The sequence below is a fragment of the Globicephala melas genome, chromosome 10 (genome assembly GCF_963455315.2).
Source record: "Globicephala melas chromosome 10, mGloMel1.2, whole genome shotgun sequence".
Classification (NCBI taxonomy): Eukaryota; Metazoa; Chordata; class Mammalia; order Artiodactyla; family Delphinidae; genus Globicephala; species Globicephala melas.
In genome coordinates this window covers 48,118,332-48,190,420 of record NC_083323.1, presented here as the reverse complement: position 1 = coordinate 48,190,420, position 72,089 = coordinate 48,118,332, and the positions used below count along the sequence as shown (strand labels likewise).

At 40.6% G+C, this 72,089-nt stretch overlaps 1 protein-coding gene and 1 pseudogene across 1 annotated transcript; both read right to left on the bottom strand.

The window, feature by feature from the left end:
- Positions 1 to 36,032: 36,032 nt before the first annotated feature.
- Positions 36,033 to 54,012, bottom strand: IL26 (interleukin 26). The gene is made up of 5 exons (XM_030866935.2): positions 53,842 to 54,012; positions 53,700 to 53,756; positions 53,392 to 53,526; positions 36,614 to 36,679; positions 36,033 to 36,526 (listed from the first exon to the last, which is right to left on the bottom strand). Exons 1-5 carry the CDS (start codon positions 54,010 to 54,012, stop codon positions 36,440 to 36,442), a joined length of 516 nt encoding a protein of 171 aa, XP_030722795.1. The 3' UTR covers positions 36,033 to 36,439.
- A 4,494-nt stretch (positions 54,013 to 58,506) lies between these two features.
- On the bottom strand, positions 58,507 to 60,106 carry LOC115858731 (52 kDa repressor of the inhibitor of the protein kinase pseudogene; annotated as a pseudogene).
- Positions 60,107 to 72,089: the final 11,983 nt, after the last annotated feature.

The following is a 72,089-nucleotide window of genomic DNA, read 5'->3' as shown; positions in this document are numbered from 1 at the left end:
TCTGTTGCACATGCAAACTAGAGGTTTCACACTTTGTTGGTTCAGCCAACACTGAGACTGCAGAATCATTCACCACCAAGATATCCTTTAAAAGTTTTTCAAACCCACCAGGAGCCAAAGTGTGAGCAAATTACTAAAACGAAGGGACTGAAAACTTTCTTTTTTCCCTTCAGCCAGACTTCTTTCTGAAAACTGGCGATGGTTATGCATTAAGCGTCAGCAAGACTTTCGATCGTATCTCATGCTATCCTCAGCCCTCGCTGAGTAGGCAGTCGTAAGACAAAACTTACACCTTTGTTGCCCTTTTTCCTCTGTGGTCAGCAGTCCTATCCCTAGCGCTCACAACCAAATTATCACATCCAGACTTTGGGGTAGGTTTCTTCCACCGAGTATGAGTCAATGTTGGATCTGTGCCCCACGCTGCCTTGACCCTGGGAACTCCTGACAGCACGCAAGCTGAGCCTACGGAATAAAATGATATACAGAGTGGAAATCCACGTGGAGTCAGATTTTCCCCGAAATTTGACTCAAAACTCCCATATGTTAGAGGAGAGTTTTCTGAATCCCCCTTTTTCTTTCATGCCATCTGGGCAACTTTGAGACTTGAGTCAAAGAATATAGAAGACATTATACTTATGTAGTATATCAGCCTACAATATTTTCAAGTTTATGTCAAATGGGATTGTATACTGTTCATCTAGGGATTCATGTCATGCTTTGAAGGTCATATTTTTAATGCACAAGGAATTTTAAAGCATCTACTAAGTGCTAAGTACTGTGATTGACACAGGGTTATTAAAGAAGGATGGGACAGTTTTGTTGGGAAAATATTTGTTTATATCCTAATATCACTCAATTAGTAAGTCTTTGTTGAGCACCTACTCCATGCCTATAGCCCTAGAGGTTACAAAGAAGTTAACAGTGAGGCAATCTGGCAGGAGCATATGTCTCCACATTGGTAGCTAGGATTGATTCCACTGTTCTGATTACTGGGTAGGTATCCATATTCTCCCTTTTTCTCCACGTATGTACATCCTTCCCAGGGTGTTCATATAGGTGAAGAGGACTGATTATTGCATAGAGAGTAAAACACATACCTGACATATATATTGCATTCCCTCCTCCTATACCCAAGGCAGGCATCACTAGTTAGCCATGGTGTTCCTTCCTACTAAGTTTAGATGTAGACTCTGAATCCTTTTCAACACTGAAATCTACCAACTCATTATGTGTTTCATTATCCATTTGTCCCCTTGGGGCAAAGGTTTACTTGTTGCTGTGCCTCATAGCGAGATGAGTTCTTACAAATTACAAAGAAGTAAAAATTATGATCTCTTCCTCCAAGAACATTAGTATTAGAGAAGAAAAATTACAATTCATGAAGTAATATAGGGGAAAGACCTCTGGCCTGAGAGGAAGGAGTCCCAAATTCTGGTCCTAGAATCTACCACTGGTATGTGGGATTTTGAGCAAAGCCTTTACCCATGCTTTACATCTCAACATCTTAAAAAGAAGAGTTGGATCCAATGAACTGTTTCCTGCCATTTCTAACATTCTATGTTTCTACGACTGTGATTTATGAGGAATATATTACTGAGAACTAATATTATGGGAGATAGAGAGTCCAACAGGTTTAGGAATTCAAAGAGAAATACAGTTGTCCCTTGGTATCACAGGGGACTGGTTCCAGAACCTTAGTGGATACTAAAATCCACAGATGCTCAAGTCCATTTTATAAAGTTGCATAGTTCAGTGGGCCCTCCGTATGTGCGGGTTCCACATCTGTGCATTCAATCAACTTCCACGAATAATATAGAGGGCCAATTGTAATTGTCTGAAAGATAGAAAAGTTGAGGAATTTCATGAATGGATTGAATTTTAATTTCAGTTGAATTTGAGCTTTTAATTTTAATTGAGCCTTGAAAGATGTATGGAATCTGTAAGGTCAAATGTAAGGTTCACCATTTGTACTTAACTCCGGGGCCACGTGCTTCTTTTTGCAATGATGTCAAAAAGCGAGTTGCCCTCTGGGTGGCCCCTGAAATGGCACTAAGCTTTGAAAACGTGTGCATCCAAAGGAGAATTAACCGTTCTATCTCCCATCGTAAAAGTTCCATACAACAGACTGGCAGATTTAGATTTTCCCCAGGTTAACTGGAGGAAGAATTCTGAAACCATAAACATCCAATGAATAATAAGTTTTTTTTCTAAGCCAGGGTTTCACAAGTCATTATTACTGTGTCCTTAATCCCTGCACCAATTCATTAACTACTCGAGCCAAATTCCCATCTGTTAGTTTTTCAAATGGAAATTGTTTTTAAAGGTTATAAAATTATGTAGGAGCTTTTAAATAAAAAACAGACTATCCAGAAGGGCACAGAAAAGAAAAAATAATCTATGACTTCACTATCTATGGGTAAATACTCTTAGCATTTTGACCCAAATTCTTTCATATTTTTTCTAATACTGTATCTAGCTCAAAATTATTCCTTAATAAACTTCTGTGTTTATTAAATATGAAGAAAAGTAGCCTACTGATTATGTCCAAAGACTCTGGAATCAGGCTTCTTGGATTCAGTTATGACTTTGCTCTACACTGTTGAGTTGAAGTGAGATACTTAACTTCTCTGTGCTTCAGTTTTCTCATACATAAAAAGGTGATATAAACAGTAGCTGTCTCAAAGGACTACATGAGTATAAATTAGGTTAATATGTGCAGTGATGCAATGCCTGACATATAATAAGAGCTCAAATGTGTGGTCAACATAACTAGTGCCTTCCAATACACAGATCACAACTTCCTGGCACATGGAATAAAACACTTCACAGCCTCTTGCAGTTAAATGGGATCTTGGGACATTTTCTGGCCAGTCTAGTTGGAGTCTAAGTAATGTGTGTCACTTCTGGGCCAAGACTAAGTAAAGCCCCTGGGAAACCTTCCAGTTCTCTCCTCCCTTGCTGGAGCGACGGTCGAGGTCATAGGTTTTGAGAGCATGAAACATGCGAGATGGAATACATATGTTACCGCCACTTTCTTTCAGAACCCGTAAAGAGATAAAAAGGTTATAATGCCTCAAAGAGAAAGAGAATAAGACAACAGTAGGTGATAAATGTCAATAAAGTTATGAAAGATGGAAAGAGAATGAGCAAGTGATAACTGACCTCAACTTTAGATTTCTCTGTGACAAGTACCACAACAAGCTGAAAGGAACTCAACAATCTGAAAATCAGTTCACATGGTAGATTTGAAGAAGATTCAAGAATTGGGCTATCAATCACCTTTGAAAGAAGAAGCTCAAGGTAAGATTGAAAATAGAACAACCTTGAAAATACATACACATAAGATGTAGTTAGATCCCTTCTAGCTAATTCAGCCAGGCCACTACCCATGCCACACTTTGTTTGAAGATTGAAAGTTTGTTTTTCAGCAAGGTTCTAGATATCTAACACAGCCAAGGAAGAAGTGAAGTATCTTGATAAGATTAGGATTTAATTAAAAGTCATCATACTGAACAGTGAGACCACTAGGCTTCCAAAATGCTTACTCTATTAGACTTACATCCCCCAGGCAGGTGACGAGAAGATTCTCCTCTTGAAAAACTGCCCAGCCCAAAGGAAAAGATATACTGACATTTGATGTATCCTTCAAAAAAGCACACTAGTTTCAAGTATTACCCTATGAGAACGCATGTAAGTCAAGAAGCTCCATCTGGGGCTTCCCTGGTGGCACAGTGGTTGAGAATCTGCCTGCTAATGCAGGGGACACAGGTTCGAGCCCCGGTCTGGGAGGATCCCACATGCCGCGGAGCAGCTAGGCCCGTGAGCCACAACTACTGAGCCTGCGCGTCTGGAGCCTGTGCTCTGCAACAAGAGAGGCTGCGATAGTGAGAGGCCCGCGCACCGCGATGAAGAGTGGCCCCCACTTGCCACAACTAGAGAAAGCCCTCGCAAGGAAACGAAGATGCAACACAGCAAAAATAAATAATTAAATTACTCAACTCCTACCCCCAACATCTTCTTTAAAAAAATTTTTAAAAAAGCTCCATCTATGCATATAAGACACCTTCCAATAATTAGGACTTCATTATTACATATGAAAACATGAATGACCACAAAATACTTTAGAAAACACTTTAGGATAAAAGATAAAATTCAAAGAAACAAATAGGGAAACATTTTTGGAGGAAACAAAGCAGAAGAAAAAAACTGCAAAAAAGTATTTTTTAAGTAAGAGAAGATTCATGAAACAATTAGAGAAAAAAGAATCTCTTAGAACTTAAAACTATAGCAACAGAAGTTTAAAAAGCAATAGAAGGGTTGAAATGTCAATTTGAGGAAATCTCCAAGAATAAACAAAATGACCAAGAGCTGGAAAATGTAAAGAAAATTACAAAAACTTCTAAAGAAATGATTCAGGAAGTCCAACACATATATAAGAAAAGCTCCAGAAAAAGAAAAGAAACAATTAAAGGAAGACAATTATCAAGGAACTTTAAGAAAATTTCTCATAGCTGCAAAACATCAGTTTCCAAAATGAAAAACCCAATGAATTCCTAGCAAAATGAGTTTAAAACGACAGACCACAAGGTACATCATTAAATTTCAGAGACTAGTAAACAGAGAAGATTCTCAAAGTTCAAGAGAGAAAAGCAGGTCACATACAAAGGGTAAGGAAACAGAATGTTGTCAAACTTCTCAATAGCAATTCTGGAAGCTAGAGACTGATGGAACAGTATGTTCAAATATTTGAATAAATCAGAATCAAATCATGTCCAGACTTGAATTTTATGCTCAGCCAAGCTATCAATCAACTGTTAGGATAAGGACACTTTTCATTCATGCAAGATCTCGTAACTTTATTTCCCATGTACGTTTTCTCATGAAGGATCTTGAGAAAGCTGAGAAAGTATTTAACCAAAATAAAAAACTAAATCAAGGAAGAAGACCTGGGATCCAGGAAACAGAGGCTCCAACACAGGAAAGAAACTATGGGATTTTCAAGCACGTTATGAAGATAGATGTGCAGCAGACCTACAGGGCAACCAGCACTTTTTGGAACTAAAGGACTGAGGAGTTCCTGAGGGATGCTTCCAAGAAAAAAAAATGTAACTAAATGTGTTTCACTGTACTATAAAAAATTTTCATCCCTATCAGAGTTTGGAGTGAGGAGATGGTGAATTAGTGATGGGTATGTGGAAAACTAAGAAAACCAACCAAACAACACCAATTATTAACTCCAAGAAAAACAAATGTTTTGCAAGAACAAAATTTACCTAATCATAATAATATAAACTTTACTCTGAAAAATGTAATATAGCTATAATGGGAAGATAGGAGAGAGGGGAGACTGACTGTATGTATATAGGGTAAAGTAAGTCAATCATAATTTTCTGTAGTAGGAAGTATATAGAGGCTATCTAAAGTGGGGGAAATGCACTGTAAGAAATTTTTAGTGATACAGAGCTAAGTAGAAATTGAGCTAAGAATGGAAGCTAAATGAATTGAAAGTGATTATCTTGGAAGTGTGTTTCAGAAATAGAAAAGCATGGATCAGAGAGCTGCTGACTTTTTGTCATAAGCTTTATAGTATTTACAAAGTTTTATAGTTCCCAAGATACCTTGTAGCCCAAGGCCCCTGCCATAAATCACATTGGTAGTAGAGACTATCTGACACGGCCCCAGGCCCCAGTAAACAATGATACTCTTATCAGGAAGGACAGTCCAAAGGCTTTGATGCTACCTCCCTGCTGCTGAGAGCAAAGAACACATCTCTCTGCAAACAATATTATTTGATTTTTTTTGTTTTATACAGTTTGGTCTGCTGTAACATGTGTTTTCTTTTTATATTATTTCCTCATACCCAAATGACAAATAGGAAAATGATGTTGATAAAATGTGGAATTCATTTTGGTTCATACTGGAGTTTTCCCAGCATGTTAATCAAGTACAATCAAGTACAAGTTTTCTCACCATTAGGAGAAAGCCTTAGCAATATTTGAAGACCTTAAGGAAAAAGTCAAAAGTTAGAGAAGTGTTTTACTTTAATGCAAATAGTGCTAAACTTTACACTACTTGGGAAGAGGCAAGTGCAGGTGAAGAAGCTGAAAAGATTTTCCCTCCTGTTAAAAAACAATGGGTTAATAAAAATGGTTGCACCCCAGATAGCATTTCAAATTGGGATGAAAATGTTCTCTATCGAAGGCAAATGTCCCACGTCTCAAAGGAGGAAGCTGCAGGCCAAGTTGTAAGGTTACAAAGGATTGATTCACTGTGATGATAGATGGAAACTTCCCCAGAGATTTAACAATGCTTGTATTTTAATTAGAATTTTTATTTGCTTTGTTGATACTCTGATTATAAAGTTCAGTAAATATTGAATGGACTGTCCCAAACCTTATTGTCCCCAAAGGCCCTGTTATTTTTCGTTTGAGATTTTTTAGAACGTGAGGTTTTTCAAGAAAATATAAAGTGTTAAAGCAGCAATACCTTTACATGTCTTATTTTGATAAAAGTAAAATCATCTTAAAAACTATTCTTTAAATGATAGATGTAGTCATTATTGCTACTTTGTTGTGGTTATTAAGGGTGAGTCTCACGTATACGTTATAATTTCCCAATTTAGCTGAGGTCATTATAAGCAGAACAGTATGTAAATTGAAGGCTTCTAGCCTTAATGTGAAGACTGCAAAGTCCAAGAAAATCTCAGCAAATCTGTATTTAGCCTCAGGGAAATGGACCTTAGAGATAAAACTTTGTACAGCCAAATATTTCTGTGAGTAAAAATAATGGTACCTAATAGTAAGTAAGAGCTACCCACAGTAAGTGCTTTATGTACATCAACTCCTTTAATTATGACAACCATTTAAGAAAGATAAATTTATTTTCATTCTATAGAAGAGAAAAGTGAAGCTTTTCTAGTCCAAAGTCACAGAGTTAATAAGTGACAAAGCCAGTTGTGGCTGAATCCACTGCTGGGGCTCTTAACCATCCTGCTCCAATGAAGCTAGAAATTGATCATGGAATGTCTACTAATCTCTAATTTGGTCCTGAAAGCTTGAGGCATTCAATATTATATCCTTTTGGGCTTCCCTGCTGGTGCAGTGGTTGAGAGTCCACCTGCCGATGCAGGGGACACGGGTTCGTGCCCCGGTCCAGGAAGATCCCACATGCCGCGGAGCGGCTGGGCCCATGAGCCATGGCCGCTGAGCCTGTGCATTCGGAGCCTGTGCTCTGCAACGGGAGAGGCCACAACAGTGAGAAGCCCGCATACCGCAAAAAAAAAAAATTATATCATTTAGGGTTGTTTGTTCATATGTATTAAAAAACAACTCTGACTAATATGATAAAAGATAACACTTATTGAAGGTATAAGGAGGAGTTCATGGATGGATGACAAAGCTGAAGAACCATGTTCAAAACAGGTAAGCTGTACCTGGCAATCCCAGGTCTCAGCCCCAGAAACTACTCAATACTTTTGCATGGCTCCGTGAAGGAATGAATCTGGAAACTCTAAAGCTTCTGTTCCCATCTTGGCCTTCCTGCTCCGGAATCAAACCCAGAGGGAGTGAGTCAAATTGATTGATCTTGTGTCAGCTGACTGTCCTTTGGTAGTCAATCCTTAGTCATGAGGAAAAAAAAGAAATATGGTAGAAGGATCTTCCAGGTACTCCTTTGCATTTCATGGTGGGAGTGCAAGAAACCCAGATTTACCAGCCTGACTACACATATTGAGGATGATGAGATTCTCCAAAAGAAAGCAAAATTGCCATTAGGAAGAGAGAAGATATTTGGTTGTCAAAAGGGGAAAAATGACCTCTACGGGGATTTTCAGAGGACCTCATGGAATGGCAAAACCTTCAGTGGAATTTGTGAACTATCTTTCTTTTTGACATTCTAGGACAATCCTTGAAATTTTTAGCACTTGAATAAGCAACGGCAAAGAAGCTCATCATTGCAGTGGCTGCTCAGATACTGAATCAGCTTATGTACATTCCACCTGGGAAGGCTTCTGGAGCTAAGACTGACTTGACAAACACCACACCTGTTTCTTCTTCCTGGTGCAGAGCTCACCTACATTTCCAAGCTTTCCTTTCAGTTGTGTGTGGACATACGACTGAATTCTAGCCCATAGAATATGAGTAAAAGTGATGTTTTCCACCCTCCATGTTCAGTCCTCCATTATCCTTCTCTCTTTACCAGCCCGACACAAATGCACACAGTGATCTCACAGTCCAAATACGGAAGACGGCAGAGTCACAGAATGAAAGGATCCCAGTCCTGCAAGAAGAAAGATACCTGCTGCTCTGATACATACATTTTGGTATTTACATGAGTAAGAAATAAACTTCTCTTAGGTTTTAGCCATCATACATTTGGTAGGCATTCGCATTACATCAACTAATATAGCTTCTGAAGCCCTGTATCTTGACTACAGCTTTTACCTAAATAAAGGAATGTGTATTTCATCCTTTAAAATAAACATTTTAGTGTGTTTTAAAGGCTTTAAAGCAAACACTTACTGCCTGTTCAGACTTGTTTGGCTCTTAAAAACCATTCTCTTCATATTTATAGTAATGCTGAAAGATATTTGCTAATATACTTTCCTCTTAGGAATATCTTCTAGGACTCTTTCAATTTGAGAAGCCTATCAGGCCGTTCTGTTCATTTCTTACTCAACACACTTTCTAATTTTGCTTTTTCACATTCTGATAGTTTTTCTTTTTTTCCTGTTTTTGTTTGCTTGCTTGCTTGTTTTAACAGAATTTTCCTAGTTCCACAAAGGATTTGAGGTGACTGACATTTAAAGGTTCTGCCGATTCTTATCATTTTGAAAGGCAATGGGTACCACACTGCCAAGTCAGAAAACTAAAGTTCTCATCTTTTTTCTTCAAGTAGTCTTGCTTCTTTCCAATTATAGCAGATTTATTACTCCAGACAACGCTGAGCATATGTCACTGTCTTTAATTAAGATTCAGCATCCTCAAACTTGATGATGTATGATATGCCCTTTTTGAAAATTAGAAACATCATTTGCTACTTAGAATCATTGATCATGACTTATATTCTGGTCACACTTCTGATTTCATTGGGAAATTTATTAAACCCACACCAAAAAAAAGCACGCCCTGCATCCTCTCAGATCATCTTCTTTCAAAGAAGAAAAAATAAGTCAATCTCAAGAGGGGAAATCTAAATGACATATTACAAAGCGTTCAGTCTATGCTTCCATTAGGAAAGAGAAAAGACTCGAGACGGAAATATTTCTTGTCACTCCAGATGTAATTTGAAGAAGTACTTTTCTAGTCTGCTTTCTCAGCAGGACTAGCTCCACTCTCTTCTATTGGCCTGCGGTCGGGGGTTTCCCCCAAGCTGCCTTCCATCTCTTGGCAATAAGCAGTGACTTGGCTAGTTAAGTTTTCTTTTCAGTCACCTGATAGGATTTCCCAGGACAGAGGTGTCAAGCCAATTTAACTTGACTTCCCTTCTCCTTCCTGTGGGTCACGCTGGGAAAGAAGGAAATTGCTCTTATCTCCCCACCTGGCTTGATGTCACACTTCCTTCTCTGGCACAGCATCTTGGTGCTCTCAGATATTTCAGGCTCTGCAAGAGGACAAAGGCTTTTGGTGACAGCGTTGTTCGGCAGTGTTCTCTGTAGCAGAGTCATGAGGCTGACTTCCTCTTATTTGAAGAACTATAAGAAAACCACCTACAGAGCTCCCAGGGCTGCAACAGTTGGTTTTGCATCTTCCCCCTGCTGAGGTAACCACGCCCACTATTACAGCTGCAACAACTGAAGCCGAGGAGTAGAAACTGGGCAAAAGTGTCTAAATCCATATGAAGGGCAATGCTCTAAATAACCTCACTGGAAGTTTTGCTCATAAAAGAAAAAATCCAAGTTATCCTCACATGCCTGCCTCACGCATTAGATTTTAAGGTCCTAGAGGGAGTACACTGTATCTGAGTCTCCTTTATCTCTCTCAAAGTGCCAACTTTGCATGGGTGTCCAGTAATGTCCTATAACTCTTGACCACCAGTCTGGAGGACGAAGCCGTCAAGGCCACTTGACCAGGGCTGCAAGCTCAAAGAGACGTCAATTTTTTAGCTGCAGTTTAGTGCCAAATCCATACAGGGAATAGGGTGATACCTCATTATACCTGCTGATTTTAGCTTGACTCTCTACCTGCCCTCTATTTTCCTAAGAGCTGTGTTACCGCCAATCACAGAAGCTGCTGCTAATGGTCTTTCACTGTTACGTATTGTTAACAAACCACTCTCATGAACGATGACTGACTAGTGTGGGATTTAAAAAAGTGTTCGTGTCATAACGACTCCTCTTTATATGGTGACCCTCTCTTCCTTGAGAATACAGTCATCTCAAATGTCCTTAGTTTTCTATGTTATTCATATACACTATATATACAAACAACTTAATTGTATACAGTACTTGCTTGATGGCATAGGATTAATAAAAATTAATTTTTTAAATTATTTCTTCAACATACTATCACGGTTAATAGCACAGACAAAGAAGCCAGACTGAGTTTGATTTCTGTCTCCGGCTGTGTGAACCTAGGAGAGTTTCGTAAGCTCTGAATTTAGCTGCTAATCATGGCAACTACTTCACAGGGGTTTTGTGAGAATCAAACAAATGAACCTTGTGGAAACAACGCTTGGCATATTGTAAGGCCTAAACATGTTCACTATTTTTATTTCATTTTCATCTTTTTTTATTTGTAAACTGATTTACAAAACTTATATTTATGCATTTCCTCATTTTTAATTTATTTGTTCACGTCAATGGAAACTTTTATGTAGAGAAACTGCCTTATGTTGGGTTACAACAGAAGCAGGGTCTAAGTCAAGGATCATTTGGGTGATGATGCCCGGAAGCACAGGCAGGAAGCAATGAGGTGACTCAAGGGAGAGAGAAGGTCCATAGAGGGAGGTTGACAGACAGGAACCGCCGTATGCAACTGGGACTCCACCCACAAAAGACCTCTGCGCGAGGGTATAGATCATACCTAAAAGACATCCTATACAAGGGGCGAGGAAGCTGGGCTATTTATCCTCTGACTCTCTTCATCATTGTCTGAGGGCTGCTCCCAGGGACACTAACCTCCTAGCACTTCTGGCCTTCCCCACACGCAGACAGAGAGAAACCCTCAGGCCAAGGAACAGAAAGTTGTTACCCTTTAACGTTTAACGCAGTGGGTAAGGACAGGAAAGGAGGCTGCTGAAAAGATGAGGGCAAGACACCAGCAGCATTTACTGTGGTCAATTCTGTTACCACTCTGTTAATTATTCCCTAATAATTTTTCCCATTTTTATTATACTCTTTATTTTTCAGTCATAATAACAGTACACTGACAAGTTGCATTTGTCAGGACTCTCTGGGCAGCAAGTGATGGAAATCCCAGCTACACTATTTTAATCAAAGAGGAGTGTTTATTGGAAGCAATCTGAGAAATCGCGGGTAACAGAGGGAGAACCTCAGGGACATCTGGAACCAGGGACCCCCGTTGACAAGGACTCGTCTCCCTGGCTCTCATCTCTGCTTCTCTTGGTGAGACAATTTCAATCTCACCTACCACAGAGCAGCATCCTCCACTTGGAAGGAAACTTAGCTGTCAAAACATTCCTCCAAAGCTTCATATTTCAGAGATTTTTGCCCCCAGAGATAGACTAACATTTTTTTCAATTCCAGTTTGAAACATTGTACTAATTCATTAAATACTTGTTGATGTGCTAGACATCCTTTTAAGCACTGGGGATACAGCAATAATTTTAAAAAGAGACAAAACCCCTGTCCCCATGGATCTTACATTCTGGAGGAAGAAACTGACAATACGGAAACAAACAGTTATGTAATATAATGTCAGGAAGGGACTATTGTATGAAAAAGTAAGTAGGAGAAGGGGCTGGTACCTTTTCTTTTATTGTGGTAAAATAAACATAACATAAAACTTACTATCTTAACCAGTTTTAAGTGTACAGTTCAGTAGTATGAAGTACATCCATATGGTTGTGCAAACATCATCATCATCCACCTACAGAACCCTTTTCATCTTACAAAACTGAAATTCTGTACCCATTAAACAATGTCTCTCCATGACCCCCTCCCTCTAGCCCCTGGCAACCTCCATTCTACTTTCCTTTTTTTTTTGAAACTTCCCCTTTCCGTATCCCAGCTTCAGTTAACCAACACTCTACTGTTACTATGAGTTTGACCTTTTTTTTTTTAATTTCACACGTAAGTGAGATCATGGAATATTTGTCTTACATCTGGCTTATTTCACTTGTGATATAATGTCCTCCAAGGTCATCTATGTTATCACAAATGGCAGGATTTCCTTTTTTTAAAAGCTGAATAATATTTCATTATATGTAGATAATTACATATCTATCTACATATATCACATGTTCTTCATCCATTCATCCACTGACGAACATTTAGATTGTTTCCATGTCTTGGCTATTGTGACTAACGCTGCAGTGAACAAGGGACAGTGCTACTTTAAACAGATGGGTCAAAGAAAGCTTTTCTGAAGAAAGAACATTTGAGCAGAGACCTGACTGAAGGGAAGGAGGGGGTCAGGGTCATGGCTGAGAGGAGAGTGACCAGGCAGAGAAAATAACAAAATAGAAACATCAAACATGGGAGCATCGTGAGCTGGGGCTGGGTTAGAGCAAGAAAGCTGGTGTGGCTGGACCTGAGGAGCAGGTACTGGGGTTAGAGAAATAGCCAGGGACCAGCTCATTCAGCCATAGGAAAACAAAAGGTGGATTTTATTCTAGTAAACAAATGGGTAGTCTCCATTGGGTTTTGAGCAAGACAGTGAAACGATCTGACATATGTTTGGGGTTTTTTTTAACATCTTTATTGGAGTATAATTGCTTTACAATGGTGTGTTAGTTTCTGCTGTATAACAAAATGAATCAGCTATACATATACATATATCCCCATATCTCCTCCCTCTTGCGTCTCCCTCCCACCTTCCCTATCCCACCGCTCTAGGTGGTCACAAAGCACTGAGCTGATCTCCCTGTGCTATGCGGCTGCTTCCCACTAGCTATCTGTTTTACATTTGGTAGTGTATATATATCCATGTCACTCTCACTTCGTCCCAGCTTACCCTTCCCCCTCCCTGTGTCCTCAAGTCCATTCTCTATGTCTACGTCTTTATTCCTGTCCTGCCCCTAGGTTTGTCAGAACCTTTTTTTTTTTTTTTTAGATTCCATATATATGTGTTAGCATATGGTATTTGTTTTCCTCTTGCTGACTTACTTCACTCTGTATGACAGACTCTAGGTCCATCCACCTCACTACAAATAACTCAATTTCATTTCTCTTTATGGCTGAGTAATATTCCATTGCATATATGTGCCACATCTTCTTTATCCATTCATCTGTCGATGGACACTTAGGTTACTTCCATGGATCATTTAACTTTTGCCACAACTCACTCTTATCCATTGATTTGGAAACCATATTCAAACTAATCCTCTTTACTGAGAATTGGCCCACTGATGCAGCAGCAAGGTGCCGTTAACTATCATTTCCACCAACAGCTGAGGTTGCGGTTTCGCATTCAGCACTTTTTTCCTTGTGTGGAGTATAGAGTAAAAGATGTTACTAATGTAGTAATGTGAGTAATCAACCAAACCTGTGGTTACCACTACCATGAAAATTTTCTTTCTCAGTAGGAAAGTGTCATTGGTCATCCCCAAGATGTTACACCTGAACAGAAAAAAAAGTGAATAATATTGGCTTCTTACATTTTTGTCTAGGAAATAAAACTTAGTTCTTCACTTGTGGTTAAAGGTAAATAACTGTGGTGACCCCATTTTTTCATTAAGAGATGAGTTACGCAGGAAGCAGCAACATGAGATGTATCATCAGTGAATTTGACACTTACGTGATTCACTTTGTTTTACTAATACAAATAGCAAATATAAAAATTATTTCTATATACTTATTAACCTTTCTCCCTTGAATCGCCTCACAACAACACATACCATATTAATGTTTTGCTTTCTTAAATGTTTCTCTTTTTTCTTTGAAAAGAAGTCCAACAGATTTTTTTCTGCTCCATCAATGGTACATCGATTCTTCTAGTTTCCTACTCAGTTGGTGTCTCAAAGAACAATGAGAACTAACATCGTTGTTTCTAGAACCAGGGTTTGTTCTAGGGCTATGATAGGAGAACCTAACAATAATAAGTTGGGTGGCCTTCAAATAAGGAGCCTCATGATACGTGGTTTTTAGACAGAAATGACAACTCCAGTTTAGAAAACCCGCACACTGGGCACCTCTGGACCTTTCCAAAGCTTCCTTGAATCCACCATTCTCCATCTCTGCTACCTCCTCCCTGGTCTAAGTTGCCACCGTCTGTCACATGTGTCACCGCAAGTGCCCTTTAACTGCTTCCCAAGCTCCCACTCCTACAATGAGGGATGAGAATCCATGAGTAAGTTTGCTTTCCCTGTGGTTGGTCAAAACCCATGTCATACAGTTCGTTAAATATTTTTATTACCATCCCTGCCCACAACTTTTTTTGGCCACGTACTAGCCAGAGTGATCTTTACCATATAAATCATGGCTTGCCACTCCCCTGATTATAATGATTTTATCTGGCTGACAACATCTGAAACCACTGATCTATCTTAACATCAAGAAAAGAGAAACAATCAGGCATTATGTACTGTCTGAAGTGATGCAATAGGCAATGCATAGCACCACTGTGAAGTATTCTTGCCAAAAAATCAAAACTGAATCTGACCACGCCTCTGCATCTAATAACCAATTTACAGGAAATTCTATGGATGAGAGGGGCATGTTAATTGTCACTGTGAGGATACCAACAGCAAAACGCAAAGTTGGAAAATCTTATAGGACAAGTAATCTGGTTTCTCCAACCAATAAATATTAAGACTGAGAGAGAGAGGGAAAGAGAAGCATGTGGGTACTGTTATAGATCTAAGAAATATATCTACCCATTTGTTTTGTATTCTGATTCAACCAAACCAACTATAAAAAAGATATTTGTGAGATGTTTAATTTTATATTAATAAATTATGTCAACTCACGTGTCATGACAATATTTCAATGGTGATGGGTTTTTTTAGTCTTTATTTCTTAGACATTCTGAAGTATTTATGGATAAAACTTGGAATTTTCTTTAAAATAATCTGGGCTGGAGGAGTAGGAGGTACAGGTGAATCAAGATTGCCAGATGTTAAGAATTTTTTAAGCTGAATGCTGAGTATATTAGGGTCTGTCTGTTTTATTTGTTTTTTTTTTAAATAATAGCCCCCCTACCTTTTTGTAAGTTTCAAGATTTTATAGTAAAAAGATGAAGATATTAATAGAAAGATGTCCTTTTACTCTCAGAATAAAATTCAAACTCCTTGCCCTGTCCTCCTAGTCCTACATCATCTAGTTCCTGCGTGCTTCTCCTACCCTATCTTGTCCCATTCTCACTGCTTATTGTGCTAGGGCTACACTGACTCCTTTTCTGTTTCTTGAATACTCCAAGGTCTTTCCCACTTGAGGGTCTTTGCACTTGCTGTTTCCTCTGCCTCAGATGCTCTTTCTCCAGCAACTCACATAGCTGTCTCAACTTTGATCTTTCAAGTCTCAGCTTAAATATCAATGTCCTTTCATCTCAGAAATCTGCCCTGAGCACCCTAGCTAAAATAACCCTCTACATACTCACCCACCCACCCCAGCTAATTGTTTTTTTATCCTATTACCCAGTAATTTCCTTCATAGCACTTGCCACATTCTGAAATTATCGGTTTTGTTGTCATTTTTGTTGTATGGCTCTTTGCTTTCTGCTTCCCCGTTAGATTGTAAGAACCTTAAAGGCAGGGGTATAGTCTCTTTTCATGGCTGTTCCCCGGTATGAGAACAGCACCTAGCATGCAATAAGCACTCAATAAATATATGTTGAATAAACAAATAGTGTATTAAAAATGAACAAACAACCAGGACAAAGAACTGATATCAGAGAGCTTGAATTAGCTAATCAATCGAGTCCTGTTTGAAACTAAACACCTAGACAGTCAGAAGTGGAGTATGACTCAGATTTCCTGGATTGAAATGAGGCAGGAACACTGCCTCAGAGTATTCAAAACTGTTCCTCTCATTTGGCTCAGAGATGACTGTTGTCTAATGAAATCCAGAATTTCCAGAGTAGGGGGGTCATCATGAGGCTAGTAGATGGTATCTAAATATATAAATACTTGCCCGGTCACTTCACCAGTTCACAAGGTGCTTCAGGAGGCACAGCGTGACGGAACCTGCATCACTTGTCTCTCCCCAACCTCACCTCTCTTAAATGTGCGTGAAATTTCAGGTCTCCAAGAGATCAAGACTCATGGACACCTGAACTCCTCAAAGCAAACTGGTACATCAGGAGAGGACGGAGCAAGAGAAAGCATCATTACATGAACACAGCAATAACTCCTGTTCTTTTTATCCCTACAAATACTACTGGGTGATATTTAGGGTTAAGGTGACCCACATCAAAAGCTTCTTATTGATTTATTCCAAAAAAACTGGTCTCAGTTCTAAATTTGAGAATGTCTTCTTACCTGGGGCCCGGGTTCCTCACTTGAGAATGATGACAGGGTCACAGTCCTGATAAGACAATAGTTTTCTGGCTCCCTGCTCTAAGAATGCCTTTCCCAAGATCACAAGCTGGCTGGACAGCTCTGGCACACTTATGTCAGGCAGGACAACCTTGGCAAGGTTCACAGATGGTGCTAGCACAGTAAATCAGAGTCAAAACCATCACCCAAGTCACCAAAGGTTTACACATCGCAGGTCAGTCCCATCAGATAATATGGAAGTGAGTGGACATAAACTCTAGTTGAGTGGATATAAACTCAGTGAGGCCCTTAAAGCAGATTAGATTATTGCTTCAATTCTTCACTTTATCTTTATATTAGAACTACTCATCCATGCCTCTTTGCCATATCACAACCACTAGATTAGACAGAGTTTATTTTCCCACCCCAGTGACATTGGCATTGGCCATCTAACTGAATTTGGCCAACGGAATCTTAACAGACGTTACGAAAACAGAAGCTTACAATATGCTTGCATGATTTGGCTTGGCCTCTTGCACTTCTGCCATCTGCATGAGAAGGACGTGCCCTAGGTTGCAGAATGAAAGATGTGTAGAGTATACCTGAATCTAGACCAACAGCTTGAAGGCTGCACCAGAACAGCCCCAGCTGACCCAGATACCCAGGAACAAGGCACTGTCTTAAGACACTGAGATTTGGGGGTTATCTGTTATACAGCATTATCACAGAACATATTCATCCTCACACAGAACTTCAAAAATCAAAGCTCAGTGAAATGATTCCTTCTGTCCTCTTCATTAATGAACTGGTCTTTGTTGTTTTCTCAATTGAGGAAGGTTTCAGTCACATCAGCAGCCCATGGTCTGATGACCCAATGAAAATTCCCCAATTATACAAAGTAATGCAGGCTATAAAACTCTGTCAAAAGAGAACTATGTCCTTTTCCTTTAGGAGTTACTACTGTTTTCACATGAGGAAAAGATCTGGAAAATTAACCTACACTACCCCTAATTCACCTGATCAAGGATATTTTTGATGGCCTCACAGCAAATTCTCACTGATATTCCAATAACTTCAAAGCAATGTTGCATTCAAGCTGTTTTTAACCTTCTAGTAAGTTGATGCTTTGTATCCATGTCCAATTTGACTCAAAATGTAGAACCCTCATGCCATCTCTGTTCTGTAGTGGTCTCCTCCAGCCCACTGCTCCTGCAGCCCTTGCAAATGGAGACAAGCCACTGACCCTACTCCAAGTTCACAGTTTACTTCTCAGAAGCAGCTTCCAAGCTATTACTTCCTATTGTTGATTATGTTACTGGCCCTAATTCTTCACCCTACCTTTCAACGACACCCTTGGTCATGGGACTTTACAATTCCTCCCACTAAAGGGGCAGAAATATGTCCTTGCCACTTGTCTCTGAATTTGACTTGCGTTGGCCAATCCAATAAGGAGGACATGCCAATTTGGCAGTTCTGAGCTTAGACCTTAAGAGACCTTACATTTTTACACCCACCACCTTAGATCCTCAAAGGAGGAGAACACAGCTGGAAGCAGAGCCAAGCCAAGATAAGCAATGCCATCCAGATAAGTCAAACCTTGGCAAATGGACCCCAATGGCATGCAGAGTTGAGAGCCAAAAGACTGCTTGTGTCTGACGCTGAGATTTGATGGATGTCTGTTACACAGAATTTTGTGATCATAAAAACTGGTAGACATCCCTACTTGCAGTTTTCAAAAAGAAAATTCTCATGTCATTTATCTACACCACTTTTGATACCTACTTATTGATAAGATCTATTTAAGCATTAAAGATATTAAACCTTTGTCATAATTTTTAAAAGAATCTTTTTCCAACATGGTTTTTATCTTTTAAATGTGCTAAAAGTTGCTCTTCACATATGATTTTTTTTTAATTTGATATAATAAGACACATTGGTCTATTCTTAATGGTGTTGCCTATTATTTTGGTATTTGCAAAATTGGTCATCAACCTAAGATCAATTAAATACCTCTATTTTGACTGGAACATATTTATTTACATATTCAATTCCTTCGTATAAATTTGGAACGTTTTCTACGGTTATGCCTTTGTGCGTTGCTGCTATTACAATTAAGGGGAGAGAAGTTCTTCTTTGGGAATATCTATATTTCTTAGGTTTTGTATTTGAAGACACAGTGGTGGAATTCATGGGTCACATTCTACTCAGCTAAGGTATTGATAGAGTGCAAGGTTAGGTGCTGGAAATTTTGACTTAGAAGCCCTGAGAACAAGTAAAAATACCTAGTTACTTGTGAAATTATGCAGATTTCCCTTTTCATCCTTTATATTTCTGTTTTGGCCTTTCTAGTAACACAACTTCTTGAAGGACCGAGGCCTTATCTAGAAGGTTAACGGTCTGGTGTACTCTTTCTCAGCATCTCGGCAGCATCCTGGCTCCTGCCACCATTTAAGAAAAAAAAAATCCCTGAAAAGCTGCTCCAGTAGAGGCCACCAATGTCATGGGAGAAGGAGAAACATGGGTCATCAAGAGCATCTCAGAGGGAAGAAAATACCTTTGTCAAGCATGTGCTCAAATCACCAAATCTAGAAAAATCAAGACCAGCCCCACAATCCCAGTGACTCCGAGGGAGGCAAATTGCATTCTTTCAGCCATTATTTGGACTTTAACATCCTCTGAGTTTCAGGAAGTCAGAAGATGTCTACTCCAGAAGGAGATAAAGGGGTAACAGAGGAGCCCCCATCCCAGGAAATCCTCCCATATTTTGCGTTCATTAATTAAGCACCCAAATGTTGAGAACCTACCATGTCCCAGGCACCATGCCCAGGCTGATGATACAACCATGAGCAAAGTTCCTGCTGTCAAGGACCTTACAGTCTGGGGAGAGAGAGTTGAGATAGTCATCAAATGTACTACTGAATGTAATTCAGTCGATATTTAACTAGTATTTACAGAATACCTCCTAGTGCTAGGTCTGACTCAGCGTGCTGGGGATGTAGTATGAACGAGTCAGGCAAAAGTTCCTGCATTTTGGAGATTAATTCTAATGTGGGTAGGGAAATGTTAGATGATTAGTTAGATGGGTGATTGATTGATTGATAATAAAATTCTAGGAAGGAAAGAGAACAGCTGTTTGAGAGCATATAACAAACAAATCTGATTAAACTGGGAGTTGCTGCAAAGGCTGTATGGTGCCTACGAGCACGGACCCTGGAGCTGGAATGCCAAGATGCTAATACGAAATGCTGGTCGGCCGCTGTGTGAACTGGTGTACTTCACCTAAACCACTTATAATAATGGTATTATTATGTGGATTATATAGGTTAATATTTGTAAGGTGTTCAAAATAGTGTCCAGCCCATAATATGCACCATGGAAGGACTTTTTTTTTTTAATGTTCAAAGTGGGGGAAAAAACATGTTCCACAGGGAGGGAACAGAATGTGCAGGCTCGCAGGGCCGATGCTCGCACACACCCATAGCATCCTGCCACCTGTTTTCAAGCCACCATCCATTCTGAGGGGTTGGGTATCCATTCTGATCAGATGAAGCCCATGTTCCATGTTTCAACTCTGACCCTTGCAAAGGTTTCCAACAAGAGGAAATGAAAAGACTAGGGGGTCTAGATTTCAAAGAGGAAGGACAATTAGGGTAAGGGTGTTGCAAGATGAGGTTGAATGAGGACACATAGTACCCTGGAAGCCAGGGCCGGACTGAAGGTGAGGAGAGTTAGGTGACTAGAGCGTAAAATGTAAGGAGCCACTCACTATCAGCGTCAGGTAAGTTCCATTTGCACAATGCTGACAGCGAGCGCCTGCTTAAAGTGTGCACACCAGGTGCCCCACTGGCCTCACCCTAGTGCCAGCCCTGCCGGAGATCAGTTCATGGAGCTCTTGCTCTCTATGATGGGGACAATGAAAAGCCATGTTTTGAAGGGTGACGGAGGTGGATGTCATGATAGTATTTGTGCTTTGCAAAGTTCTCCCTGGCTATCCAGACAAGGAAGATGCTAGCCGAGAAGATCCAGTGTGGACAGCTGATGGTGCTTATATAGGAAGCAAGTGCCTGGTTGGGAATCCTGATCATTCACTGCTCCAGAGGATCTGGGAAAACTTGCCCAAGTATGCTTCAGTGGCCCCCAGCCAGCTCTCACAGCGCATTCAGACTTTAAAAGCTCTCTCCTTGGACTTATGTAGCCCAGGATCCATGGGTACACAGCACCCCAGCACCTAAGCCTGGGCGGCTAGAGAACCTCTGAAACCTGGTCCCAGCACCTGGACATTGACGGGACACCATAACTGTCAGAAAAAGAGGGCAATGATGTGGAAATAGGAACAACAAAGGAACCTCTAGGAACAACTCAGAATCCCAACAATTGTACCATGTCTGTGTGGGTGGAAATCTAAACTCTAGAGTTAGGAGGATTCTGGTTACAAATAACAAAAAATTCTATTCAATTTGGCCTAAAACAATGATCAATTATTCCACCTGACTAAAACATAGGGAAGCTTTGGGGCACAGTTTAATTTAAAATACAGCTCCACTTCTTGGTGATTCTCTAAACTTTGGCCTCCTTGGACTGGCTTCATTCTTAGGCTAAATTTCTTACTGGTAATGAGAGGCCCACAATAGTAACTGGTGTTACAATCTTTCTCATTCATATCAGCAAGAGATAGTACTCCTTCTTTCAATTATTGATTCAAATTTATTAACCTCAAAATGACTGGGCTCCCTCTGAATAAATCTCCACGGTCAGGTTAATTCCATTGGTCCTGTGTTGACTGAACCATTCATTGTGGCAAAGACATTGAACAATTCTATCCTCATCTTTCCCCACTCCTTATCCTTTTTACCTTGCTTTATTTTTACTCTATAGGTCGATCATTTAGCTTATTATATACTTGTGTTTGTTTATATGTTGCCTATTTGCCATTAGAATAATGTAAGTCCCATGGGGGTAGACACTTTGTTTTGTTCCCTGTGCCCAGAACTGTGCCTGACATAAATAACTATTTGTTGGATGAATGGATGGATGGATGGATGGATGGGTGATCTGTAGTAGTGTGAGTGGTAAATGGCTATTGAGGAAGCAGAGGCATAGACTGCTCTTGCAGGAATGTTAGCTCTAAATGGAAGAAGAACAATAAGGCTGGGGCTAGAGACTGAAGGTGAACTTGAGGCAAGGTTTCTTTCTGTAAGAAGAGAGTTTTCTACACATTTATATGCTGAGGAAAAAGACCCAGAGAGGGGAGAGTTTGAAGTATGTACTGCACACTCCTAATGTAATGTAACCGGAGGAACAAATTGGCTTCCATCTCTTATTCCAAGAAGCAAGGCAAGGCAATTTTAATCCTTATCGTATTTTCCTTGAGTGACGTCTAGAGTTAGGTCAGAAATACTAAATCTTTTCTAGCTCTGCTTCATCTAAAGATTATCATTTGTGGGCTTCCCTGGTGGCACAGTGGTTGAGAGTCCGCCTGCCGATGCAGGGGACACGGGTTCGTGCCCCGGTCCGGGAAGATCCCACACGCCGCTGGGCCCATGAGCCATGGCCGCTGAGCCTGCGCGTCCGAAGCCTGTGCTCCTCAACGGGAGAGGCCACGGCAGCGAGAGGCCCGCGTACTGCAAAAAAAAAAAAAAAAAAAAAAAAAGATTATCACTTGTGTGGACCAGTGTTTCCAAAACTATTTTCTGTGAAAGAAAGACACAGATGTTGCTAAGTGATAAAGCTAACATGTTCTTGGTCAAACAACTTCCGAAAACAGGTTAAACAAAGTTAAAGATTTATTTTAAAGCAGAACTTCTCCAAGCCTTTAATATTCCAATGTGTAATATAATTCCCGAGGTAGAAAATATAGTTTACATCACTTTCCCAAACTTGTTAAATAAGAAAACACTTTTGTAAGTTAAAAAAAACTACTACTATATTGAGGAAATGCTAATATTCCATGGAACAGAGTGAGAAATTCTGGTTTTAGTCACATATTTGTTTTTTCCTTAGGAGCAAGGTACACCCTAGTTTGTGTTTAATGCTTTCTGTCAGGTCCAAAGGATCTGTATTATTATGGTGGCCACATATTCTTGATTTGATGTCAACTTCAATTACTTGGTCCATTGTCCCTCTAAGTACTTTAGAAATGTTTCTGAATTTGTTGCCCAATTTTTGATTCAGAAAACACATTCACTACATGTATTTAAAAAAATAGTTTGGTCAGTCAAGAGAACATGGTTTTCAACAGTTAAGAAATTGTTTCTGCTGTTTAGTAAAAGTCATCATATAACTGAGATGAGAGAAAGTAAGGCACAAAAGGCAGCTCAGAGAAGTGTAAAACTTTGTAGGTGATGGTTTTCGTCTGTTTCCTAATAACTATGTGATATTACCGAAAACATTTAACATCCCCAAGCCCCAGTTTCTATAGCCACAGAAAACACAAAATCAGTAAGACCTTTGCTCACCTAAAGCTAATACAGCATTGTAAATCAACTATAATTAAAAAATAAAAATTAAAACAAAATTAATAACAAAAATAATACTACCTTTGCTACTTCTCAGTCATCGTGAGGATCCTTCAGATCTGTGCAAAAATGCTACCTCATCAGTGAGCCTTTTCCTGAACATAACCTTTAAAGAGTGAACCATTCCCTGCCCTGACCCCTGGCCCTAAACCCCCTCCCAGCTTGATTGCTCTTTTTAATGCTTGTCATCATCTGACATTATTTTTTTCTGGTAAGAATATTTGACATGAGATCTACCCTCAACAAATGTTTAGTGTACAATACAGTATTGTTAACCTTAGGCACACTGTTGTACAGATCTCTAGAATTAATTCACCTTGTGTAACTGAAACTTTACACCCATGGAATAGCAACTCCTTATTCCTCCTCCCCACTCAACCCCCGGAAACCAGCACTCTACTTTCCACTTCTAAGAGCTGGGCTATTTTTAGACATTTCAGATAAGTGGAATCACGCAGTATTTGTTCTTCTGTGACTGGCTTGTTTCATTCAGCGTGGTGTCCTCCAGATCATCCATGAGGTTGCATATGACAGTGTTTCCTTCTTTCTCATGGATGAATAATGTTCCATTGTATATGTATACCACATTTCCTTTATACATTCGTCTATCAATGGACACATATTGTTTCCATATCTTGGCTATGATTAATAATGCTGCAGTGAACATAAGAGTGCCACCCATTTGAGATCCTGATTTAAGTTCTTTGGAATACATACCCAGAAATGGGATGACTGCATCATATGGTAGTTCTATTTTTAATTTTTTGAGGAATTTCCATACTGTTTTCCAAAGTGACTACACCATTTTGCACTCCCACCAAAAGGGTACAAACCTTCCAATTTCTCCACATCCTCACCAGCACTTGTTATCTCTTGTTTCGTTTCGTTTTGTTTTGTTGACAATAGCCATCCTAACAGGTACAAGGTGATAGCTCACCGTGATTTTGATCTGCATTTCCTGATGATCGGCAATGTCGAGCACCTTTTCAAGTATCTATTGCCCACTTGTATGTCTTCTTTGGAGAAACATCTATTCAAGTTCTTTGCCCATTTTTTAATCAAATTATTTGGGTTTTTTTGCTATTGAGTTGTGTGAGTTCTTTATATATTTTGGAAATTAACCTCTTATCAGATATATGCCTTGCAAATGTTTTCTCCCATTCGATAGGTTGCCTTTATAGTTACTTATTTGTTTATTGTTCATATCCCCCCAACTAGAATGATATTTTCATCTATTTAACCTTTAAAACAGACCCTGACACATAACAAGTAAAACAAATCAATCTTTGTTGGCTAAATAAAATTTTTAAGTGATCAAATTTATGGAAACACTTGGAAAGTGATATTAGATTCAATCAGCAGAATTGGAAATACAGTTGACCTTTGACCAACACAGGTTTGAATTGCATGAGTCTGCTTACATGTGGTTTTTTTTCAGTAGTAAATACTGAAGTACTACAGGATCCCACACTTGGTTGAATCTGCAGATGTGAAACTGCATATACCAAGGAACTGTGGTTACGGAGATACAGCAAATTTGGAGGGCCAACTACAATATAATAGGGGGATTTTCCATTCTGCAGGAGGGTCAGCACCCTTAACCCCACCCCCACCCCTATGTTGTTCAAGGGTCAACTGCAATATCAATGAAATCAGGTACATATGAAAGTTCAGTATATATTTATAGCCAATCATTGATAACACTGGGAAACTAACTGATAGGAAATAGTCATTGTGGGCTACTGTGGCCACAGAAGAATCCGTAGACCCAAGGGGATCATGAAAAAAATATAGAATTGGGTGGGAAATGGAAGAATAAAGAGGGCATTGCAGCTGGACAAAGCAGCATATACAAGATCATGAAAGCAGAATAAGCTTGCCTTACAGTGGGGGGCTTTTTAAAAAATGGACTAGCCTTCAAGGGAAGAATACATTTCAAGGACTAGTGAGAGATGGATTTGTAAACTCATTCAGTCACTTAGTCAACAGATGCTTACTGAGTACCTACTACATGCTGGATTTGAGTGAGGACTGGTGATAGTTGAGGGCCTGATGATGGACTCTTTGAACATCAGACTAACAATTTGGAAGATGCTTGTGCTATCCCATGGGGTTATTGTTATTTTCAAGGTTAACAAAATAGTGTACTCAGGGTGCTCTGTAAGCCATTACATTCTATGATGATATACGTCTCTATTGTTACCCAGCTGGAGATTGAAGTACTGAAAACCTCATGTTAGACCATACATTTAACCAGGTGGTCATAGACAGTATATTTCTGAAGATCATATGGTATTTCAGAATTTAGAAAGCATGGTTGTGGGGGAAGTAGAAAAGCCATAAAACAGATTAAGCACCATCAATCAATAGACCTGTTTCACGCTTTAAGAACAGAAACTGCTAGAATTAAGTGATAAACTCAGTCTTTCCCAGAATGGATCCAGACCTTTAAAAAAAACTGCTCTGAAACTAATAAAACATTCTTCTGTTACCTCACTTAAAATTGTTGGGTGGAAAATTACAAGTGACTAAAGGAAACTGATCGCTGTCTATAAGATCCAACATCTACTAGAAAAATAGAGAAAAAGCAAACCTACATCGTGTGCCTCAATGCACTCTTCTGCCGCAAATTAACCAGTTTAACAGCAAGAATCGTTTTTCTCAAAACATCTCATTACTTTTATCCTCAAAGAACTGATCATGCCTCTTTCATTCTGACAAACTTGTCAAAACCTTTGCTACATGTAATGGAAAATGCCTCATTAATTCAGCCCTGTGATTTTTGAGCCCCTACTATGTGCTGGGCTCTCATTAAAGGTTGGCAGAACAAAGAACAATGAGGCATAACCCCTCCTCTTAATGAGTTTTGATTCGGTGAGAGAGTTAGACAGGGAGTCAAAGGTTGCAGTCTGCTGTGATAAGGGACATACTGTATTTGGCAGGTATTGTGGCAGCAAGAAGAATCCAGGGGAGGAATCTAACTAGGCTAGGGATGGGAGTAAGAATATGAGATAGATGGGTAAGCTCACAAACTATTTGGAGAAGACCTCTGTTCTCATGAGGATAGTCAGGCATGTCATCTGGAAGGAAGGGACACTTGAGCTAAGACCTGAATGAGAGGAGTCGGCTGTGCAAAGAACTGGAGAAGAACATTCCAGGGAGAGGAAGTAGCAAGTGCAAAGGCCCCAGAGAGTGAACTTGGATGTTTCAGAAACAGAAGGATCAGCAAAGAGATGAGGTCAATAAGCTCACGTAGGACTTTCTACACCAGATAATAAGGTTTATTCTCAGTGCAAGGGAAGCCACTAAAAAGTATCAAACAGGAAGGGATATGCTTTGACTTACAGTTTTTAAGTTCTCTCTGGAAGCTATGTTGGGGCTAGATTCAGGGGCAGGAAGTGGGTGGAGACATTGAGACCAGTAAGATGTGAGGCTTTTGCAGAGACGCCAGTGTATACCAATAGGGGAAGGAGAAGCAGAAGGATTGCGGATGTATTTGCGAGACAGAACTGAAAGGACATGCTGGTGAATTTGGTTTGGGTATGGGAGAAGAGAATAAATCAAAGATAAACCTAGATTGTTGGCTTTAGCAGTTCAGTATGTGCTAATTTATCTTATCATAATAATAATTCATGCTTTATTGTTTTTATTATGCCCCAGTCACAGCTCTAACCACTTTACATATATTACCTCATTTAATTCTTACAAACAACACTACAAAATAGATACTATTACCATCACCCCTATTATACAGACAAGGGGAGGGAGGAAGAGAGATTAAGCTTTTAAATTTCAGCCTATGTTTGAACCCAGGCTCTACTCATTCCAGAATTTGTGTGCTTAACCATGACATTATTCTATCTTGTATTTCCAAGTTGCTGAAGACTAGAGGTTGGATGGACTTTAGAAGGTGAAACAAAATTTCTGTTTCTGACATATTATGTTGTAGATGCCTTACATGGAAATGTCAGGTACAGATTTGGATGGGTGAGTACGGAAGCCAGGGGACAGGTCAAGCTGGAGACATTAATGGAGTCATCAGCACACAGATAGTACTTAAAGCCATGGGGTTGAATTGGATATATCTAATAGCAATCTCCAATACAGTTTAGAAGAACCCCCAAACCAAGTCCTGGGGTCCTCTAATTTGTAGCTTTCAGAGAGAAACTCACTTGAAAGACTGAGAAGCAGCATTCAAATGAGGTAGAAAGAAACTCAGAGGAACACGGATTCCCAGAAACTGAGAGATTAAAGTATTGGCTTGTTCTCAGCCAAGCTCTGTCCTCATGGTGGCAACATGGATGCAGTGGTTCAGCCTATAGCCTTTCAAGCTTAATACTCAAAGGAAAGAGAAACTCTTCCCAGGAAGCAAGTCCTGGGGTTCTGTCTGACTGGACCTTCTTAAATCATGGGCCCATTTCTCAATTCTACACCAATCACTGCAACTAGGGAGCTTGAAGGTAGGGTCCCATTCATGATATACGGATGAAAAGCTGGGATTCCATCATCCACTGTAGCTTGTAATTTGCGTGAAACTATCACCAGAATTTTGAAAATTACCATGGATGTAAAGTATTAGAGGGACCTGATTTCTATGAAGAGAATTCTTTCTCACCTGTTCCAAAGAATCTCAAAAGATTTTTTTACCATACGAAGGCTGCCTACACTCATGGTTGCCCATATCTAACCCTCAAATATGCCTTCTCAGTCTATGCCGCTCTAAGCCTGATCTCAAGTGGGCAGGACTCAACCATAAATAATATGGGTAAATGGAAAATAGAAAATCACCAGAGCCTCATTTCATGTCAACTGCTTCGCAAACAGTTCTATTTAAAGGAAATGTAACCACATGGTTGGGAAGCCATTTCACCCACTCTCTTGCAAGAGTTTCTATCATAGAAGAGTTTCTGTCATAGAAAGTGAGGTTAGGAACGAGCCATGGTTAGGATTTTCAACATCCTTGGCAACAAGGGCTTTCAGTTTTCTTCCCTTTCTCTCTGAATGCACCGTTCACTCTCTCACTTACTTATTCATTCAACAACAGTTTATCGAGCACCTACTTGGATAAGGCACCATTTAAGTACCGGAGACACAACAGTAAATGAATCATGCAAAAATCCCTCCTGTCATGAAACTTAAATTCTAGTAGAGGGAGACAGGTGACACTAAGTAAAAATAATATGTAAGTAAGTTATATAAGAGTGTACCATGGAGAGGGGAAAAACGGATGTGGAGGGCTATGGTAGGAGGTGTGAAATTTAAAGAGGCTGGCCACCTCTCTTAGACACTTTTTTTCTGTACCAACTACCTTTACTTAGGAAGAATTTTTTCCTAATTATTAAAAACATAAAACCAGTGACGCATGAAGACATTTCATGGAGGGGGAGGCATGCGGCCCTGGAGGACCCCAGTTTACCAGCCCTGGTTTTCAAAGGCTTCTGGGAGTGCAGGGATCAGAGTTTGTTCTTGGGAAAGTGGAGCCAGCATGACTCATCCCAAATCGGCTGGCACGATGGGCTGTCTTGTTTTGGGGGGTGGGGAGCAGATGGAATTGGGCGAAGCTTTGGACAGGAGCTGAAAAAGCAAGCTGCGGGAGTTCCTTACCCCTGGAGGACTCTGAGTCCCCACCTCTACCCTCCCACAGCAAATGCAGACACCTACATTTAGGCTGGGCTTTTCCCTCTCCCTTGCACACCCAGAGCAGCAGAGGGATGGGGTGATGCACTCCCCAGTCTCAGCTGGGGCACACAGGCAGAAGCCATCCACATTGCAGTCTCTGGCTGACAATGCGGACTTTGTCAGGGTAGAGAGGAAGCACAATGTATTATCCAGGGCATGCGTCTACTAAATTATTTGAAATGTTAAAACCAATCAAAATGTATTATTTTTAGTTAGGTTTGGGTAAGGCTTCAAACTTATTATTGAATAAATGGCCTGACATTTTGGGGGTATGTATCTCAGAAAAAGAAAATGTTGGAGTATATATAGGAAAAGATGATCTATTGAACAAGTTGTCAGAGGCATGCAAACTAAAACCACGTGATGCCACTTTCAACCATCAGCTGGCAAAAATGGAAAAATATTGATGATATCCGGTGCTAGCAAAAATGTGGGAGAAATTAACAATGGAAGAGTTGTGGGGAAATTTTGCTGGTATTTAGCATATATTCTGGGGAAAATTTGCCAGTATTTAGCATATATTCTAACCCCGCAATCTTGCTTTTAGAAAGTATTCCTATAAAAATAAAAGCACAGACCAGGATATACATACAACGATGCTTGTCACAGCCTGTTTTATATGGACAAAAAAATGAAACAACAAACTGGAATGGTTGAATAAATTATGCTGTACTCATTCCATGGAAGATTTTGTAGCTAATTAAAATGAACTTATATATAATATATACATACGTGGAAAGACATCCCTGATGTGTTAAGTGGAAAGACCTAGTTAAAATGTAGAATAAATGGTGTGATACCATTTTTATTTCTAAAAAAGGGGAAGATGTGTGTGTGTGTGTGTGTGCGTGTGTGTACATAATATGTATTATTGTTGTTGCTGATGAAAATAGAAAAATTGTGGGAAGAGCTCTAGCAAACCATCATCATTGGCTCACTTGGGAAGGTGGTGATACAGAGGTAGAACCATATAATTGTTTTTTCTTTATATGCCTTGATAGTGTTTCAGTAATGAGCCAAGATCCCAGCCACCAGCAGCAGCAGTGTTCACAGGGCTGAATGTTCCCCAGTACGTCTGCCACCAGTGTCTATGTCCCCACGGTGAACTGCAGCCACTCCTCTGCCTCTCCAGGAGAATCTCCAAGACCAGCAGGCAGGTCTAGCCCAGGCTCCTATCAAATTGCTGCTTTTGCCCTGTGTCCTAGTGTGCATGAGGCTTTGTGTGTGCCCTTTGAGAGCAAAGTTTCTATTTCCCCCAGTCCTATGGGGCTCCTGCAATTAAGGCCCACTGGCCTTCAAAGCCAAATGCTCTGGGGGCTTACCTTCCTGGTGCCGGAACCCCAGGCTGGGGAGCCTGACATGGGGCTCAGAACTCTCATTCTTGTGGGAGAACCTCTGCAATATAATTATTCTCCAGTTTGTGGGTTGCCCACCTTGGGGGTGGGTATGGGATTTGATTATATCACGAGTCTGCCCCTCCTACCCATCTCATTGTGGTTCCTTCTTTATGTCTTTAGTTGCAGGAGATCTTTTCTGGTAGGTTCCAATCTTTTTCATCCATGGTGGTTCTGCAGATAGGTGTGCTTTTGGTGTGCTCGTGAGAGGGGATGAGCTCAGGGTCTTTCTACTCTGCCATCTTGGCTGCTCTGTACTCTTCACCTTGAATTTAATTTTTCCTGCAAATTGATTTTATTGACTGTTTCCAGGAAGTGGGATACTCCCATGTCATAGTTGTGTGGCTTTTTTTTTTTTTTTTTTTTTTTGCGGTACGCGGGCCTCTCACTGCTGCGGCCTCTCCCGTTGCGGAGCACACGCTCCGGACACGCAGGCTCAGCGGCCATGGCTCACGGGCCCAGCCGCTCCGCGGCATGTGGGACCTTCCTGTACCGGGGCACAAACCCATGTCCCCTGCATCGGCAGGCAGACTCTCAACCACTGCGCCACCAGGGAAGCCCGTGTGACTTTTTTAAATGGATGACCCAAGGCTTTCCTCTGCAATAAAAATGAGGCTGTTACCATTGTTCTGAAAAAATGCTCCAGGAATTTCTTCTCTGTGGAATTCCTCTTAACAGGAACTCAGACCAAGGTTTTTGTTTCATGGGATAAAATTTCCATGATGTACTTAACGCTGCTCTTCCTAAACCCAGGCCTCCTGCAGCAGCAGTTTCTTCCAGCCCCTATTTTTATAATTTTTAAAAACCCTAATAAAGTATAAAAGAGAGAAGCAAGGGGATGACGCCGAGAAAACATGGCCCCGAGAACTCAACAAGGATTCATTATGAATAATTGCGGATTCAACTGGAAGATAGTAAGTTTTAACTATTGTAAGCACACAAAACCATGCCATTTGAGAACAGGTGGGAAAACGAAGCTGTTTACTGGAGAAGAGATTAGGTGGGAGGAGATGATGAAGCTGAGATGGAAACAAAAGGAAATGATGGATGTCTGCAAATATTTAATGTGTGGCTGCATCACCTGATATCCATTCTCCCCCCATTCACAGTATGGAACCCTCAGTTTTTAGCTGGATGCATGGCTACCCCAAATAAAGGCTGCATTTTCCACCTTCTTTGCAGTTGGGTGTGACTCTAAGTTCTGGCCCTGGTCTGTGCACACACAGGGTGTATGTAACTTCCAGCTTGAACCTTTGAGTCTCCCCTCCCCCAACATACCTCCTAAGTAACCCACCTGTCCTATGGAAGATGGGTCACAATTACTCTAAACCCCAAGTTTTGGAACTAGGAAAAATATATGACAAATTTCAGGAGGGTAGATTTCAGATCAATATAAATAATTGTCTGATAGGCAAGATTATTTGGAGAGAGAGGGGGCTTTTCCAGGAGGTGGTCTTCCTTAATTGTAAGGGGTCAAGCATACGCTAGATGGGAACAGTGTTATAAAGAAGATGCCAGTATAACACGCAAAGTTGACAATGCGCTCTCACTGGTCCTTTCAAATTGTGCGATTGTATGCTCCTATGAAGTCCAAATTTCAAGGCATTTCTGTTGGCCCAAAGGAGATACTAGAATCTCACTGAAGTTTATTTTTCTGAGTCCTGGTTTACTACAAATCCGTAGAAAATGTAAAACCCTACAGTCATCCTAGGCTATTTCCTCAGCACCAATCCCTCCTCAACCAGTTGTTCACTGAGTTTTATCAGCTTTACCTCCTCAATATCTCCCAAGTCCATTTCCCTTCTCCAGCCTCACGGCCACTTTTTTTGTCCATCATTCCATTCCAAAAATACTTCCTGAATGCTTGCTATATGACAGCACCATGCTAAGCACTGAGGACATGATGCTGAATAAGACTTACTCTGTGTCTTCGAGGAAGAGATAAGGAAGCAAATAGAAAGTTACAATACGATGTGGTAAACGTTATGCTATGCAAGAGACATAGAACACAGCCTGGGAGTTGGGGCTGGGAGGAGAGATCAAGGAAGGCTTCCTGGAAGAGGCAACACCTGAGCAGAGTCTTCAAGGCTAAATTACCTCAAACTTCACCTCCTTAGTGCAGTGTGTCCGACCTCCACCCCACTGCACCTTCTACATAGCTCCATTACTGCTTATATTCTACCGTGTGATTGTTTACCTTCCTATCTCCCTTCCTAGATCCTAAATTGCTAAAAGAAACTATGAGTTTTACTGATAATTATGACCTCAGCCATGACCACACGACTAGCAGATAGGAAGCATTCAGTAAATGTTTACAGAATTGATTGGTTTTCATTTTAGTTTTTAGTGAACAACTCTTAGTCCTAGTGAAGGAATCGATCCTCCTGACTTCTTAGGGTGTGTGGTAATCCACAGCACAGTTCCGCATCTGCTTTTGAGAGTTTCTGCTGTTCCTTCCCGTCAGCCTGACTGAGCTTTCGCTTTTTGTTCCATCCACCGTGTGTAACCTCTCGAGAAGCCTCCTTAACCATGACTCCCATAGCTTCCCTCCCTGGGAAGCCGCGTGGACCATGGCTACCTGGACAGGGTGGGCTGACAGGACAGGAGCAGGGCTGTACTGCCATCCCAGCATCCCCTGTGGAGAGCCATAGTCATCGGCCCCATGGAATGACTGACTGGGTGAGCGTGCTTTCATACCTCCATCTCTGGAAACAATGACAGGCGCTCTGAAACCTGTTTGAAACCTAAACATCGTGGCTTGACTTCTTCTAAACTGGTCTCTGTGGGTAGGTTAAAATGATCAAGTTCGAATTTCCAACTATTTCTCTAAGTTGGACCAGAGCGAGGCAGTGGAAATTCATTACTATGCAGTGTTTCCCAATGTCTGAAGCACACTCCACCTGGGTTTTGCAAGATGATTCTACATGGTACACCTGTGAACATGTTTTAGTTGAGAACGTATTTGTTTAAGTTGAATGACCTATTTGAATAGTCATATATGTATTTACAGTTACCTCTTATTTGGGGCAAGTAAAAAAGTATGCTGATTTAAATTCTTTGTTAATGTAAATAATAACATAGATGTTCTTAGAGGACTTGGGTTGGAAAACATTGTTATATCACAGTCTTCAAGTTTCATGCCAACCAGTGAAGATTATGGCAGCAGAAATGCCAGAGCTGAAAGAAACCTTGGAGGCTATCCAGTCCAATTTACTACTTTATTCACTTAACAAATATTTTTTGGGCACTTACCATGTATGAGGAGCAGAACTGCAGTGAATCCGAGAGGGACAGCCTAGAGGGAGAAACAGATATTAAATCTACAGAAGAATTATAATTATGACAGGTTCTGTGAAGAAGTAAAGAGTGTATGAGACCATTAACAACAGGATGATGTTTCAATAAAATCATAAAGGTTCAGGAGAAATGAAGCAGGCAGAGCAGGGCTCGGGGTAGTAGGGGCAGGTGGTGGGAGAGAAGAGTGTGTGTGAGGTCCTTTGAGGGCACGTGTCTGGAGTAAAGAAAGACCTCAGTCCCCCACTCTGCAGATATCTGTACAGATCACCCGTGGTAGCTAGTTTCAATCAGGATCCATCCAGAAACGGAGGCCCAGGAAGTGAACTAGCCTGACGTTGGTCACACACCCTAAGAGCAGCAGGGCCAAAGCCTCGGTCCATGCCCTCAAGAGCTCACACGTTCACCATGTGCTGATGTAGTGCCCCGCGTTCAGACCCTGATCTGGGTGCTGGGGACCCTCCAGAGAACAGAACAGACAAAAGTCCTGCCTCGCAGAGCCTCTATTCTGACATGGCGGAGACAGTCAATAAACAAACAAGTCAGTACAAGCACGCCAGTGCGAGAGAAGTGTTTCAGAGAAAAGTGATGAGGGCGGAGGTTGATGTTTTGTATGGATGACCTGGAGGGAGTTGGGACTAAGCGGGTCTCTGGACCACACTGAGGGCTGTGTCCACCACTCCAGTCTACTCACAGGTACTCAGGCTCGTTCTGCTCTCCCTGTGTTAAGAGCAGATTCGATGCCCTTAACTCTAATTATATGCTGTCAGACAAAACATTTTAATAGGAAACATAGTCTCCTAGGTATGACCCAGGAGGGATCTGCTAGAAGGAATCTCCTCCTATGAATGCTGAAGGGCTTGGGGATTATAGAGCACCTCGTGGGTGTTTGGGGGTATGCCGCCATTTCCCAAAATGCAGCCATCTCTGGCTCTGGTAAGGTCCAGAGTGGGACCTGTAATCAGAGGGAAGCTTTCACCCTGAACCCACGGTGATCCCACCAAACACGGTTTCCTCCCTGTGCACAAGGACAACAGCTTCTCCCTCCTTAACTGCCTTTTCAGAATACCAGTCTTTACTCAAACACACTAAGACCACGCTTTTTCCTTTGGTATCTGAAAAACCTTTGTGAAGAGGCACCAGCACGTGGATGTTGGTTTTCTGCTCAGTGATGATGTTTAAATTCCTATTGTGCTTCAGCAGCCTTTTGACTCTTCTGGGCAAACGGAAGAATTTGGGAAACAATCCAACAAATAAAAACATTGAATCCAATCACCCCAGAGTACTGTGGAACACAGATAAAATTTTATCCTTAAGGACCTAAAGTTGGCAAATGAACATTTCACAGCCCCTCTAATACCCGGCGTCCCTCAGTAATGGAACACGTAAGAATGCTTTGTAACCAAGATGGAGACTCCCAGCTCTGTGGAAGTACGGCACAAACTCAGCTGTGAGGGTGCCTGATCCTGGAAACCACCGAGGGCCCTGAAAGTGGGGCAATGAGAGGCCGTGGGTGCACCACTTCCTCTCAGGTCCAGGGGAGAGCCAGGAGGTAGATTCCTGATCCCCAAGATGCCAGCTCTTCCAAATGTTTCTCAACAAAGAAGGCTGCCCCATTACTGATGGCCTAGGAGCCTGCACTGGGAAGCCCTAAATCAACAGCACGAAAAGAAGACAGAGTCCCCCAGTCTCCCCACCGCCAATCCCCTCCACTCACGGCACGTTTCCCTGCCTGTGGATTTGCGTAACAATGAGGTCCCCAGTAGGATAAGACATGGAGCCGTGGAGTGTTGCTGGGGAAGGCAGAATGGAGAAAGCGCAGAGAACAAAGAGGTAATTTTGGACTATGAGATAAACCAAGAGACGATAGTCCCAGGTGAACAGACTAATGACCATGTGATTGAAAAGAACTGGATGGTGGGAAAGCAAAGTAGAGAGGAGCTTCCAAGGATGAAATCCACAAAGGCCTTCAGGAAGCCCCGCCTACTCATATCACAAAACACCAAGTCCTGGTGTTGTCTGTGCGCAGCAGAGGCACAATGGGTGCTTTGTGGAAGCAAACTGGCCATCACACAAATTGCTGTCTGAAACTGCCCGTGCCTACAATGCCGAGGCAGGATCCGTTTAATGCAAAACAATGGTCAGGCAATATGACTCATTCAGCTGAAGGGCTAGCTGTGTGGGTAAGGTTTTTAGATAGTAAGGGAAGTTTCCTGTGGTGAACTCTGAGCGGCCATTCAGACTTCTATTTGGCCTCCACCAACTTTCTTAATTGTATGGCGCCCGGAAGGAACATAATCACGTCGGCATCACTTCAACTTGGTGCATTGTAGTCTGTGTAGCTTGGGTTATCTGTCAAAGGTGTTTCTAGTAAACCATTCCAAGCAGTTAGTTTACATGTGTGTCCTATTTGATTTGATCTGGTAGTTAGCCATTGTACTCAAGGAAATTCTAGCATACTGTCCTAAAAAGGACGTCCAGGAGAAAGAAACACAGCTTATTTCATTAAAATCAAAATCTATTAGGGGCTAAGTTCACACTGGGCATAATTAATAATCACCAAGCCCTTAAGTAGACAGTAATCATATACACGGCATCTATGTAAGTCTCAATAACATCATATTGTATCCCAGAAATCTGTCGTTTTCTATGCACAAATATTACATGATTTAATTCTGGTTATACGCCTTTAGATTAAACTCATGCAATGCACTTGGGAATGACAAAACATGTTCAGGCTGAAAACATTCTTTGAAAATACAGAAAATGTGCATATTAGTGACAACTTACTTACCTCCAAAATTTTATTACATTAAAGTCCTCTAGTCTATTCTGAATCATCTAATTTGCTGTTAGTACTATGTACAAAATTTTAAAAAGGAAATACACTGCTGTAAACTGATTTCTGGTTGTTCTCATTATATTTCAAAATAACAGTCAAATCAATCCACTTGGCTTCTTGCATTACTTAATGCTTTCCAGAAATTGTTTAATCCAGGAAAGAAGAATAGCCAGTTCACTGACGGCTTTGTAGATTCCTTTCTTTCCAATCTGCGGATAAAGTGGAAATATTAGAAGCAGAAATATTTCACATTTTAAAAAACAAAGCATTCAAAGACAAGAATTTGGAATACTTACCTCATAAAATTTTCTTTTCATCCTGGTAATGGATTTCATTTCTCTAGCTGATGAAGCACAGGAAATCTAAGAAATCAGAAGTAAATACAGAAAATATTGTTGAAAAAGGGCTAATAATACTCACTCTTCCACTCACTCAACCAACATTTTTTGAGCAGGTATAATGTGCTGGGCATGACATACACTGGCAAATATATAGTACCTTGTCTCTGTCCTCACTGAGCTTATAGTTTCATGGGGGAGAGAGATGATAAATAAGAAAACAAATGAAAAATTTAAATTTCCAAATTACAATTAAAGCTGTTTGTAATGCATAAAATATATGATAGGCATTTACAGCTGCTTTCAATTGGGTGGTCAGAGATGGTTCTTTCAAGGAATGACATTTAAATTAAGATCTGGAAAAGGAGAAGGAGCCAGCTATATGAGGAAGTGAAGAAAGAAAATAGGGGTTTGGGGAGGATGCAAAGGAGAGAATAACTCAGGTAACCTGAGTGAAAAGTGTGCAAATGTCCTGAGGCAGGAAAGACCTAGTGCTTTCCAGAAACTGAAAGAAAGAAAGCATGGCTGCAGCAAGAGAGATATGGGAAGCATAGGAGATGTGAGAATGACAAGAAAAAAAATTATTTTTTGAAAAATCACCCTTGCTGTTATATACATTGCACAGTACAATATTCAGGTGTTGATTGCCAGGAGAAAGCACCAGGAAATTAATATTAGTTTCTAAATTAGGAGGAGGAGCAAACTAATGTCTTGAGAAGATGGCTTGTACCTCGGCAGGGGGGGAACTACCAGTCTCCTTTGAGGAGGTGAATTTTCAAACCCCATCTGAGCACAAGAATTGCTTAGGAGTCAAGTAGGAGGAAATTCTTCATCATCTTTTTTACTCCACAAATTTCCATAAGGTTAAATAGAGAAAAGGGAAGGGAATAAAAAGGTGAAAGTGTCTAATTTATCTACTTAGGTTTTACTCATAAAACCTTAGCACTGGAATTGACCAAGGACATTATATGGTTCAATTGTTCTCAATTTACATAAAAGGAAACCAAGGCCCAAGGTGTCCCAGGATGTCCTGACCTTGTGATGAAATAGTGTCGGTGCATCAATAAAGATAATACGTAATCAAAACTCGAGAAATGGAAGCAGCTAAATGACAACACCTATTAAAACAAATAAAACACGGCCCACAGGTCCCTTTAGACCAGAACACAGAGGAGAAGAGGGGACAGGGGAGGGGCAACATTCAGGTCTTTCTCTTATCAAGAGAAAATAACTGAAACGATTTGACAGTTATCTCCTGAATGCTGTTGCCCGGGCCTAAAGGTGGTGATGTTGTCATGACTCTGCCCAAATGGAGACTCTACCTTCAGGTCAGACCCCGCGTAGGAAGAGATTCTTCCTGGAAAGGGGCTTTCATGATGAGGCACAGAAGAGTTGCAGACACAGAATATTCGGGTGAAGGTTTAGTCTGCAGGACTCACAAGTGCTGGACCTCCCTGTGATAAGAGCCATGGATTTTTTTTTAACATCTTTATTGGAGTATGATTGCTTTACAATGGTGTGTTAGTTTCTGCTGTATAACGAAGTGAATTAGTTATATGTATACATGTATCCCCAGATCCCCTCCCTCTTGTGCCTCCCTCCCACCCTCCCTATCCCACCCCTCCAGGTGGTCACAAAGCACCGAGCTGATCTCCCTGTGCTATGCCGCTGCTTCCCACTAGCCATCCATTTCACATCTGGTAGTACATATATGTCCACGCCACTCTCTCATTTCGTCCCAGCTTCCCCTACCCCCGTCCCCGGGTCCTCAAGTCCATTCTCTACATCTGCATCTTTATTCCTGTCCTTCCCCTAGGTTCTTCAGAACCATTCTTTTTTTTAGATTCCATATATATGCGTTAGCATACGGTATTTGTTTTTCTCTTTCTGACTTTCTTAGCTCTGTACAACAGACTCTAGGTCCATCCGCCTCACTACAAATCACTCAGTTTCGTTCCTTTTTATGAAGAGTCGTGAATTAAGAGGACACTTCCTCCCACACCAGATCCTGTGAGGCAAAAACAATGCAGGCAGCCAGTGTCAGAGCATACTTTAAGAAGGAATTCATTCCTTCACTAAACAAGCATTCATGAAGTGTCTACTAAGTGTCCGATCGTGTGCTAGGCACTCAAGACATAACAACGAGCAAAACAGAGTTAGTGAATAGAATAGTGGTGGACAGGAAAATCAACAAAATACAAGATCCATATTAGAAGATAAAAAATCCAGCAGTTCCAGGAGCTTTCCTTTTTATCCCAATTCCCCTTCATGTGACGACAGAACTACTAAGAAGATTGTTAGATAAAAATAATAGCAGTCAACATGTATTTTGTTAGTATTATGTATCAGGCACTGATCTGAAGGCTTTAGTGATATTAACTCATTCAGTCCTCACAACAACCCTATGAGGTAAGTACTATTTTTATCCTCATTTTATAGATTAGGAAAGCGAAGCATAGAAGTTAAAATTCTGCCTATTTTCACATAGTAAGTGGCAGAGCTGAGATCTGAAGTATTCTGACTCCAGAGTCCAGGGGAAATGTTGGAAATGCCTCTAAAAGACTAAGCTGATTGGCAGAGAGAGAGAGAGAGAGAGAGAGAGAGAGAGAGAGAGATTTCAACCTGAAAATGGACAATGTGATAATAAACAAAAGAAGAAATCCTCTGTGCGTTTGTGTGTGCGCGTGTGTTTCCCTTTGTTCATTTGTTTTTCAGATTGGAACTGCAAAAGCAAATTCTAGAAATACCAAGTCTAGTTCCAACAAAGTAGAGTAGCTATGGAAAAAATTTAGAGAATTCTGCCCATTATATTTTAAATGGAGAGTTTGATCAGATGCTAAATCCTTCTAGTCAGAAATTATCTAATATAAAAGTAATTGGCATGGACATATATACACTACCAAACGTAAGGTAGATAGCTAGTGGGAAGCAGCCGCATAGCACAGGGAGATCAGCTCGGTGCTTTGTGACTGCCTGGAGGGGTGGGATAGGGAGGGTGGGAGGGAGGGAGACACAAGAGGGAAGAGATATGGGAACATATGTATATGTATAGCTGATTCACTTTGTTATAAAGCAGAAACTAACACACCATTGTAAAGCAATTATACTCCAACAAAGATGTAAAAAAAAAAAAAATCCGTATGGAGGAAAAAGGTTTATTTTAATAAACTGTCAAATACTAAAAAAGGAATTGGCCCAAATCTTGCAACTGGGAAAACAAAGATGACTTCACAAAGAGAATCAATATCTGCTGATTCCAATACACTCGATCAAAGTTCTTAGATGCGAAGATCAATCACAAAGCACCAAATCAGCAAGTCACAGGGCACAGCATCAGATACGCTTGTGTTGGGGTTTAAAGATTTCACACGGAAAATGGGATACCAAAGAAGTCACCCAAATTCTGGACGTTACAGAAGCTGAATATCATTAAGGCATTTCTGCTGACTAGGCCCTCTGCCCAGAGAACATGGGTCTGCAGCGTCTCCCATAGCATGGTGGGAAGTACAAGAAAGGCTTCTGACTTCATCTAAGGTACAAGCTACCCCAAGAAGAGCAAGGAGAGTAGAAAAGGAGAAAAACAAGGTCGGGCAAAAAAACAAACAAACAAAAATCAAAACAACAAAAAAAAATCACTTAACAGTGCCAATGTTGCCACCAGAGTTCCATGGGTTTATGGGATTCTTTCTAGCACCTTGACTCCTAGTAAAGAGCTGATGCAAGAGGTTTTCATTTTCCTCACTTTTGTAAATATGTCTACAGACCTAGTAGGACAGCCTGATTTTACTGCTGTAATCTAGATTGCTTTGCTTGGAAGGGGGAATTTACGAAAGAATGATTTCCTTTACCTTATATTTCAGCGTATATAGTTCCATTTGCTGAAAGCAGAATGCACAACCAAAGGGCAGCAGTTTTTTTCTAAGAATGGCTGAATGATTTGACAAACTCAAAAAAAGCAGACACGATCTAGACTAGAGGCAATTTATTAGTAGGGCTGGAATAACCAGAGACAGGTTCAAAAAAAAAAAAAAAAAAGTGTGAGATAGTCATGGAATAACAAACACAAAGCAACAGGCTAATCATTCATCATTAAGTCAATACACTTTTATTGCATGCTTACTATACGCTAGGCATGAAATACTGTCTCTGCCCACATAGCAGAGATTTATTTAATTTATAAAAGTAACTTTCATGGTGAAAATTGCCTTGGGGCACAAGGGATGGCTCATAATCTACTGACAGTGAAGCAAAATTACAATACTAAGTGATAAATACTGTGATTTAAAACAAACAAACAAACTGCTCTGGCGACAGAGCAGAGGCAACCCAACTGTGGGATGCCAGAAGACTTCCAGAAGGAGAAAACAAGTGAGCTGCATCTTGAAGGGTGACTAAGATGGAGTGGGAGAAGCAGAAAGAAGGGACAAGTAGGTAGAGGAGGCACGATGTTCCAAGGCTGGAGAGAGCAGGGATGATTTACACACCCTTTGGGTCTCAGCTGAAATCCTCAGGTTCAATTATCTATGATATGGTCCCCAACCTCATATGTCAATTATACCCCAACCCCAACCTTATATGTCAGTTATACCTCAATTTAAAAAAAGAATGAATCCATGCAATTTTTCACATGAAATGGTAGAGCTATGCCCCATAATTTTGACAGAAAAGTTATATATCATTAACCAAGGAAGGAATTTGTCAGAAAAGAGATTCTATAATATTATAATTAGAAAATATACTTACCAAGATTAAAACCAATGATTCATAAATGATCTCTTTATCTTTCAGTTAAAGTAATACTGTAAATAAAACTCTAACATTAGGCACTAAAAATGTACTTGATTGTTTAAGAGAACCACTCCGTTGAAAATTGTTGAGAAAATGTAATTGGAAGAAAATTAGTGTTCTGTGTATGGAAAGCAATAAGAAAAGACAGTAACAATTTTACAGAACTACTACTTGTTAGGTGCTTTGATATATTACCTTACTTAATTCTTCTAACAACAACAAGATGAGATTATTGGTATTGTTGAAAACAGGTTTAGGACTTTGCACTTAATGAAAGAATAAAACAGAGTTTGTCTCACTTCCTACTCTGTTTATCAGTTCAATCAATTGCAATTTTTAAAATATTTGAAATTATAAGGCTAAGTAATTGGCAGTGCTTCACAGCTTGATAAGCTCGTTGCAACTGAGGATACAAATTACTTATCAAACATCCTACAGGAATTGGAGACACAAATATTCTATTTGCCAAGACTTACCAGACTTTAAAATTAATTACATACAATTAATGTACAGAAATGGAGCTCTTTAATTACCAATTACTATTCAGGCTCTTAAAATGTTAATTAAAGTAAATGATGAAATCTTGAAAGCTAATGTAATTTTTTTCAGTTTCAACTTTGATCACTAGCAATTAGGCCAATTATTTTATGAATTCAACTAAGCAACTATTAAGTTCCCTTTCAAGTCTGAGAGTCTTGAGTTCTATAAGAATCTTTAAAATGTCTTCTAACATATACCAACTTTCCAAATACCATTAGGGCAAATACCGTGGTTAACAAAGATTAAAAATAAATATATTTATGTTATCCATAACTTTTTTCTTTAAACAGTTATACACCTGAATTACCCAAATCAGACTAATATTTTTTTTAATTTTTCTTTTATATTGGAGTATAGTTGATTAACAATGTTGTGTTAGTTTCAGGTATACAACAAAGTGATTCACTTATACATGTATCTATTCTTTTTCAAATTCTTTTCCCAATTAGGTTGTTACAGAATATTGAGCAGAGTTCCCTGTGCTATATAGGTTATCCATTTTATTCTTTTCTTTTTTTCAGCATTTAAGCACAGATCTGTGTGACTTTATATATTTATTTTTTTGGCTGCACCCTGCCTGTGGCATGTGGGATCTTAGTTCCCCGATCAGGGATCGAACCTGTGCACCCTGCATTAGGAGTGTGGAAATATGTAATATTTTATTAGGTGCTGCAAAATTCTTAGAATGTTCTCAGAAACAATAAGATGACATTCAAATACAGTGGTACTGGGATTCCAGACCTTGGAGTCTACCACGAAAATCACTGTAGTTTTGTATCTTAAGAGTGGCTCGAAAAGACGCCAGTCTTAGTGGACTTATAAAGAAATCCCAAAGGCAGGTAGCTTACAGAATCAGAAAGACTTCTCAAAAATAAAAAATAATTTAAATCCATGAGTTAATAATGAAACTAAGAGAAAATAACAACTCATTGATCACCCTGGAAGAATGTTAGAAAATCAATTCCTTATATTCAAAAGTGGGAAATAAAGAAAAAGAATTACATGTTTATTCTGCCTGTTTTATATGATAAGTTCCTCAGGACAGCCAAATAGTAAGGGGTAAGTTCTCTTTACAGAATTAGCCCCACTTATAAATAAAGTAGGCGTAATAGAATCTTAAAAGCATCATTTTTCAGTTTTATGAATTAATAGATCAAAACAATGATTATCAATGTCTGCTAACATAGAAATAGAGGCCATATAGTGCATTCTAGAAGCTAAAAGAAAGATTGATCATGTTATGTAGGAAAAGGGAAAATATTAAAAAGACCAAATTCAGACTTCTAGAGATAAAAACTACAATGGCTAAGTTGAAAAATATACTGAATGGGACTAAAGCAGATTAGATACTACAGAATAAAAGGTTTATAAACTTGATGATATAGCAATAGAAGCTATCCACAATGAAACACAGAAAAACACGGAAAACAACACAGAATCAGAGAGCTGTGGGACAATTGCCAATGGCCTCATGTATATGAAAATTAGAATTTCAAGAATAGAAGAGATAGAAGGAGGTACAGAAAAAAATATTTTCTTAAAAAATAATGGCCCAAAACTTCCAAATTTGATGAAAACTATAAACTCACAGACGGAAGAATTTCAATTGACTCCAAGCACAAAAAGCATGAAGAAAACAAACCAATGCACATTATCATGAAATTGCTTTAAACAAGTAATAAAGAGAAAATCTTTAAAAAGAAAGAAAGCCAGAAAAAAAAAGATATGACATAAGAACAAAGATAAGAATGGGAGAAGATTTCTTGTCAGAAACAAGCCTGGAGACAATGGAGCAACACCATTTAAGTATTGGAAAAAAAACCTATCAACCCCAAATTCTATATTCAGAAAAAATATATTTAAAACAGAAAGAGGAAATAAAGGCTTTTTTCTGCCATAAAAAACTGAATGTATTCATCACCAGTAGAACTGTACTACAAGATCTGTTAAAGGACAAATGCTGGAGAGGATGTGGAGAAAAGGGAACCCTCCTACACTGCTGGTGGGAATGTAAATTGGTGCAGCCACTACAGAGAACAGTATGGAGGTTCCTCAAAAAACTAAAAATAGAGTTACCATACGATCCAGCAATCCCACTCCTGGGCATATATCCGGAGAAAACTCTAATTTGAAAAGCTACCTGCACCCCTATGTTCATAGCAGCACTATTCACAATAACCAAGACATAGAAACAATCCATTTTTTTTTAATGGGCAAAATATTTGAACAGACGCTTCACCAAAGACAATATATAGATGGTAAATAGGTAAATCAAGAGATGGTCAACCTCATTAATGATTGGGGAAGTGCAAATTGAAAACACAATGTAATACCACTACACTCCAGCTAGACTGGCTAACATTTTTAAACACTGACCATATGAAGTGATAGCAAGGATACTGAGCAATTTTAACTCCCACACACTACGGGTAGAAATGTAAAATGATTCAACCACTTTGGAAAACAGTTTAGCTGTTTCTTACATAGTTAAACCTACACCTAACCTATGATCCAGCCATTCCACTCCTGGGTGTTCACCCAAGAGAAATGAAAATATCTCTCCAAACAAGGACTTGTATATAAATATTAATAGCAGCTTTATTTGTGATAGTGAAAAACTGGGAGAAAAAAAACTAAATAGACATCAACAGATGAATAGATAAATTGTGGTATATCATTACAATGGAATACTACTTGGCAGTGAAAAGGGAGAAGTAATTGATACACTCAATAACATGAATGAATCTCAAAATAATTATGCTGGGTGGAAGAAGTCAGACATTAGAGAGTATAACACATACATAGATTTTCCTCAATTTACGATTGGGTTAAGTCCCGATAAACTTATTGTTAGTTGAAAATATTGTAAGTCAAAAATGCATTTAATACTCCTAACCTTCCAAACTTCATAGCTTAGCTTAGCCTACCTTAAAAGTGCTCAGATGGGCTTCCCTGGTGGCGCAGTGGTTGAGAGTCCACCTGCCTAAGCAGGGGATACGGGTTTGTGCCCCGGTCCGGGAGGATCCCACACGCCGCGGAGCGGCTGGGCCCGTGAGCCATGGCCACTGAGCCTGCACGTCCAGAGCCTGTGCTCCGCAATGGGAGAGGCCACAGCAGTGAGAGGCCCGCGTACCGCAAAAAAAAAAAAAAGTATCACCAAAAATAAAACATCCACATAGAATCAGAGTATTTTAAAAATACTATATACAATTTATAAAGAGGCTGTAGTAATCCTTACTCCTTAATATTTTCTACAATTATTAAGATACAAAATAAATAATTGTTGGATTCTCTAAGCTATAGAGAATTTGTATCATAGATTTTGTATCATAATTTGTATCATAAATTTTGCTGTTTTTTGCTATTTACAAGTTTTTTTGGGGGGGCTGGTTTTCAGAAGAGCAAACACCAATGCTTATGGCGGGCATAAATTCAAATCCCAAGTAAGTGAACACATTAAACAAATTACTATATGCCAAAATTCTGTATGTAAGTTAACTGTCTAGAGCTCTGGAAGCAACATCATAAATGCAACACTGGTTTTTTAATCAACCCCTCAGAATCCTATTTATCCTAAAGCCTCACATAACCAAAGCATTATTCTAGAATTCTGGGTCTTGGAAACAGGGCCTGGGCCATTTCCTCCTGTTTCCAGATCATGGAAGAAGCCTTGGACCAGTTTTGAAACGTGTCGAGGTTCTACAGAAATAGAACCTGCAGAACTCGGGGCCCCTCTCAAAGTCCCTCCTTCTTGAAAACTTACCTGCTCCATCCAGACTCTAGTATTTCTGCTCTGAAACCCCAGGGCTTTGTTAGCACTAATATTATGGTGCTTTTCCTTTCTTCCTCTTATAATTGTTTGTGAAGTTACCTTGCCATCCCCTTCCTTCTGCCTAGAACCCTCCTACCAACACACACACACACACACACACACACACACACACACACAGTGCAGAACTCCTAGAGGGTAAAGTCTGTGTTACTCATTTTTCCCACAATACCCCAAATAGCAAGGGCAACAGGGGAAATACAAAAAGTGTTAATTATTTTCTATGTATTGGCTGTTTCTATATTGACTATATTTAGTGTCCCCCCCTTTTTTTTTTTGCGGTACGCGGGCCTCTCACTGTTGTGGCCTCTCCCGTTGCAGGGCACAGGCTCCAGACGCGCAGGCTCAGCGGCTATGGCTCACGGGCCCAGCCACTCCACGGCATGTGGGATCTTCCCAGACCGGGGCACGAACCCGTGTCCCCTGAATCGGCAGGCGGACTTTCAACCACTGCACCACCAGGGAAACCCTAGTGTCCCTTTTTGACTAAGAAAATATCACATCTCAGAACAGTCCAACCAGAGCAGCAGAGAGAGGGAAGATGAGCAATATTCTCATGAATATTTTCTTCATCATTAATCGTTTTAAAATATTTTCCTCATTAGTGCTTTCTTATTAAAATGTTCTTTTTCAAAAACTCTTCATGGACACATCTTTCAAATTATTTCATAAGTTATTTTTTCCTGACATATTGTTTATGGAAACATGCTTCATGAATATAAATATATTCAATGACTATATTCATTTTTTTAAAGAACAGTTAATTAGATATAAAGTTGTTAACTAGGCAACTAAAAGGGTAAAGAGAGACATCATAGAGGCAGTAAATGCAGGAAGCAGTTACCATCTCCAGGATGGAGGGAACAAAGGGAAGAGGTTGAAAACAAAAATGGAAATGAGAGCGACCTGTTTGCCTTTTGCGGTACAGTCATCCTTGACTCAGAATCAGCACATCTAGGGGGGTGTCTGTATCCAGTAAAAAATGAGATGACCCAGATTGGGTTATAGATGCTATTTCTGGTTTTATTTTTATTTTTCAACTCCAAATTCTATAGACCAAGACATGGATTTAGTCTCGGAATCCATTCCTAGAAAGTCCACCCAAGTTTCAGATGGTTAGAGAAACAGTATGAGAGAGGAGAGCTTTAAAGCAACCAGTAGAACCATTGGGAAGGGGGAGAAAAGTTTTCTGTAACTTGCAAAGCTTTGATTCATTGCCATATTCAAGAATTAATTATAGCCTGAGGTCCCTGGAATGAAGAGAGAAAAGAGAAACAATATGACAGTTACACATCTGGTGGAAGGCACAGCTGCTTCTGCTTAGGAAAGCTGCCTGTATCCCTGTCTCCCCGAATTAAAGCAAATGGTCAAAAAAGAAGAAAAGAAAATATCACATGTAAATTAATGTCACCTACTTCACATTTTATAACGTCTCCCTCCTAAACTCCGCCCCAACCACTAATTTAGAATTCCACACAGAGCAAATGCTCGGTTAATTTATATTAAACAGATACAAGCTTCTGTGGCCAAAAATATAAACTTATAATTGGCAGAAAGATTAAATGCAAGGCCTATTATTAAAATTAAACCTATTTCCCTAAAGCAATGTCTGTGGAGACTTTCTAAAGCTCAGGCTAATCCTAGACTTTTTTTACAGTTTCACAGAGGTGGTTGGTTTACTCCAGCACATAAATGCCTTAGCTTGTGAGACAAAGTAACTGAAGCTAACAAGGGTTGTCTTGGAGTGGGAGAACGTAGGAAGGAAAGCCCAGTTAGGTGGCGCTGCGGGTGGTTGTGCTCATATTTGGCCGCAAGGGGGAGCCAGCCGCTTTGGAAAGCCTCCACGACCAGCCTGAGAGGTACCGCCTGCTCCCATCACGCTGTGGTCCAAGGCATTGAAAAAAGCATCTCTTGACAGATTAAGGTCCCTTCAGGAAATAACTTCTCCCAAAACAAATCAAGGAAAACCAGAGTTCCTAGATAGCTCTATGTTTTCTAAGTTTTTCATCTAGAACATTTTTTGGTTTAGGTTATAACTATTATGTGTTTTCTAGCTATTTGAACTGAAGAACCAAATCAATGGTCAAAACAGACATGGCTTTTGTTGGTTCCAGGTGTCCAGATATATTGTACTGTATCAGGCAAGGATTTCTAGTGCCTTGTCATCATTACCAAAGTTCATTTAGAATAATATTACATTAAATTGTATGGCTAGTGCAAGAGACAGCACCTGCACAGAGGAACGAAGGACACTAGCAAAAAGAAAAACAGAAGGTGCTTTAAAAAGTGGGGGGATGGGGTCTCTGAAGACAATCCTCGTCTCCAGATACTGAAACAAAACCAGCTCACTGTTCCTTAGGAAGACTACATTTTGGCCTACAGTGACCGCCGTAGGTCTCATTATTTACCCCAATATCAAGTCCTTCAATGGATTATTCTCCTCTTCAAGTCTTTTCATGGTGAAAACTCTTACTGGGGATGATAATGACCTAATCAGCTGGTGGTAAAATGAAATATAAAATTACATAATCGTTCAACTTAAATAAAGAGACTATACTGATTTGGGTACCGGGAGCCTGCTGAGCTCCCAGGCCAGTTCCCTGCCCTCCAAAGCTCCCTCCAGGCCGCGCGGGTCCTTGAGGGCATAGGAGGGAGGCCAGGGAGATCCGGAGAGGCGGGCGGGAGGGGCCCTCCCAGACCAGAGGAGCAGGAGAGGAGAGGAAGGTGTTTGCCCCACCCACTCGAGCCCAGGAAGCCTGCTGGGCTCCCAGGTGAGGTCCCCTGCCCTCTGAGACCAGGGCTGGGGGGCACGCCTGGGCCCCTTCTGTTCCTTGAGCCTAAGCCCCACCCTGCACATCCCCCAGGTCCTTTCCCAGCCCTGTGGGTCCTGAGCATTGGCCCCGCCCACCACCCAAACCTCACCCTTGCTTAGGCCCCGCCCTCCACAGCCAAGGCCTTCCCCCCCCACTTTTTTCTTTTCCCTCCTACTCTTTTTTACTATTGTGGTACTGATGTACCTTCCAGTTGTTGATTCATCTATATTTTTATTTTTATACTCTTTCTAACATATAACATCAGTTTTCTAGTCTAATTTTATTTTTTACTTTGTTATTGTTCTTTTTCTTTTTTTTCACACCCCACGCAGCTTGTGGGATCTTGGTTCATGAGCCAGGGTCGGGCCCAAGCTCCTGTGGTGGGAGCTCCAAGGCCGAACCACTGGACTAAGAGAGAACCTCAGGCCACAGTAGAAATGCTACTGTGGAGTAACAATACTCATATCAGATAAAATAGACTTTAAAATAAAGACTGTTACAAGAGATAAGGAGGGACACTACATAATGATCAAAGGATCGATCCAAGAAGAAGATATAACAATTATAAATGCTTATGCACCCAACACAGGAGCACCTCAATACATAAGGCAAATGTTAACAACCATGAAAGAGAAATCAACAGTAACACATTAATAATAGGGGACTTTAATACCCCACTTACACCAATGGAAAGATCATTCAAACAGAAGATAAATAAGGAAACACAAACTTTAAATGACACAACAGACCAGATAGATCTAATTGATATTTATAGAACATTCCAACCAAAAGTGCAGATAGCCATGGCAATCAGAGAAGAAAAAGAAATAAAAGGAATACAAATTGGAAAAGAAGAAGTAAAACTGTCACTGTTTGCTGATGACATGATACTATACATAGAAAATCATAAAGATGCCACCAGAAAACTACTAGAACTAGTCAATGAATTTGGTAAGGTTGCAGGATACAAAATTAATGCACAGAAATCTCTGGCATTCCTACACACTAACAATGAAAAATCAGAAAGAGAAATTAAGGAAACACTCCCATTTACTACTGCATCAAAAAGAATAAAATATCTAGGAGTAAACTTGGCTAAGGAGGCGAAAGACTTGTACTCAGAAAACTATAAAACACTGCTGAAAGAAATCAAAGATGACATAAACAGATGGAGAAATATACCATGTTCTTGGATTGGAAGAATCAATATTGTGAAAATGACTATACTACCCAAAGCAATCTACAGATTCAATGAAATCCCCATCAAACTACCAATGGCATTCTTCACAGAATTAGAACAAAAAATTTTACAATTTGTATGGAAACACAAAAGACCCCAAATAGCCAAAGCAATCTTGAGAAAGAAAAATGGAGCTGGAGGAATCAGGCTCCCCGACTTCAAACTATACCATAAAGCTGCAGGAATCAAGACAGTACGGTACTGGCACAAAAACAGAAATACAGATCAATGGTACAGGATAGAATGCCCAGGGACAACCCTACGCATATATGGTCACCTTATCTTTGATAACGGAGGCAAGAGTATACAATGGAGAAAAGACAGCCTCTTCAAAAAGTGGTGCTGGGAAAACTGGACAGCTACATGTAAAAGAATGAAATTAGAACACTACCTAACACCATACACAAAAATAAACTCCAAATGGATTTAAAACTTAAATGTAAGACCAGACACTATAAAACTCTAAACATAGGAAAACATAAGAAGAACACTCTTTGACATAAACCACAGTAAGATCTTTTTTGACCCACCTCCTAGAGTAACAGAAATAAAAACAAAAATAAACAAATGGGACTGAATTAAACTTAAAAGCTTTTGCACAGCAAAGGAAACCCTAAACAAGACAAAAAGACAGTCCTCAGAATAGGAGAAAAGATTTGCCAATGAAACAACAGACAAAGGATTAATCTCCAAAATATACAAACAGCTCATGGAGCTCAATATCAAAAAAACAAACAATCCAGTTTAAAAATGGGTGGAAGGCCTAAACAGACATTTCACCAAGGAAGACATACAGATGGCCAAGAGGCACATGAAAAGATGCTCAGCATCACTAATTATTAGAGAAATGCAAATCAAAACTGCAATGAGGTATCACCTCACGCCGGTCAGAATGGCCATTATCAAAAAATTTAGAAACAGTAAGTGCTGGAAAGGGTGTGGTGAAAAGGGAACCCTCCTGCACTGTTGGTGGGAATGTAAATTGATAGAGCCACTACGGAGAACAGTATGGAGGTCCCTTAAAAAACTGAAAATAGAACTACAAAATGACCCAGCAATCTCACTACTGGACATATACCCTGAGAAAACCATAATTCAAAAAGCGTCATGGGGGGCTTTCCTGGTGGCGCAGTGGTTGAGAGTCCGCCTGCCGATGCAGGGGACATGGGTTCGTGCCCCGGTCCGGGAAGATCCCACATGCCACGGAGCGGCTGGGCCCAGAGCCATGGCCACTGAGCCTGCGCGTCCGAAGCCTGTGCTCTGCAACGGGAGAGGCCACAACAGTGAGAGGCCCGCGTAGCAAAAAAAAACAACAACAAACAAACAAAAAACAAAAAAAAAGAATCATGTACCACAATGTTCATTGCAGAATTATTTACAATAGCCAGGACATGGAACCAATCTAAATGTCCACTGACAGATGAACGGTTAAAGAAGATGTGGCACATATATACAATGGAATATTACTCAGCCATAAAAAGAAACAAAATTGAGTTATTTGTAGTGAGGTGGATGGACCTAGAGTCTGTCATACAGAGTGAAGTCAGAAAGAGAAAAACAAATACCGTATGCTAACGCATATATATGGAATCTAAAAAGAAAAAAAATGGTACTGATGAACCTAGTTGCAGGGCAGGAATAAAGAGGTAGACATAGAGAATGGACTTGAGGACACGGGGTGGGAGGGCGAAGCTGGGGCGAAGTGAGAGTAGCATCAACATATATACACTACCAAATGCCAAATGTAAAATAGCTGGCTGGGGGGAAGCAGCCGCATAGCACAGGGAGATCAGCTCGGTGCTTTGTGATGACCTAGAGGGGTGGGATAGGGAGGATGGGAGGGAGGCTCAAGAGGGAGGGGATATGGGGACATGTGTATGCATATGGCTGATTCGCTTTGTTGTGCAATAGAAACTAACACAGTACTGTGAAGCAATTATACTCCGATAGAGATCTATTAAAAAAAAGAGAGACTATACTATTCACTGTCTTAATAAGATGACCTTATAAGTTAAGTATAGAATACACCAAAGATAAGTGGTGACGTTTCCATTATTTCAGGCAAGGGAACTGGCCCAGAGCATTCTCTCCGTGTTCTGCCAAGAGGTACCAGTTTGTAATTTTTATGCTTGTCATTATTTTAATGGAATAGGAGAGTTCATGGAAAACTATGCGACCCAAGTCCCAAACAAGGACGTAACTTAAACACAGACTAAGCAAAGAGAACATAAATTTGTTGAATTTTTTTACCTAACTGAGCAGCTCACCCTCACAGAAATACCTCTGCACTATAGACTGGAATTTGGGTTACTGAGTACTTTCATGGACCACAAGAAAATGATGCCCTAACTCTTAAACACTAAAACTCCACTCGCAACTGCCCAGAGTTCAAGTTCCCGTAGCCCTGATGCCCAAGGGTAGAAAGCTCGTTTCCTTCTGGCAACCCCAGGACTGTGATAGTCATCAGCAGCCCACAGCCCAGTTTGTACCACCTTTAAGTACAACCACAGGAGGCTTGAGAAAGCATACTTGGAGCCCAAACAATGTCACAGAAAAGATTCAACACTTCCCACAAGCAAGCCAACTAATACTGCACAGACCCTGGCCTGGTTGTTTTGCTTTGTTTTGTTTTTCTGTACCAATCTTTAATATTGTGGATGCTTTTACAGAAAAGTGTGTTCACTTTTACCTTCTTAATTAATTCCCCATTGCTTAGGGTGACAGCAACCACACTGCGGCATCAAATAATTTAGGTACCAAAGAAGACACATTTCTTTTTTTCATTTTGTTTTGATTGAGACTTTGCCTTATACAGGGTACAACTCTAAAAACTTATATGAAAATAAGATTAAAAAATCAATCTAAAAGCTCTTATCAATATGGGAAAGAGAGGAGGTGACAGGAAGAGAGAAGAAAAGAAAGACAGAGGGAGGAAGGAAGGGAGGAGAAAGAAAGAAAGAAAGAAAGAAAGAAAGAAAGAAAGAAAGAAAGAAAGAAAGAAAGAAAGAAAGAAAGAAAGAAAGAAAGAAAGAAAGAAAGAAAGAAAGAAAGGAAGGAAGGAAGGAAGGAAGGAAGGAAGGAAGGAAGGAAGAAAGAAAGAAAGAAAGAAAAGAAAAAGAGAGAGAAAGAGAGAAAAAGAGAGAGAAAGAAAATATCCTAGAATAGCATTTGGCACATAGTTGGTGCTTAAGAAATATTTGTTAAATGAATGAATGAATGAGTTAGGAGTCACATAAAGAGAGAATGATTTGAAAAAACAGATATTCATTTGAGAAGCACCTCCTGTCACTTTAGCTCTCTTCAACATGTTTTCTGTGCCATTCCTTAAGAAATAATACATAGTGGCATTACAAGTTATACAGAGTTATTTGATACTGTTTCCCTGGTGATGGACTCTCCATTTGGACTACAAGCCAACAATTAGAAAACCCCTTTACCCACTCTTTGAGTAAAGACAACTTCCTACATGCTGTTTTCTGGATAGATGTCTGGGATCAAATTCACCTTATTTGCTATGCATACTTGCACAGTGGCTCAATTTCTGCCTAAGGCTGTGAAAGTCTTCCACAAAGTGTATTTCCTTGCAAACTTGTAATTGGAGTTTACCAGAAACATCTTCCATGAAAAAGGACAGTAGTTGTTCTTGGAGTCTGCAGTTTTTCTATAAATAAGATAGAATAAATTGCATAAGGTAAACTATGAGTAACTTTCGTAAAATGACACTGAAGCATCCCCCGATTATTACTTCATGACCATCTGGAAAAAATAAAATGCAAGGAAATAAAAGCATCCAACAAGTAGAAACGTGAGAAAGAAAAAGACCCTCTGGCTTACCATAAATAGCTTTTTTGTTTTCTTTTTTAATAAATGTACTTTTTTTACGCGATCTTCCTACAATAAAACAAAGAGAAATAAGATTTATCCAGAATTTCAAACGTCCCTTTGGTCATCATTCTAAGCAGAGCCTAATACTTACTGGAATTGTTGCTTTGAGCCTTGCTGCCTTGACATAGAGCGTATCAACAGCTTGGGACAGTGTTCCCCTTGGGTAGCAACTTGCGGCGAAGGAAGATTGCTTGTGCTTGGCAATGGCAAGAGACAGAGTGACAAACAGCAACCCAGACATCAAAATGCAATACATCCACATTTCCCTCCACCCCACTCTGGGCTCATGTCACTCACGGAAGCCAGACAGTTACTCGTGTTGGTTAGATGAGAGGATAACCTAGTTACTTTAGCCCTCAAGGTTGCCTCTCCAATGAGATGCTGTGAAAGATAACTTACAGTTTAGAGAGAGGAAGATCACTTCAGTTGTTCTATTTTCTTAGAGCTTGCTTCATAATCAAAAAACGCTGACCACATCATCTGTGATCTTAAGTAAAAGCACAAATTTACCAGTAAGGTTGGGGCCCTGTTTCCCAAAAGAATTCAGAACCTCCGCTGCACTTCACAACAGATTTCAGTATTTTAAAAGTCATGTCATGCTAGTAAGAGAACTTGTTCTCCAGGATGCCATGTGATTTTTTTTTTTTAAATATGAAAAAAATCTCCTTTTCTAACAAGTAGCCCAGGAAAATTTGACCAAAAGGTAGAACGAGCAGCCCTGGGAAACCTGCTCATGACCTCAAAGGGGTTTGACATTTAGCCTTTGCCAGATCCTTCACCTGCCCCCCTCTTCCCTCAGAAGCCATCGTCCTGCAGCCTGGCATCAAGACCCAAGTCCTCAAGAATTTTTCCAGCTCGGAAATTGCAACCCCCCCCAACATATTCAAGACTTTTTTGAACCTGGACCCGGGATTAAGACCTACAATTTAATAGGTTCTCTATCATCTCTGTCCTAGCTGACCACCCACACTTTTTCTTTAACTCTAGACTTCCAGGAGAGTGCCAACTCCTTACCTTTTCATCTTTGAATCCTCAATGCCTACCACGATGCCTCATGTAAAGAAGAAGCATATTCAGCACTAGATGAATTGTACTTCCCTTCCCACATCATGAGATGCTACTATGACTGCTTTGTTTCTTCATTTATTCCATTAACAAATTTTTATCAAGGATCTGTCTACAAAGAACAGTGCTTGGTACCAGGGGACTACGTACGAAAGCAGGACTCCCATCCTCAACTCTGTCCCAATTCTTCCCATGGTGATAAATATGGTTCCTTTCGTGTAGCATCCCCAGGATAAGACATGGACACAGCTCAGGATCATATACTGAGAAGCAGAGCTAAGTCACCAAAGCGCTGAATGAATGGAGCCAACATCATCCCAGGCAAGTTAACACGAGGACTCTGGTTGTGAGTAAGTGATTCATCAAAACTAGGCAGCGTCAATAAAGCATCAGAACCCAAGACTGATTTCTAAATCAAGGCAACCAGGGCTGGCAAAGGAGCAAAGAGAAAGTATAAAGTAAAAGGTCCAAACACATGGAAGTATTTTTGGCTGTTTCAGATAATAAGCGGATCTCTTTGACAAGCCCAAGCATCATTTCCACAGGAGCACCTCCGCTGATAAAGGACACTCCCTCTGAAATAAGACAGGAACCCCTCCTAAAGAGCTACGACAGAAGACAGCTGATCAAGACTGCAAAGTGAGGATCACTGAAGTTTTATAGAAATTCGGGAAAAGGAAGAATTATTTTTAGCTGGGATTAGCTTAAAGGGTGTTGGAACTGGGACATGAAATATCCTAAGGTTTTTTGTTTTGTTTTGTTTTGAGCAGAGTAATACTTACTGTTCAGAGTTCTTTTAGACAAAAGAATGTGAACATCAGGAATCAAAAGTCCAAATGCCTTCAGTGGGCGTGGGATTAACATAAGCACCCTGAGTGGGTAGACATAGGACAATCGAGACTAAACTGCTTATATGGCCACCAAACCTAAAATCTGCCCAATTATACAGCCTATTAACACACTGTGTGGGTACAATAAAAGCACCACACAGAATACTTCCAGGAGCCATATACTGCCTTGAGCAACTAAAATTTGGGGGCCCCTGATATGTACCAACAAAATGTAAGTGCAACTCAAATTGCTAATATTGATAAAGAAAGTCAGTGTGGGTGCTGTTTTTTCACCTCTGATAGTTGCATTTCCATAAATGTCTTATATCCCTCAAATCCTCATAATCCAAGGAAGACCATACATATCCCAAGGATGTTTCTGCTTTAGTTTACACCCAACTCAAGAAAACCATGGTCTTTTCTTCAATGACTGAAAAGTATGTCGCCCCGTTGATCACAGTCATCCTACGCCTTAGTCAGCAGACCGGCCTCGTTAGGGTCCTTTAAACAGTCAAATCTCACCTCACAGGATGAATAGGGATTATCCTTTTGAATAGGATACTCAAAGCGCAGGCCCTGAAGACAATTCCAAAAGGGGGTTCCAAAAGTGTCCTGAATAACAGAACTATTGGAATAAGTACATAATGTCCTTCGGGCACCAATTTAAAAGAGAAGTTCCTGCTCATTTGGATCGATTTTTATTACACCACTTTCACAAGTTTCTTATACAGAACTGTATAAAAATTGCTGTTAATTACAAGGAGATTTGGTTTTGAAACTCAAATCCACTTCTCATTAGTTGTATGGCCTTGGGAAAGTTACTAATCCTCTCTAAGCCTCAGTTTTTGTCATCATTAAACAGGACAATAATTATACCTACTGCAGAGGGTTGTCATGAGCAAAAAATACAGCAATATAAATAGAACACTTAGCACGATGGCAGCCATAGTAGCACTCTGCAAGTGGTAGCTATTTCATTCTTATTTTTTAAACAATAAATGTGTCTTAGTCTGTTTAGGTACTATAACAAAATACCAGAGTGGGTAGCTTTCAAATAACAGAAATTGATTTCTCACAGTTCTTCAGGCTGGGAAGTCCAAGATCAACATGTCAGCATGGTCACATTCTAGGAAGGGTTCTCTTCTGGGTTGCAGACCACCAGCCTCTCACAGCATCCTGACATGGTGGGGCCTCTTCTATAAAGGCACGAATCCCATTCATAAGGGCTCTGCCTTCATGACCTAATCACCTCTCCAAAACACCATCACCTTGGGGTCTAGGTTTCAACATATGAACTGGGGGCAAGAGAGAAAAACACAAACATTCAGACCATAGCAAAATGCATGTGTAACACCTGTATAATATTCAAGTTCATTACAATCCTTGAGAAGCTTTGAGAAATGGTTGAAGAAAGCAAGAAAAGGGAAGGACGGACAACGATGTGACATGTCACAGTGTGTGGGCTTGAGGAGCTCCATTTATCCCACACACATCCAGAAGGCAGACTAGAACCAATTAAGTGGGCATTTTAGGGCTGCGACTCCTACGTAATATACAGGAGAACATTCAAATGCTTTATCTGCCCCAAAGCACAACTGACTGCCCCAGTTCCCAAATGCCAGCATGACAGCCATTGCCCTTGAAATTTAAGTCCCTTCCCACCCAGAAGAATGCTAGCAGCCGTCTCTGATGGTCAAGCACATCCAATAAGCAAAATGAGCACACCAGCTCACGCAGAGAATCACAGCTCACTTTGAGTCCTTGATGATACAACTTTGCAGATGCCCCTCTGTTGGAGGAAAAAACAATTGGGGATTTTTAATTTGCTAAACCATTTTGTTGACTCTAAGATGCATTCCTTCCACACGTTAGTATCTCTGAAATCCCAGTCTGTTTCTTTTTTTAAAAAAACAAAATTCACATTTTATTTAGGTTGAAATAAGCTATACCAAATTGATTTTCTTCACCAAAAATAATGGCAATATTTTCTGTATTATTCCTAGATAAACCACAAAACATTTATTTTTGTAGTTTCTAGGTTTTGCTTGTAAATCAAGATGAGGCAGTAGATACAGTCATGGAAAAAGACAGAAGAAAACAGACAAACCGGTTGTCAGTATCCACGGCCTCTGATCCTGTCTTGACCATGAAACAGAAGTGTTCAACATATACATGCCAAAAACCTTATGAAGATGAGGCTCAATAAAAGAATGTAAACAGCAACAACCAGATGTGAACAACAATGGCAGGCTCTTCCTTTCAAACTTTAACTATAACTTGTTCCTTTAACTCCATTTGATAAAGACAAAATCTACACTGAAATCCTTGTTTGGCGAGCTCACATGTTTCTCTTACAGTCTGATAATTTTCTTAACTGTCCCTTACAGATTTTTAACAGCATACTTAAAACTCCTACTATTCAAAGGTCAGTCATGAGCTTCATTGTAATGTTTTGTAAAATGTATTCCTTGCTCCCATACCTCCTCAAAATTTATTTCTTCAAAGAACTGATAATTCAGTACCTGACAACTGGATCCACAGTGATAAATGTTATGTGTAAAATGACTTAACTAATACAAGTCCAAAGTGCCATTAGCAGAGATCACACAGAGTGTAACGTGGTACTTTCAACGCTATCTTCTGGAAGAAGAGTTAGGTCTCCAAAGCATGGGACTTCAAACGGGCCATTTAAACAGGCAGATTATCAATGACTAATGTACTCAATGGGAGGCCTACAGGTCAAGATATTCAGTGATTAAGTGGCCTGCGTACACCTTATAACTTTTCTGTAAGATAGTGTCAAATTTCTTACAGATTTTTTCAAATATCAAATATAAGAGAAAACCTATTTTAAAAGTCTCTTAGGTATTTTCAGTGGTTTCTGAATTATCTGTAGGAAGCTCTGACTTACTTGTATAGAGTTTAATATATGTATCCACCATTAAATCCAAATTGTGTTTTATATCAAAATTTGTGTTAAGCGAAGCCAAGTTCCTTGAACTTTGGTCTGTCAAAGTGTTCCTCAGGTATGATTTGAGACCCTTTCACCCATTTTCATAGCGTTCACTCTCAACCTTCATCACAGGAAGAATACATAGGACCTTCAGCAATGCATTAACTTTAGGAAAAATCTTGTTGTCTGGCAGATGAAGGGCTTCATAATTAGTGGATGGAAGTTCTGTATCTTTCCCTCTGTGTTTGCACTTGATTCTGCAACAATGCAGCTCAGCAGAGAGCGTGTCAGGATTAGGTAAATCACTTCTGTACATGTCAGCACTATGCTCCTCTGATGTATTGAATTTGAGCTGTCCCCTGATAGAGAGTACCAGAGATAAGCATTTAAGAGCTTTAAGGTGCTGTTTCGAGAATATATCTTTCAGTTCCTGAATAATGTGCTCCACTGTTGGAACACTTAGAGTCTCTTTATAGTAACTCTCAGAGGTTAGCTGAGATTCCAGGTTACTGTGCTGAGCTCTGCGAAATTTCCCTGGGAGTTTTACCAGAATATAAAGTTTGGTTGCCAAATTTGTGAGTTCCTCAAACCAAAATTCATGATAAACCGGTATTTTCCATCACTTCATTTAGTGAATGCAGCACTGCAGTCAAATTACTGGCTGCAAAGAAGACATCAGAAGTTTGCCCCTGAAGATTTTCCCCAAAGGCTCTTGTAAAAGATAGAACATTTTTAAGAACAACAATGGTAACAATGAAATCAAAATCTGTTACCGCAGCTCTCACAGACCTCTAGCATCCGTTTCTGCTGTGTTTTCAAACAGAACAATGTGTTCACTGCCGTTGTCCCAAAGCACTTTCTCAGAACCTCTTCTCCAGAAATGATCTGGCACTCCAGCGGTGCTTGAAAGTTATCAGGAGTAAAGAGACCTTCTGGGATTTCATCAGCTTCATGTTCATCCAGAGGTGTGTTCTGTTTTCCCATAAGAATCAAAATTTCAAATAAAGATTTTAAGTATTCTTTGTTTTCCTTCTCTTCAAGGGTTAAAGGTAAAATGTCTTCCTCCTGCTCTTCACCCCCCTCTGCACTGGGGTTCTGAGCATTGCTGTTGTTTATTTCCTCATGTTTTCGTTCCTGTTCAGAAGTTTCATCAATTTTTTCTGTTTCAATGTCCTGATTTCATCTTCACGCAATTCTTTTATTCGTTTTCTGTGTCTACTGTGTGGATTATTCAAATGGCTGGTAAGATCAAATATTGTTGGTATTGCATTACCTCGAAGAACTGTCCTATAAGGGCTAGTTCTACAGATCACAGAAGTCTCAAAGTGTTTGGCACACAATCGATAATGTTTATTTAGTTGATCGGGGGTTTTATCTTCTAAGTCTGCTCTCCTACAATTCTCCACCCACTTCTGGCATCTGGCTGGAGCCCGCAGGAACCTGAAAAAAGCCAGGTCCGACTGCATGCGCTTCCACGTGCAATTGGGGTCCTCGCAGAAGTTCGGCATCGCCGTCAGCCAGCCGGCCGGCCCAGCCCTCCCCTCCCCGCCTCCTCAGGGCAGCCCACCAGCCCCTCGGGGGCCGGGGAGAGGACCCAATCTGTTTTATAATCCACGGAGTCTTACAATTATATCACCGAGTCAGGAGTCCGTTCTGGGCGGTCCCTAATGACGTCATCACTTCCGCTGACCTGCGTGCATGGTTGTTACTGTGGGTGTTGAGTTTACATGCTGTTCAAATGCCTTTGGAAAGAGACCCTATGATTTGGCATTGAAACTAAAGTTAACGTGTTCACAGAAAGGCACAGAACAGCAGTGGACTGCAAATCTGCTTTTAGAGAAGCAAATATTTGTCTTTGGAGGAATGACCAAAAATACATGTTTTCTTGCAAAGCAACAGCCAAGCGCGCAATGTTAAGAAAGCGTTGCATCATAGTTTATTCAGCAACATTTTTTTTCCTTTCTTAGTGGTAAATGAAATAATGCTGCAACTTCCAATATATTGTATCTTAAATTTGTTGAAATACGATGTTTAATGACCTCAGTGATTGGTATAATTCCTCAGGATCATAAATCCTAAAATCAACACAGATGTAAATAAGAAGCAGATGGATCTATTTAAACCACTCATCCAAAAAAAAACCCCAAAACCCACTGAAATCCAATGTTTTTCCCAGGATAGATCCAGAAGATATAGACGAGAAATAGTCATAGATAGATAAATATGTTCAGTACAATGATAGCTTGGTTTTTGACCCCTGAGAAATGGTAGGTCCCATTCTATTGAACACTTCCACCCAGGAAACCTGTTTATCTCATGTTTACATCCTCAGAGGGATGGATGAGAACACGTTAGAGAGGGAAAGAAGAGTGCTGTCAATGGTCTGCACGGGAAAAGAGGGAGCTATTGAGGTTGGATGCACGAGCAGCATGAAGAGGAAACATGCGTGGAAATTCACTGACAGTCTCAGCCTATGTTCCCGGCCCTGTGCTGGGTGGCTGGTACTCTGTGTTTTCACCCTTCATCATTAATTGACTCAGTCACCAAGTACTTAAACTGAGTGCTTGTCATCTCCCGGGCTTACTGGAGCTTGTTGGGAGGAGAATGTTTTTATATCCTAAAGTTTGAGGTATAACTAAATGCTTCCCATTATACTTGAGAATGTAGTTAGCATCTGGTATTGTTCCATTTTACAGACGAAGAATCTGTATGCGGGGAAGTTGAATCACATGCCCAGTGACACTCAGCTCAAAAAGGCAGAGGATTCCATCCATGTTTTTAAGACTCCAGGCCCATGTGTTCCCCACTCCCTGTGCAGCCTCCCTCCACACTGGAGAGCAGGATACAAGGAGTGTCTGAGGCTGTGGTGGAGATCACAGAAAACAGAGACTTAAGGAAAAAGGAGCAAAAAGAAAAAAACCTAAGGAATAGTAAAATGAAATTTTTGTGATATTTTATAGCCCTTGCATATTCACTACAGGAATATCTAATTTTATGTAATACTTCATAAAGATTTTCCTTTACTTGGTCTTCCCAACATTTCTATAAAAGGTAAAGAAGGTCTTGTTTTTCTCAGTTCACAGGTAAGAGAGCTGAGACTGAAAGAGGTTAAATGGCTGTCTGAAGGCACAAAGACAGGAAGTAGCACACCTGGGTTTGACCCATGTCTTCGAACAGCAAATCCAGTGGTATTTCCACTGTACCATTTTGACTCTGGGTTAATAAATAAACATTATGTATGTATGAGTCCAAGATCTTCTGATGGGCAGTGTGAGAATAAACCAACACACAAATACAAAAAAAGTATTATCCATTCCAATAGCTATTATGCAGTACCGATCTTCTTCATAGCTTTGTAGATTTTGGGTTATCTTAGCATTTTCAGTTTTGACATGATAGTAGCATACATATTGGCCATTTATTCTCCGGCAACGAAAGGCATGTCATCCCTAAAAACTGCAAAGAATATGGTACCCTAACTGTGATTTCAAAATAAAAAATAAGAAGTCAGAAGCAGATTTCCCATAGTAACCACCACAATGGATGACAGAAATAGACCTCTGCTGCTGTCCCCCTCACTCTTAGCCCCACAGAAGAAAAGGATACACAATGGATACATCAATCCAAGCATCCTCCAAAATTTTATCAAAGTACGTGACTTAAAAATAGCCTTTTACCTCATTTTCTAAGTGCATCAAAAAGAAGTTTGGCAGTAATAACTGCAAGAATCGAGACAGAGTTTAGAAATCACAATAGCAAGAGTCCTAGAAATAGATATATCTTTTCTGTCAAAATGTATTAATCATTGGTCCATCTCTTCAGCCCTGTGGTTCTGGGGCAGTCAGCATAAGTGTCTGTTAGACTCTACTCAGACTAAGCAATGCACTTGAACCTGAACTTGCAGCCACTAGAGCATGATTTCTCCCTTAAGGACTTCCTGTCACACTCAGAGTAAAAGCCAAATCCTTTCAATGGCCTAAGGGCCTGTCTGATTTTGCTATTCTCCTTGCCTTTTGGCTTTTCCTCCTGCTCTCCCCTTTGCTCACCTCCTCTAGCCACAATACCTCCTTGTTGCTCTTCAAACTCACTAAGATGCCTGTAGCTCAGAGCCTTTGCATTGGCTGTTCCCTCTACCTGAAATGTTTCCCCACTCCACCACACCCCACCCCAGATATCTGCATGGCCAGCTCTTTTAAGTCTTTCAAGTCTTTGCTTAAATACAACCTTCCCAGCTAGGCTTTCCTAGGATACCTGTTAATGGGCTGAAGGTTGTCCCTCCAAAATTCATATGTTGAAGTCCTAACCCCCAGCGCCCCAGAATGTGGTTGTGTTTGGAGGTGTAGGTCTTTAAAGAGGTAATCAAGTTAATTACCTATCTGGGCAGGCCCTGATTCAATGTGACTGATGCCCTCATAAGAAGAGATTAGGACACAGACATACACAGAGGAAAAACCTTGTGAGGACCCAGAGAGAAAGTGGCCATCTATAAGCCAAGGAGGGAGGCCTCAGAAGAAACCAATCCTGCTGGGGCTTCCCTGGTGGCGTAGTGGTTGAGAGTCCGCCTGCTGATGCAGGGGACACGGGTTCGTGCCCCGGTCCGGGAAGATCCCACATGCCGCAGAGCGGCTGGGCCCGTGAGCCATGACCGCTGAGCCTGGGCGTCTGGAGCCTGTGCTCCACAACAGGAAAGGCCACAGCAGTGAGAGGCCTGCGTACCGCAAAAAAAAAAAAAAAAAACAACAATCCTGCTGACATCTTGATGTCAGACTTCTAGCCCCCAGAACTATGTCACTCCGCCTGTGTGGTACTTTGTTATGGCAGCCCTTGCAGACTAATACAGTGCCCTAATGAGAATTAACTTCACTCCTTGCTCCTTTGTTTCCTTTTTCTGTTTTATATTTTTCCAAACTCCTTACCATTATCTTACATATCTTTCACTTATGCATTTTGTTTACTGCTTATCTCCCTTTGCTAAAATCTAAGCTCTATCAGGGCAGGAATTTTTTTCTGCTTGGTCATTGCTGTTGCCTCGGTTCCAAACAGACTAGCCCATGGTATGTGCTCAGTAAATACTGTTGGATTACTGATTGCACCTCCATCATCACCATGGAATGCCCTGTGAGGTAAGAGAAGACCAAAAGGCAGTCAGGGCTCTAAGGAGGAAGGAGAGAGAAGTTTGGGTGCTGACATAAAGATAATAAACTCTGCTTTGGGAGCTCGACCCACTTCTGAGCCACGTTGGGCAGCCACAAGCAGCTCTTTATCTTCTCATTTTGCCTATGAAATCTACAAAGCTCACAATGGGCATCCCCTCCTCTGCCTTTGATATTGTTTCCTGTCTCTCCTCTGCATTTCAAACCAAAGCAGATGCGTAGGAGGATCCGATCAGCTGAGCACCTGGGCTTGATGGGAACCTCTCATGCAGCTCTGCGCTGGGGGGTGCTGGCTACTGCTTTTTGTTCTGTACCTTTCTCTCATAACTTCCTACACACCAGCTGTTCGCTTTACTGCTTTTAAATGTATCTGTGTTTTTGTATTACAGGCCTGGGTGTTCTCTGATGACAGGAACCAGCTAATGAGAGGTCTCTTATCCTTCCTACAGATTTGTTTTGGTGCTAATGTCTTCCGTGATTCTGTTCTGAATCAGTATATTTGTTAATTCCTTCAAAATTATACACACACACACACACACACACACACACACACACACTCACCATTCTACTGTTCATAGCAGATCTTATCAATAAGATAGGAGATATATATGCATATATGCAGACCTTATATATATTGAGCACCTCCTATGTTCCAGGCAGTACTCCAGATGGTAAGCAAAACCAACCAAAACCCTTAACCTCACGGAGCTTAGATTCTAGAAGGAATTGCCTTAGCCCAGGTGCCTCATACATCTGCCCACGCAACCTGAGTTCTAGCCACACTGGACCTCTGACCTTCCCCTGAGCCCTCTGTCCCCTTTCATGTCTCCAACCCCTTGCTTTTCCAGGTCCTTGGGCCCAGAATCCTATTTCATCCTCTATGCATTCATCCACCAAACATTTACCAAGCACCTGTAAAGTGCCAGGCATTTTTAGTTCCTGGAATACAAAGATGAACAATAGTTCTTGCCCTTGAAATGTTCTCAACATAGACACGTAAATAATTAAACTTTGGTGTGATAAATGCTAAGAGAGAGATGTAGATTATGCTTGGCCAGTCCTGAAGATGGAGCAATTAACTATGACTAGGTTGTAAAAGGGAAGAAAAAGAGAAAATTTCACAGAGGAGAAGACATTTTAAAAAATTGAAATATAGTTAATTCACAATGTGTTAGTTTCAAGTGTACAGCAAATTGATTCAGTTACATACATACATATATGTATATGTATATATCTATATCTATACATATCTATATCTAGCTATCTAGCTATCTATATATATTTTTTCAGATTCTTTTCCATTATAGGTTATTATAAGATGTTAAGAATAGTTCCCTGTGCTATACAGTAGGTCCTTGTTGTTTACCTGTTTTATGCATAGCATTGTGTATATGTTAACCCCAAACTCCTAATTTATCTCCCCCCTCCACCATTATCCCCTTTGGTAACCATAAGTTTGTTTTCTATGTCTGTGAGTCTGTTTCTGTTCCGTAAATGTGTTCATTTGTAACTTTTTTTTAGATTCCACATATAAGTGATATATGGTATTTGTCTTTATCTGTCTGACTTACTTCACTTAGTATTATAATCTCTAGGTCCATCCATGTTGCTACAAATGACATTATTTCATTCTTTTATATGGTTGAGTAATATTCCACTGTATTTATATACCACATCTTCTTTATCTATTCATCTGTTGGTGGACATTTAGGTTGCTTCCATGTCTTGGCTATTGTAAATAGTGCTGTTATGAATATTGGTATGCATGTATCTTTTCAAATTAGAGCTTTCTCCAGATATATTCCCAGGAGTGGGATTGCAGGATCATACGGCAACTCTATTTTTAGTTTTTTAAGGAACCTCCATACTGTTCTCCATAGTGGGTGTATCAATTTACATTCCCACCAACAGTGCAAGAGGGTTCCCTTTTCTCCACACCCTCTCCAGCGTTTATTATTTGTAGACTTTTTGATGATGGCCATTCTGACTGGTGTGAAGTGATACCTCACTGCAGTTTTCATTTACATTTCTCTAATAATTAGAGATATTGAGCATCTTTTCATGTGCCTGTTGGCCATCTGTATGCCTTCTTTAGAGAAATGTCTATTTAGGTCTTCTGCCCATTTTTTGATTGGGTTATTTGCTTTTTTGATATTAAGCTGTATGAGCAGAAGATCTTCCATACCCTATGATTTAAATCGTTGCTTAATTAACTACATTGAATTGAAATGCTTAAGGGTGTCAGTGAGTCAAGCAGCCATGCTTCATAAAGATTCATAAAGTTCCTGCGCACTCATGGTGCCCAAAAAATAGCATCTGCAGCGATGGCAAGATGAAAATGTCACAGGTGAAACAACAACTCCAAAAAGCATTTCAGGGCTTCCCTGGTGGCACAGTGGTTGAGAGTCCACCTGCTGATGCAGGGGACATGGGTTCATGCCCCGGTCCGGGAAGATCCCACATGCCGCGGAGCGGCCAGGCCCATGAGCCATGGCCGCTGAGCCTGCCCGTCCGGAGCCTGTGCTCCGCAATGGGAGAGGCCACAACAGAGAGAGGCCCGCGTACCACAAAACAAACAAACAAACGAAAAGAAAACTATTTTGATTTTAGAAACCAAAATACCACTGATTTTGCTTCATTACAGGGTCAAACATTTGCACACGACTTAGATATGCCAAAAACTGGCTTTATTTATTGTCCATAAACAATATCTAAACTAGCAGACTCCATCCTACTACTAGGTGGGAGCTGGGAGGAGAATGGAAGAGAGAACAGAGATATATAGGTCAGAATCCCAGCAGAAAACATACGTTACACTCAAACTGGGTAATGGAAAAGAGTTGTTTTTTTAATGGAAGTATAGTTGATTTACAATATCGTGTTAGTTTCAGGTATACAGCAAAGTGATTCAGTTATATATATATTTTTTCAGATTATTTTCCATTATAGGTTATTATAAGACATTGGATACACTTCCCTGGGTTATACAGTAAATCCTTTTTGCTTATCTATTTTATGTATAGTAGTGTGTACCTGTTAATCCCATGCTCCTAATTTGTCCCTCCTCCCCCTCCCTTTCCCCTTTGGTAACCCAAAGTGTGTTTTCTATGTCTGTGATTCTGTTTTGTATATAGATTCATTTGTTTTATTTTTTACATCCCACACATAAGTGATATCATATAATGTTTGTCTTTCTCTGCCTGACTTACTTCACTTAATATGGTAATCTCTAGGTCCATCCATGTTGCTGTAAATGGCAATATTTCACTCTCTTTATGGCTGAGTAACATTCCATTGTATGTATATAACTGCATCTTCTTAAACCAGTCGTCTGTTGATGGGGACTTGGGCTGTTTCCATGTCTTGGCTATTGTAAGTAATGCTGCTATGAATATTGGGGTGCATGTATCTTTTCAAATTAGAGTTTTCATCACTTCTGGGTAAATGTCGAGGAGTGGGATTGCTGGATCATATGGTAGCTCTATTTTAAGTTTTGTAAGGAACCTCATACTGTTTTCTATAGTGGTTGCACCAACTTATGTTTAAAATTTTTTTTTATTAAAGTACAGTTGATTTACAATATTGCATTTGAAAAAGTTTAATAAGGGATTGGCTTTTTTTAAGGTGTGGAAAAAGTTTAAGGAACCCTATAAAGAAGTAATGGGATGCCCTGAAGCTAAGAATAGATGGAAGCCTGTTAGTGAACAGGGTGGAGAGCAATTTCCGGAACCAGGAAAGAGAACTATATGGAAGAGGGCTGTCTGCAAGGAGCTGAGGTTTTAGGTAGAATATACAACCAACCTGCATGGCAACTTGGCCAGAGGGTTCCAGAGGAATACATATTCTAACTTTATTCTCTTCCTCCAATTTCCTGCTAACTTCTTTTCACTTGCCAAATGCAATCAAAAGCCAGACAGCCAGCACATATAGGGGGCAATTCGTGTATGTCAGCTTCTCTGGGGACAAAGTAGAGTGGGAAAGAACAGAGGATGGATATAGAGGGCCAAGTTGGCATAATCCATTCTTCCTGTCCTCAGCACCCACTCTTTTCTTTGTGCAGGTGAAAAATGCTTGTTTCCAGCACAGGAACTACTCAGAATCTCATCAACTACACTGTAGGGATGATGTAAATGTGGTCATAGTTCCACCTGAAAACTGAAATATCAGTCCCCATTAGCACTCTTCATGTAAGAGGGGAGGGAGGAGGAGAAACAAGGACAAAGAATGAATAACAGAAACCACATCTGCTATAGTTCCTATTTTTATAGCTGTTCACAGGACCTAAAATAATAATCATGAATTCCTTCTTCCACCACCCATTCCGTTTTCCTCTTACCTCCTGCCTGCACCTTCACTGGATGGAGTCCTTCACCTGGTAAAGTGACTAAACCTCATTCCTATAGAAATGGAGTTCTTGAGGATCCTGTCTCTCTTGGGTTGATGCAATTTTTCATTGATGAGACTGCTGAGCAAGTTGACTAGACAATCCAGTGAACCCCTTTGGTCCAATTACAGTCTACCTAGCCCTCAGGGTGTAGCAGTAATACAGTTTTCTCTTGGCAATTAGGATCAATCATCCCAGCCTTGCCTACCTGTTTTTTTCAACAATAAACATTCCTTGAAGTCGATTTTAAAGATAAAGTCACTATATTGATGGTTGCCTCTGGGACATAGGACCTCAGCTTTCAACCCTTGGTATCACTGCATTCTCCTCGTTTAACTGTCTGCACTCAAATCTTAACATTTTAACCTGCTTTCAGGGCAAAATCACTGTCTTTACTTTCATTCCTATATGAAGCACTGTATATGAATGAATACTATAGTATAAATGAAAAACCAGGAGAAAAACTAACACTTTTCCTGTTAGTGAATCGGCTCCATACGTAGCTCATATGTCCCAGGCAACCAAGCCGAGTGTCACAGTCACAACGAGTTTTCTCTGGCTCTACCCCCATCTACTTCAGTACAATCACCACCTTCTCCTTGGACGATTGCATTGGCCTTGCTTCTGTTCCTACCCCTTCTATAGACCTATTCTCCACCCAGCAGCCAGAGTGATATTTATGGAACATGAGTCATATCAAGTCTTTCCCACACTTGAAACCCTCCAATGGCTTCTCTTCAGTCCTAAATGCTGGTTTGTGTCTCAGGGGGCTTGGGTCTCACACAAGCTCACAAATTAGTCTTCTGAAATACCTGGGTGTTACCATCTGGCGCTGGGGGAGGAGGCATCCAAGGCTTCTGCCAATGCCAAGAACAAGAGCAGTGCTGACAGTGCCAGCCAAATGCCAGCCACTGCCACGGATGCCAGAGCAGCTGCCAGTGATCACGTCAAGACTCCCTGTGAGGAATTTGAACTATTTCATGTCGCTGCCAAATTGATCAGCACTTCCCTCCAGACCTGAAGAGGATCCTGGCACCTTATGACTTCTGTCCATTGGCATTCGGAACTTTTAAATCTCTTTATTTCAGACTCCTTGTCCTAGGACGGAAGCATTTGGGAATCCAATTTTAAAGGTATTCTTCCATTTATGGCTCGATTTCTAGAAGACTGGTCAAAAATAAGTACGATACCAAATTTTTCTCAAATCATTACACTGAGACTCATTTGGAAGAAGAGAGGAAAGAATCCTAAAGCTCAGCTTATCCCAGAAAGAATTCTCATCCCATCAACCCTGAAGCTTAGCTTTGGTACCTTTAAGCATTTGGAGCCCATACCCAAAAGTATTAACTCCGCTTTATCCACGAGTGAATGTGCAATTTACATTTGTGCTCACAATCACCACCAGTCTTTTTTAATTGATGGATAGTTGCTGTGCAATATTATATAAATTACAGATGTACAATCTAGTGATTCATGATTTTTAAAGGTTATACTCCATTTATAGTTATTATAAAATATTCACTGTTTCCCATGTTGTACAATATATCCTTGTAGCTTATCTTATACCTAACAGTCTGCACCTCTTACTCCCTTACACCTACATTGCCCCTCCCCTCTTCCCCCTCCCCACGGGTTACCACTTGTTTGTCCTCTATAACTTAATCATCACCAGTCTTGACCTCATCCTGCAGGAACTTGGCAAATAACTGGTGAGTGACCTGTAGAATAGTCCCAGGGTTCCTGATTTTATGGAGAAGGAAACACTTTAGACAGCTGACCACTGGCTTTCGCCTTTTATGGAAAGACCTATACATGCTTCCGTGCTGGTGTCATTTGTCCATTATTCTAGACAGAACTAGTCCAACTTTTATCTCTATCTCTCCTCTCTCTTCTCTGTACCACTGTACAAATCTTGACGACATCCAGCTTTCCCCCCTCATGTGTGCTTCAAGATTCATGCTCATCTTCCACTCACAGACTTCTCTATCAGGGCTAAACTCCACTAGCAGATAAGACTCCCCAGACTCAGTCGGCTTCCCCTTTACCTCCCTGACTTACAGGAAAACTGGAGGATGCCCTTCCTAACAAGCTCAACATAGAACTAAAAGCAGTTCATCTACAGCAATAGAGGCGACATGTATTTCTCCCCCAGCAGCATTACTCCTTCCTTTTAGCAAACTGCTAATGAGGCAGATGGATTCTTTACAATATCTTACCTTTTTCCTTTCAGAATCACATGCTGAATCAACATAACAAGTCTATAGGGGACTTCTGGGAAGATGGCGGAAGAGTAAGACGCAGAGATCACCTTTCTCCCCACAGATACACCAGAAATACATCTACACGTGGAACAACTCCTACAGATCACCTACTGAACGCTGGCAGAAGACCTCAGACCTCCCAAAACGCAAGAAACCCCCCACGTAACTGGGTAGGGCAAAAGAAAAAAGAATAAACAGAGACGGAAGGCTAAGGACGGGTCCTGCACCAGCGGGAGGGAGCTGTGAAGGAGGAAAAGTGTCCACACACTAGGAAGCCCCTTCGCGGGCGGAGACTGCAGGTGGCGAAGGGGGAAAGCTTCGGAGCCGAGGAGGAGAGCACAGCAAGAGGGGTGCGGAGGGCAAAGCGGAGAGATTCCAGCACAGAGGATCAGGGCCGACCGGCACTCACCAGCTGAGACGCTTGTCTGCTCACCCGCCGGGGCGGGCGGGGCTGGGAGCTGAGGCTTGGGCTTCAGTCGGAGCGCCGGGAGAGGCCTGGGGTTGGCGGCGTGAACACAGCCTGCAGGGCGTTAGTGCGCCACAGCTAGCCGGGAAGGAGTCCGGGGAAAAGTCTGGATCTGCCGAAGAGGCAAGAGACTTTTTCTTCCCTCTTTATTTCCTGGTGCGCGAGGAGAGGGGATTAAGAACGCTGCTTGAAGGACCTCCAGAGACGGGCGCGAGCCGCGGCTAAAAGTGCGGACCCCAGAGACAGACATGAGACGCTAAGTCCGCTGCTACAGCCACCAAGAAGCCTGTGTGCGAGCACAGGTCACTATCCACACCCCCTTCCGGGGAGCCTGTGCAGCCCGCCACTGCCAGGGTCCCGGGATCCAGGGACAACTCCCCCGGAAGAACTCACGGCGCGCCTCAGGCTGGTGCAACGTCAGGCCGGCCTCTGCCGCCGCAGGCCCGCCCCTCACTCCGTGCCCCTCCCTCCCCCACCCCCCACCCCCGGCCTGAGTGAGCTAGAGCCTCCGAATCAGCGGCTCCTTTAACCCTGTCCTGTCTGAGCAAAGAAGAGACGCCCTCCAGCGACCTACACGCAGAGGCGGGTCCAAATCCAAAGCTGAGCCCCTGGGAGCTGTGAGAACAAAGAAGAGAAAGGGAAATCTCTCCCAGCAGCCTCAGAAGCAGCGGATTAAAGCTCCACAATCAACTTGATGTACTCTGCATCTGTGGAATACATGAATAGACAACGAACCATCCCAAATTAAGGAGTTGGTCTTTGAGAGCAAGATTTATTATTCTTTCCCCTTTTCCTTTTTTTGTGTGTATGTGTATGCTTCTGTGTGAGATTTTGTCTGTATAGCTTTGCTTCCACCATTTCTCCGAGGGTTCAATCCGTCCTGTTTTTTTCTTAATAATTACTTTTTATTTTAATAACCTTATTTTATTTTACGTTACCTTCGTTCTTTCGTTCCAACCTTCCCTCCTTTAGACAACGAATCATCCCAAATTGAGGAGGTGGACTTTGCTTCCACCATTTGTTCCGGGTTCTATCCCTCCGTTTTTTTTGTTTTTTTTTTCTCTTAATAATTATTTTTTTATTTTAATAACTTCATTATATTTTATCTTACTTTATTTTATTTTACTTTGTCTTCTTTCTTTTTTTCCTTCCTTCCCTGCTTCCTTCCTTGCTCCCTCCCTCCCTCCTTTCTTTCTTTCTTTCTACTTCTACTAATTCTTTCTTTCT

Bases quoted from the DNA above. Each gene is read 5' to 3' on its own strand.
- IL26 (XM_030866935.2), bottom strand. From the start codon at position 54,012: ATGTGGATGTATTGCATTTTGATGTCTGGGTTGCTGTTTGTCACTCTG. The intron at 53,757-53,841 runs GTAAGTATTAGG...GTTTTATTGTAG, and splicing joins GGCTCAAAGCAACAATTCCA to GAAGATCGCGTAAAAAAAGT. The intron at 36,527-36,613 runs GTAAGTATTCCA...CTTTATCCGCAG, and splicing joins TGAAAAGAAAATTTTATGAG to ATTGGAAAGAAAGGAATCTA.